The sequence below is a fragment of the Chrysemys picta genome, chromosome 5 (genome assembly GCF_011386835.1).
Source record: "Chrysemys picta bellii isolate R12L10 chromosome 5, ASM1138683v2, whole genome shotgun sequence".
Classification (NCBI taxonomy): Eukaryota; Metazoa; Chordata; order Testudines; family Emydidae; genus Chrysemys; species Chrysemys picta.
This window is the reverse complement of record NC_088795.1, coordinates 76905047-76976927: the sequence shown is the minus strand read 5'-3', so window position 1 is coordinate 76976927 and position 71881 is coordinate 76905047. Positions and strand designations below refer to the sequence as shown.

At 40.6% G+C, this 71881-nt stretch overlaps 2 protein-coding genes across 5 annotated transcripts in view; one reads left to right on the top strand and one right to left on the bottom strand.

The window, feature by feature from the left end:
• Positions 1-26468: 26468 nt before the first annotated feature.
• On the bottom strand, positions 26469-65467 carry NEIL3 (nei like DNA glycosylase 3). Of its 4 annotated transcripts, none has more exons than XM_065596690.1 (10): positions 65387-65467; positions 60629-60753; positions 55152-55286; positions 51732-51945; positions 47542-47616; positions 41212-41378; positions 35991-36160; positions 33553-33979; positions 29382-29556; positions 26469-27891 (listed from the first exon to the last, which is right to left on the bottom strand). In XM_065596690.1, exons 1-10 carry the CDS (start codon positions 65441-65443, stop codon positions 27709-27711), a joined length of 1728 nt encoding a protein of 575 aa, XP_065452762.1. In that variant the 5' UTR covers positions 65444-65467; the 3' UTR covers positions 26469-27708. The 4 variants fall into 4 exon arrangements, with proteins under 4 accessions (XP_065452762.1, XP_042698019.2, XP_042698018.2 ...); XM_042842085.2 differs by lacking the exon at positions 65387-65467 and adding an exon at positions 64811-65210 and having other exon boundaries at positions 33553-33751; XM_042842084.2 differs by lacking the exon at positions 65387-65467 and adding an exon at positions 64811-65208.
• A 5214-nt stretch (positions 65468-70681) lies between these two features.
• LOC135983690 (uncharacterized) overlaps positions 70682-71881 on the top strand; it is a 2597-nt gene continuing 1397 nt past the window's right edge. Inside the window, exon 1 of the mRNA XM_065596689.1 lies at positions 70682-71660. Within this exon, the coding sequence (XP_065452761.1) occupies positions 71084-71660 (577 nt within the window). The 5' untranslated portion in view covers positions 70682-71083. The remainder of the gene's footprint in view (positions 71661-71881) is intronic.

The window sequence follows — 71881 nt, the reverse complement described above, 5'->3', positions numbered from 1 at the left end:
AAGCTGCCACCAGTGTGCATGCACAAAACCCTCAGTTCTGATGACACCGAGCTGCTTGGAGTTCTAACTCAAGCCTAAGTCTCAGTGGAATTCTCAGACTAGGTTTTCTCCTGTCTGTCTTGTGTGATCCAGTAGGCATGCTCAGAGCTTTCCTAACTGCACAAAAGGCAGCTAGATTTGGGTGGAGAATGTCCAGAATATGTGACAGCTCAGCTGTGATGTGAGAGACTTGTCTTCAGATCCTCACTCTGGCTGATTTGGAGCAGGGACTTGAACTTAGGTCTCCTATATCCCATGTGAATGACCTAGTCACTGGACTTTGGGGTATTCTCCTGTTAGAACTGTTCCACTTTCTATAAATTAAATATTCCTTGGGCCACAGAGGGGAGAGTGACTGTACAGCCCCCAAGGAGCAGGATTGAGCTACTGGAGTTTGAGCTCAACATAGTAGAGAACAAAGGAAATGATATAAAATTGGGTTGGGGGAAAAGGGGAGCAATGCAATGGGAACTCTTCCAAGTTCTTCCCATTTGGAATGTTATGAGGAGGCTTGAATATGCCAGGGAGCATATTCTGCTGAGCACCTTGGGTTTGGCCCTCCCTTGGCAGAACTTGGCTGTTTCTCAGTGAGACATGGATACCAGTTATGTGGGATTGTTTGTGCTTTGGCATGGCTGTAATGCACTGTGGGGCCTGAATAATATTGCTTCCATTTAAATTAAACCTGTAACCTAAACATAATCAAATGTATACCATTTAGGAACAAGTTATTGTGAGTATACAAGAACTTAGTCCCTCGGGGTGATGGGGGGCGGGGGTATTAAATATGTAATCTTATCTGTGGAGTTCCTAATAATGCCTCCATAACAAGAATTAGCCATTTCTGAAACTTTGTCATGAGAGAGTGAGGGTATAACATTTGGTGATGAACTATCTGTTGCAAAATAACTCCTGCGATAGTTATAATCCAATCATATTTTGATTATTAAAAGGAAAACATACGTTCATAAAAACATTTCCCAAATGAACGGGGATCTCTTTTCCATATGGAATTGAGGGTCATCAAATCAAGAACTTTTATAGTTCACTGTTGATTTGTTTTCCTGGGAAGAATGTGTTAAAATATTAAAACAAAAGATATTAATAGAGGCAAAAGACCAGAATTGAATTTATTTTATTACTGCTTCAAGACTAGTATTTAGAAAAGTTTACTTGTCCCAAAAGCTTTTGTACTGGTCTGCCACAATGTTTCCAACCTTGGCAGTTCACCAGCCAGTGAACCTTAAAATGACATTCTGACTTTCTATTTATCACTGTGGCTGCAATAGGGTTTTTGCATCCACTAATTGGAGAGCTTGCTAGACAGCTTCATTCCACTCAAAGCTGGGAATCCACATATGGGTCATAGAAACCATTTGTTTAATTGATATTCCAGTTCATAAAATAACTGCTAAAAATTACAGAGAATTTTAAATGGGAGTGAAGGGGGAAAGCGAGATGGTAATTGGCATGATGTGATGTTATAGTTCAATAACTTGTTGCTCATCAGTTCTAAATAAACATGTTCTATTACAATAGTATTGAAAATGTGTGCTATATGTACATGTACGCATCATGGAACTAATAATTGATGTCTCATAACCTTGATCACTGCTTAAAAGTTGTATCGGTATTGCATTTAATACTTTAATTTGCTTATTAAGCACGCTGAAGGGTTTATGATCTAGAAAGACAAAACTTAAAAGAATAGTATGTGTGAAACAGGAGAATGTACATTCAACACTGGGATCCTTCAGGTGTAGTAAGTGTATTGGGTCCCATTGGGGCACCTATTTGTGTCCTGCTTGCTGAATTGTGTGTGTGTGTACACACTCTGCAATAAAAGGCCTGGCCTGGCCTGGATTAGCTGACTTGGGCTCAAGGTGCAGGGCTATAAAATTTCAGTGTAGCTGTTCGAAGCCTGGGCTCTGGGACCCTCCCCCTTCGCAGGGTCTCAGAGCCTGGGCTCCAGCCCAAGCCTGAACCTTTACACTGCAGTTTTATAGCTCCTGAGTTCCAGCCTCATGAGCCCAAGTCAGCTGTGCCGCAAGTCTTTTATCACCCTCTAGATATATCCTTTGAGTCCTACTTTGTAAATTAGCTTTTGAATTTAGAACTCTATCTATTTTTGCATCTTGGTTCCCTAGTATTCCTTACTGAATTAGTGATTTACCAGATTTATACGGACACAAATTGCATACTTCAGCTGTCTGGGTCTAACTGATGGAAAAACATGGTGCAGCTTGCTTTTACATGGCATTGAACTGCTATTTAGTTAGTTCCCTGTTAGTCCTTGGAAATATTTAACTGTGCTTCATTGTGGCTGCCTATGTATATAAGGCGAACAGCAGAGGCTAACAGAGGGAGTTTGCCTGGGAGCTGTCCGAGAGGAGGTACGCTAAGTGCTGCATTAGGGGGGCTGTGTTGGTGAGTATCTGAGTGTCTGCTGCTGGGACAGTTGGTCAATTTGACCGTGTGCTTGATTGCTTGCTTGTTTGTTTGAAAAGTGTGAATTGGGAGTGCTTTGTTCCAGGTGGGCCTGGAGTGGGCCTGACTGGTATATAAGGGCAGTCAGCAGTGAACCAGCTGAGCGGCGAACAGCAGAGGCTAACAGAGGGAGTTCACCTGGGGAGAGCTCACTGAGGCTTTCATCTGCAGGTTTCTCTGAGTAGTTCCTGCAACAGCTGAGGAAGCTCTTAAGAGGACGGTGATATGGAAGGTGAGCGTTCAGCTGTTGTAACCTGCACAGGTTGTGCCATGTTTGTCTTTCTTCCACAGGACAGAAGCGACTTTGTCTGTACAAAGTGCAAGCTGGTCTCAATATTGGAAGAGAAGGTTTGAGGGCTGGAGAAACGAGTATCGACACTGCGTTGCATAAGGGAAAATGAAGATTTCTTGGACAGACATCAGGAGATGCTTCTACGGCCACAATGTTCTGAAGATTCAGAGCAGGCGCAGCAGGGACAGAAGGATGGTGAAGAAGTTTGGCAGCATGTGACCTCCAGAAGCAGAAAGAGGAGCGTCCATGCACCAGCAATGGAGATACAGGTGAGCAATCATTTCCATGTTCTCTCTACAGGTACTAATGCGGAGAGTGGACTAGATGACCCATCTGAGGGAAAGGAGCAGAAGGAGACTCCACCGATTGGAAGGCAAAAGATGCACTGTACTAGGGATGGGGGTTCCACGACCACCGCTCCCAAGAGGAGGAGGAGGGTGGTGGTGGTCGGGGACTCCCTCCTCAGGGGGACTGAGTCATCTATCTGCCGCCCCAACCAGGAAAACCGAGAGGTCTGCTGCTTGCCAGGAGCTAGGATACACGATGTGACAGAGAGACTGCCGAGACTCATCAAGCCCTCGGATCGCTACCCCTTCCTGCTTCTCCACGTGGGCACCAATGATACTGCCAAGAATGACCTTTAGCGGATCACTGCAGACTACGTGGCTCTGGGAAGAAGGATAAAGGAGTTTGAGGCGCAAGTGGTGTTCTCGTCCATCCTCCCTGTGCAAGGAAAAGGCCTGGGTAGAGACCATCAAATCATGGAAGTCAACGAATGGCTACGCAGGTGGTGTCGGAGAGAAGGCTTTGGATTCTTCGACCATGGGATGGTGTTCCAAGAAGGAGGAGTGCTAGGCAGAGACGGGCTCCACCTAACAAAGAGAGGGAAGAGCATCTTCGCCAGCAGGCTGGCTAACCTAGTGAGGAGGGCTTTAAACTAGGTTCACCGAGGGAAGGAGATCAAAGCCCTGAGGTAAGTGGGGAAATGGGATCCTGGGAGGAAGCACAAGCAGGAGAGCGCAAGAAGGGAGGACTCCTGTCTCATGCTGAGAAAGAGGGACGATCGATGAGTTATCTTAAGTGCCTATACACAAATGCAAGAAGCCTGGGAAACAAGCAGGAAGAACTGGAAATCCTGGCACAGTCAGGGAACTATGATGCGACTGGAATAACAGAGACTTGGTGGGATAACTCACATGACTGGAGTACTGTCATGGATGGATATAAACTGTTCAGGAAGGACAGGCAGGGCAGAAAAGGTGGGGGAGTTGCGTTGTATGTAAGAGAGGAGTATGACTGCTCAGAGCTCTGGTATGAAACTGTAGAAAAACCTGAGAGTCTCTGGATAAAGTTGAGAAGTGTGAGCAACAAGGGTGATGTCGTGGTTGGAGTCTGCTATAGACCACTAGACCAGGGGGATGAGGTGGACGAGGCTTTTTTCTGGCAACTAGCAGAAGTTGCTAGATCGCAGGCCCTGGTTCTCATGGGAGACTTTAATCACCTTGATATCTGCTGGGAGAGCAATACAGCGGTGCACAGACAATCCAGGAAGTTTTTGGAAAGTGTAGGGGACAATTTCCTGGTGCAAGTGCTGGAGGAACCAACTAGGGGCAGAGCTTTTCTTGACCTGCAGCTCACAAACAGGGAAGAATTAGTAGGGGAAGCAAAAGTGGATGGGAACCTGGGAGGCAGTGACCATGAGATGGTCGAGTTCAGGATCCTGACACGAGGAAGAAAGGAGAGCAGCAGAATACGGACCCTGGATTTCAGAAAAGCAGACTTTGACTCCCTCAGGGAACAGATGGGCAGGATCCCCTGGGAGAATAACTTGAAGGGCAAAGGGGTCCAGGAGAGCTGGCTGTATTTTAAAGAATCCTTATTGCGGTTGCAGGAACAAACCATCCCGATGTGCAGAAAGAATAGTAAATATGGCAGGCGACCAGCTTGGCTAAAAGGTGAAACCCTTGCTGATCTTAAACGCAAAAAAGAAGCTTACAAGAAGTGGAAGATTGGACAAATGACCAGGGAGGAGTATAAAAATATTGCTCAGGCATGCAGGAGTGAAATCAGGAAGGCCAAATCACACTTGGAATTGCAGCTAGCAAGAAATGTTAAGAGTAACAAGAAAGGTTTCTTCAGGTATGTTAGCAACAAGAAGAAAGTCAAGGAAAGTGTGGGCCCCTTACTGAATGAGGGAGGCAACATAGTGACCGAGGATGTGGAAAAAGCTAATGTACTCAATGCTTTTTTTGCCTCTGTCTTCACGAACAAGGTCAGCTCCCAGACTGCTGCACTGGGCAGCACAATATGGGGAGAAGGTGACCAGCCCTCTGTGGAGAAAGAAGTGGTTTGGGACTATTTAGAAAAACTGGACGTGCACAAGTCCATGGGGCCGGATGCGCTGCATCCGAGGGTGCTAAAGGAGTTGACGGATGAGATTGCAGAGCCATTAGCCATTATTTTTGAAAACTCATGGCGATCGGGGGAGGTCCCAGATGACTGGAAAAAGGCTAATGTAGTGCCCATCTTTAAAAAAGGGAAGAAGGAGGATCCGGGAACTACAGGCCAGTCAGCCACACCTCAGTCCCTGGAAAAATCATGGAGAAGGTCCTCAAGGAATCAATTCTGAAGCACTTAGAGGAGAGGAAAGTGATCAGGAACAGTCAGCATGGATTCACCAAGGACAAGTCATGCCTGACTAACCTAATTGCCTTCTATGATGAGATAACTCCCTCTGTGGATGAGGGGAAAGCAGTGGATGTGTTATTCCTTGACTTTAGCAAAGCTTTTGATACGGTCTCCCACAGTATTCTTGCTGCCAAGTTAAAGAAGTATGGGCTGAATGAATGGACTATAAGGTGGATAGAAAGCTGGCTAGATCGTCGGGCTCAATGGGTAGTGATCAATGGCTCCATGTCTAGTTGGCAGCCGGTTTCAAGCGGAGTACCCCAAGGGTCAGTCCTGGGGCCAGTTTTGTTTAATATCTTTATTAATGATCTGGAGGATGGTGTGGACAGCACTCTCAGCAAGTTTGCAGATGACACTAAACTAGGAGGCGTAGTAGATACACTAGAGGGTAGGGATCAGATACAGAGTGACCTAGACAAATTAGAGGATTGGGCCAAAAAAAACCTGATGAGGTTCAACAAGGACAAGTGCAGAGTCCTGCACTTAGGACGGAAGAATCCCAGGCACTGCTACAGCCTAGGGACCAAATGGCTAGGTAGCAGTTCTGCAGAAAAGGACCTAGGGGTCACAGTGGATGAGAAGCTGGATATGAGTCAACAGTGTGCTCTTGTTGCCAAGAAGGCTAATGGCATTTTGGGCTGTATAAGTAGGGGCATTGCCAGCAGATCGAGGAACGTGATCGTTCCCCTTTATTCGACATTGGTGAGGCCTCATCTGGAATACTGTGTCCAGTTTTGGGCCCCACACTACAAGAAGGATGTGGAAAAATTGGAAAGAGTCCAGCGGAGGGCAACAAAAATGATTAGGGGTCTGGAGCACATGACTTATGAGGAGAGGCTGAGGGAACTGGGATTGTTTAGTCTCCAGAAGAGAAGAATGAGGGGGGGATTTGATAGCAGCCTTCAACTATCTTTGGGGGTTCCAAAGAGGATGGAGCTCGGCTGTTCTCAGTGGTGGCAGATGATAGAACAAGGAGCAATGGTCTCAAGTTGCAGTGGGAGAGGTCCAGGTTGGATATTAGGAAACACTATTTCACTAGGAGGGTGGTGAAGCACTGGAATGCATTACCTAGGGAGGTGGTGGAGTCTCCTTCCTTGGAGGTTTTTAAGGCCCGGCTTGACAAAGCCCTGGCTGGGATGATTTAGTTGGGAATTGGTCCTGCTTTGAGCAGGGGGTTGGACTAGATGACCTCTTGAGGTCCCTTCCAACCCTGATATTCTGTGATTCTATGATGATTCTATGTATCTTTAAGATATTTTCTTCCATCAGTCATAGTCTTCTTTCTTATGGCTGGTGTAAAGCAACAACTACAATTTCACCTGAAGTTGATTGAGCCAAATGGCTACCTCAGGAGTAGCAGAATTTATTGCAGTAATGCCTCCTTCATATTTATAAATTGGGCAGTAGGTAGTGATATGTTCGATGGTCTGTCGTGGAGAGCCACACTTGCACACCCGGGAGTCCTTTATTTTCCATTTGTGCATTAGATATCCATATCTACTATGGTTTGGTTTGAATTTGGTTCAGAGTTGACCAAGATGACTGTGGAAGTCAAACCCAAGAACCTTCTGTGTGGGATCTGGCACAAGGTACTTATATTTTAAGTCTCGTTTAGCCCAATCTGCTTTCCAAGCCTCCTTCTGATCATAGCCTGATTGCATGAGGCTAAACAAATGTTCCCAGAAAGGCTTGCGGGACTTAAGACATTGTGTGTGTGCGGGGGGGAGGAGGGGTTGTCAAGGTCTTGGTGAATAGGAAGAAATCAGTTTACCTGGATTCGCTGAGCTTTGCAGAATGTTGCAGCAGTTTGGCGTATCGGCGGGGGAGCGATGTTAGGACAGGTAGCCATGGTGTTGTGATGTATTGTATCACTGTATTCAGCTGGGTATCTTCCATCAGGAGGATGACCAGAAGATAGCAAGTGTGAAAAATCGGGGTGGGGAGTGTGTGTGTCTCTGTGTGTGTGTGTGTGTGTGTGTGTGTGTGTGTGTGTGGGTAAATAGGCACCTTTATAAGACACAATTACAAATATTGGGATTGTCCCTATAAAATTGGGACATCTGATCACCCTAACTCAAGGACACTGCATTAGGGAGAACCAGTTCAGATCCTCAGAATGTTTTGATGGTTACTCTGTAAAATAAAAATTGAGTAATGGTAATTTTGTTTAAATCTGTGATTCTTTTCAATAGCAAAATCTATGCTGCTGCCTGAAAAGCCCAAATTTCTGAATTATCTATAAACACTTAATCTAGTTGATACTAGTGATTATGTGTACATAGGTATTGTCTCACATTACCAGGTTTTTTACCTTCATCTCAAAACAAGATGCAAGCAGGGAGTAGGCACTGCATTGGATTTAATTACTAACAATTAGAGCTAGTGGGACAGAAACGTCAGTGACACGGTTAACTTTACTCTGACTAACTAGAGTATACAAGGGTATGTTTGTAAATTAAGCACTGCATCACAAATGTCCTCACTAGGGGGTCTGTTCTCTCCTCCATGTAACTCCCATTAAATTTACAGTGAAAGAACATTATGGAAATGTCCATACAGCAGATGTGGCAGAATCTCTGATTTTTATGAACTAGTTTTGCCATTATTGTTTGTGATGCTGAGTCAGGTGGTGAACATTTTAGATGTTTGTGCATTTAAGAGTATTTGCTGGGTTTTCATCTGCCCCCCGGACAGATGGAATCAACATAGCTAAATACACCTGCTGCTGCAACACTCTCTTGTAGTGTATAGCTACAGTATTATGTTTACAATGACAGGTGGTGTTATGTGAAATAAAAGCTATGGCAACTTGTAAGTATGCCACTTGTTCAGGTAATTCCTGTGAGATGTTACTTATGATTCTTAATGGGTTGTTTGAAACAACATAGGGAGAAAGCTTTTGAAAAAAAATTTCCTCCCCAGGTAGACATTTTTTCGCCCTGCCCCAGTAGACTTTTGCAAATACATTACTGTGAAATATCAAATTTTGTTTGTTAGAAATGATCCATGTAAGATACTGCATGAATAATTTTTTTTATGTATGATTTGAACTGGAAGTTTTTCTTTTTGACACTTGAATTGTGTTCTTTTCCAGGCTAGCAAATTACATTTCATTGAGTGTTTGTATTTTGTTCAATTATATTATTGAAGAAGCTTCTTTGAAAAATGGATTTTGATTGGTTATGCATGGATAAAGCATAAAAAATTGTAAATGGCCACTTTAATGTAGTTTGAAAGTTTTATTGTATTTTATGGTTACACTTTGCATTTACCTATCACCTTCCATCTGAAGATATCAGACCTCTACAAGCATTAAGAAATTTAATCTCACAAGAAACTCTGTGACATAGATAACTTTTATTATTCCCTTGTTGATGGAATAGTCGGCACTGATCAAGCTTCCTAGGTACAATATTTTACTTGTTCTACAACTTCACTGCTGCTGTGTTTCAAAACTTTATCTGTTGTTCCTTTTCCAAGATGTAACTACTTCATCTTCTTGACATTTATTATAAGTCCAAGTCATCTACACCAATTTTTCAAGGTATCAAAGAGTAGCATCATTAAACACATCTGCTAGTTGTACAATATCTGCATAAGCTAAGGCCCAGATATGGCATTGTGTAACATGCAAGCAGACTGCTGTACCTAGCTAGAGCCCCACTGAAGTCAGTGGGAATTTCTGTGGGTGCAGCAGGCTGCCCTGTACATTACTCAGTACAAAATTTGGGCATGAATGATAGTCTCATAGGGCAAAACCAAAGATTTGTCAAACCTTCCCCATTCTAGAATTTCATCGCATACTTTTGCCTTTAATTCTAACTTTGCACATTCTTCAGAGTGTCCTGAAAATGATTTTCTCCATGTTAGGACTGTAGCTAACACAAAGTGAGCTATGTCATCCTTGATAGAGTTCCTACTATATTCTGTATTTACTTTGCTTTTAGTGTTGATCATTCTGCTTGGATTGAATGGGTGATGTAAATTGGGTGTAATACTGTTAATTGGTGAAGGTCTACGTTGGGATCTAGTTGACTTCCATACATGGTCCCAGTAACATTGCTGACCAAATTATCAGGTCAGGATCCGCTCCTAAAGTCCAACAGCTGTTTCTTTTATCTTCTACTCCTGGGGGAATTGTGTGCCACTGCATGTGTGCAGAATTCATGGCCTCTGCAGATTTCTTTGTTTCCATGCAGAAAAATGACTTCTGTTGGGGAAGCAAAGGGAAGCCACAAGAGCAGTCATGCACCTCTCCCCGGCAGTGCAGGCAGAACAGTTTGGGTGCCCAGAACTGCCGGTAGAGAGACAAATCATCAATGGAGGAGTGGGCTGGGCAGTTGAGTGTGTGAGAGAGAAACTCTGCCCCTCTCGCTCGCTATTGCAACACGCTCAATGTGGAGGGGCAGGGCTTTTGGGGGGTGGGGGAGTTCTAAGGAGGTATGCGTGAGGCAGGCTCTGTCCCCTCAGGCAGAGCAGAATGTAGCAGCCTCCCTGCTTAGTGAAATGTTTCCATTGTTCTTAGTGAATTCCCCCAGGAGTATAAAACAGGTGTAAAAATTTTAAGGCTCCTATACATTGCCAGAGTCATGTAAAGGAGTCTTTTTGTAAAGGACAGTATGGTCTTATAAATGCTTATGGTGCTTTACTGATTAGAACTGCTCTAAATTTTTGGACTGAAAATATTTCCTATCAAAATGTGCTCCGTGAGCTGTTTGCTGCTGACCTTTCTGGAGATGGTCAATAGCCAATATAAATTGTGAGTTTGAGTTCCCAGCCCTCGCTTGCTCTTCAGTTGCCTATGATGTAACATTGAGCATATGGCTGCATATATTTGTTGAATAATAACTAGAAGTAAAGGAACAGAGGGTCCTGTGGCACCTTTGAGACTAACAGAAGTACTGGGAGCATAAGCTTTCGTGGGTAAGAACCTCACTTCTTCAGATGCAAGCAGAAGTGAGGTTCTTACCCACGAAAGCTTATGCTCCCAGTACTTCTGTTAGTCTCAAAGGTGCCACAGGACCCTCTGTTGCTTTTTACAGATTCAGACTAACACGGCTACCCCTCTGATACTAGAAGTAAAGGGTCAATACTAGCTACATTGCTATTAGACAGAGGGGGTTGGGGGATTTCCTCCAGTGCTCCCCACTCCTATTCTCCATCCATTGTATTGTAGTTTAAATAAATTACCAAAATAATTGAAACCAGTGTGATTGTATTGCATTATTTTATCAAATAAAATATGCAACATTTTGCAGAATTTTTATTTTTTTGGTGCAGAATTCCCCCAGAAGTAATCTTCTTAAGTGAGAGAGATGGATAGGGAGAGAGAACTTAGGGTGTCTTCCCTCATTTTTATAGTTGTCCCCTTTTGAAATGCATTTTTTTCCTGGGAGTTACCCCTAGATAACCTTCATTCCCACTGTGAGGATAGAGACAAGGAGTTCTTGTTTGCTAAGTTACTTGCCAAAGAATGGCCACTTGATAGATGATAGCCCATCAACTTTGAAAGTTGGCTAGAGGCATCAACTTATCCTTTTACCTTTGAGAGACAGGCTTACCCACTTCCCAGACTTGCCTGGTGAACACACTTCAGTCATGATTTCAACTTATATTCATACATTTACATATAATGTTGCTAAACATATTTCACCATGATATTATAGACCAGCAAGTTATTCGTTTTCAAATGACACCTTATATGGCATATTTTGTACAAAGATTATTACAATAGTGTGTAGCATATGAATACAAGGGTGCAACTGGTCATACAGCTACATTGTTCTGGTGTATATTTTAACTTGTTAGAAGCAATACTACACTTGCCTATATAGATTTACTTTAACTTGGCGATGTCATGCGTATTGTTTATAACACATGCTTTGTTGGTATGGTGGTTGTTGCAGTGTGTGGTACGCTACTTGAAAACAAAATGGCTGTTCTAGTTTCAAATAATTGTGCTGTCATCCCAAAAAATAGACCGACAAGAAGATGCTATTTTAAACTACAACAGTACACTGCTGGCTTAGTCTTGTTCCTGGATATTCACTCTAATGGGAAAAATTCCAAAGCAAATTATCATATATGGCCTCTGAGAAATGAGTCTAAGCTTGGCAGGTGGATATATACTGTAGCTTGAACAGACAAAAACTTTCCCTAACTAAACACTTCTATCTGCAACAGTCATTTTTGTAACACCGAGGAGCAATATAGAATTGACAGTTTCTTTTTGTCACATATTTTCTGCCAAGAATGCCATGTCTCTAGCAGAGTTTCCTACTGCTCTGCCAGCCATTGTTACAATTAAATAGAGCAATCCTGCAGTGATGCAATAAAAAAAAGATACAGCCTGGGGAACAATCAGAGGTCAGCTGTACAGAAAACAAATACCTATCTCATTAAACAACAGTAAAATGGGAGTCTTGATGATCACCAAAGAATTGTACAATCTGACACTTTCTAAAGAAAATGATTATTTTTTTTGTTTTAGTAGAATGGTGTGAAAATAAGACAATCCTTTGTCTATATGCTGTTAGTAGAAGTTTTCCTTGTGTAATGGCTGGATGATCAGTCTCTAAAGAAATACTGGTAATAAAGGTTCACAATAAAGAACAAAATGAAATTTAAGTATTAAAAGTCAATACTGAGCAACACACTGGTATAACTATAACTGGGTGACATCTGCTTTACTCATGAAAATAACCTGAAATGTTATGGTAGAATTCAGCTTTTGTAATTATGAAAGTTTGGTGTAATTCTTAGGAGCATGAAGTGAAGTCTGAGATTTGTTAATACACAGTGGTGTCAATGAACTATAATGCTATTTGAATTTAATTATTTGTAACTAATATGAACTTGTCAGCATGGAAGGTCTTAAATTTTCTGTTTCAAACAAGTCTTGTGACAATTTGTATTATTTCTATAGTTTATAGCACTCATTGCTTTTCAGTTAGGTTTCTGTAGTGTTTCATACTCGTAAGAATGAAATCCTTTTCAAAATGGAGACTGAAAGTTAAACTTTGATCTTATAAAAATCCTAGATGCATAAATGTTCAGTGTTGGATGTTCAAATCTATAGAATTGCTTAATGGGACAGTGATCATGAACTACTAATAGGAAAGATTAACTTAAAGTTGATGAAAAAGATGGGTGCAAATGGAGTCAAATTCGATCTTGATAAGTTCAGCTATAGCTGTGTGAGGGAGGCATGCAAGGTGACACTTGGAGAGTGTTCAGGCCTTTAATTTGTGGTGATGAAGAAATATCACTAAAGATCAGAAGGGAAATATTCAAGGAAGTGATACAAAACCTAGTGGAGGAAATTAGTGGGAAGCATAAGCAATCAAGGAAAAGCAGGACAAACACTACAGAAAAAGTGTAAACAAACTAAGACTGCTGGGATAGCTTAAGAAGTAAAAGCATTATGCAAAGCAGAGAAGAAATCACAAAGACTAGACGAGCAAAAGTTTTGGAAAGGAAAGGCTCAACACCTTTAATAATAATAAAAAAAACTCAGAAAATTATATACCAAAAGATTAAGTTGTATCAAAACAATATCAGGTCAATGATGCAAGTGGTAAAGTATAGAAGGAACATGTTGACAAAGTGTTGAATCCTGTATTTGTCCAAATGCAAGCATTTTAGACATGGTAGATAAATAGGGCAGCTTGCAAGGCAGAATGGGTATGAGCACTGAACCACCATCAAAAAAGACTGAAAGAGCAGTGAAGCAGTTTAAAAAATAGGAAAGCTGCAGGAACAGACACTGTAACAGCTGAGCTGCTAAACACCAGCAGACCAACCTCTATCAAAGTATTATAAAAAATATATATAAGAAGATATGGGAGCAACAGGAGGCACCAGATGACTGGCTAAAGGCAATAGTTGTACCAATCTTGAAGAAAGGAAATCCTGCTGATCTAAATAATAATAGAGGCATAAGCTTTTTGTCAGTACTGGGAAAAATCATGATGAAAGTAATTAACAGATTAAGGCCAGTTTTAAAGGAAGTAGTGGGCAAGGAACAGTGCAGCTTTAGAGCAAGCTGAAGTTGCATTGGTCAGATATTTACACTTTGATGGTTGATTTGGGGGTGGGGGGTAGGGGTCGAGAGAAAACAAGAATGGAGAGTAAAGATGTTGGCTGTTTCCGTAATGCTTCCCTCCAAACTGAATCAAATGCCTTCATGAAGCCAATGAAAGGTAGCAAAATCATATGGAGTTCCAGATAAGATAACTGCAATTACAAAAGCTATGTAGACTCCTGCAGTGCTTGTAAGAAGTGGTGAAAAAGGCACTGTTTCAAGTCTAAGTTTGGTATAAAACACAGAAAGAAACTATTTGAATGCTCATCCCTGGGTAGATGGAGCACCAGAGCGGAGGGCTACCCTTTCCATGGGGAAGAGGCTGGCAGGTACACAGGCCCAGATTCTCAAAGGTAAATTTAGCTTACTAAATTCCATTAAATAAATGGAATTTAGGAGCCTAAGTACCTTTTTGAGGCTCTGGGCTACAGTCTTTATTTTAGATGACTGGTCTAGCCCATATTGGTGGTGGCATTTCAGTTGAGGTGTAACTACTACACATCTCAAAGTGTAGTTAGTGGACCTATATTGTGTCTGATCCAGAATTCACCATTGCTGTCTACTCTTAGCCAGAATCATTGTTTTTTGAAGTATTGTAGGTGAAAAGGAAATACAAGTAGCTGTCAAATCAGACATCTCTAAACTATAGTAAAGACAATATTTGCTGATAGGTTTCAGAGTAGCAGCCGTGTTAGTAATATTTGCTGAGGGTCAGAGGCTGCGTCTGCTGTGGGCTGGAGGAAAGTGGTGAGGGGCTAGAGAGAGTGGGAGATTTGTAGATGTCATGATGTATTTTTTCCCCCTAGCAGAGGTAGATTCACTAACCTCTACCGTAGGGAACAAATGTCCTTTAAATGTTTTTATCTATTTACTTCCTCTCTTGTAATCTTTGAATAAATACTTTCTTTGCATTATTAATGTGATTTAAATCTGGTGAGCTAAGAACACCACAAATCCCTCACTAGTACTGGGGGACGCTATCAATAAAATATATTAAGTAAAAAAGCCTTTCATATCTCCAGTTCTGGAAGAAGATAACAGAGGAAAAATAGCTTGACTTAATTGCTCCTTTGTCAGAGCAGGTCTTTGGACCAGCTGGTAGTTCTTCTGCTCCCTTCTCCGCTCCCCCCCGCCCCCCGCATGAAATTGTCCTGGAACAAGGTTGGCAAATGTTGGGGTCTATAAAAGGCCACAAGCAGGTTCATCCTTTCAACTGAGGTGTATTGTCTCTCCCTTTAATCTCCTCTACATAAACTATATATTTCATATGCAAATGAGCGAGAAATATTTCTATTAAGAATGGTATGTTTTACATGCAAATAATTCTCATGTTTCCTACAGGGTTGGGGAAGGAGAATAAGCCCGCTGTCTAGAGCTGGATTTTCTACTAATTGTGAGAGACCAAACCCATGCTAATGTGTTTTAATGTGACTTTATATCACAGGCACCAGCTTCCTACTTTCCCCGGGGGTGCTCAACCCCAGCTCCACTCCAGGCCCCTACTCCACCCCTTCCTCCACGGCCCCTGCTCTGCCCCACCTCTTCCCACCCAGATCCATTCCTTACCCAGAGTGCACCCCAACCCAGCTTCTCTCCCTCCCCCCAGCACCTGCAGCACACCATGGAACAGCTGATCTTGGTGGACGGGAGGTCCTGGGGGGAGGGGGAGGAGCTGGCTGCCGGTGGGTGCTAAGCACCCTGTAATTTTTTTCCATGAGTGCTCCAGTATCTATGCTATTTTCAAAAACAGGGTAAGGGCACTAGGTATACCTGGAGATTTCTGGATAAACAAAATTTTTAGGTGTTCCAGCTGTGGCCAAGGGTTTATGCAGCAAATGGGATTTTCAAGAGGTGAGGCTAAACCTACCATTTAGGCACCTGAACATTGAGTATGGTCAGGCTCTGCCTAACTCATTAAATGCCGTGTGCTCACAATCAGTTTCCATTGGTTGCTAAGGCTATAGCACACTACAAAATGGGCAGCAGGGGGGGAAGGAACCCTGAGGACAGTGAGCTATTTGAGGCTGTTGGCATTACTATTCCCAGTGAAGAATCTCACCTTTCGCTGCAAGTTCCTCATCAAAAATTCTTCAGTCCGTTGGTTTACACTGTCAGTAAACAGGGATTATACTCACTCACCTAAACTATCATTCAAAGATTCTTCCCTATCAAAGCCTGCTTGATGGTGGTCACTGAAACATTGCCATGAACCCTGTGATTACTATTTTGATCAAAGCAACTTAGTTTTGCTTGATTAATAGTAACCTCACAGGGACTGATCTCTGATGATAAGAAATCTCTATCAGAAAAGCTGTCAATGCTGCATTCTCCATTATTGTTAAGAGAGTTTCTCTGAAGGTAGTTACGGCAAAAATGGATGTATGTAACATATGCCTTTTAATTGATTTAATGTGGTATGTGTAAAAATACCAATTGATATAAAAATAAGTGAAGAATCTCATGAAAGCAATTAAAAATAAGGTAATCTACCACATGCAATGCACCACAGGATTTATATTGGATTAATATGTATATAAAGGTCAAAAGACTTTCAGTGGAGAATTTGAAAAGAAAAGAAAATTGCATGTCTTTTAGAGCTCTACTGCTGCAAAGGAATGACAGCCTTCTAAAGTCAGGGTACACTGACATAAGCAGAACAATGAAAATACAAACATGTCATGTCTAATTTTAAAAGTTCCAAGTTCTTCCTATATACTTATCTGAACCACCGACACCTATCTGAGCACCTCATAACCTTCTATGTTTTACATTCTTAGTTTCTTTTTGACTTATGGTAATTGTGTTTAAAATATCACACATGGATAAACTTTTAAAATGACATTTTTCTGAAAGCTGAATGAGCCTATGTTTCCCACTGCTGTTTATCCACAAAACATAGAAGTAGACAAACACTTTGTTTTTTGTTTTTGTTTTTTGGATTAGCAACTTTTACCTTCCTGCATGATTCTTTTCACTAGAAAATTAAGTTGTGGTAGCACACAACCATGAGATGTCATGTTAACTGCACATGACTTGTTCCGGTCTATTCTGATGGCAAAGTCATATTAAGTAACAGTATTAAAAAAACCAAACTCCTTGAGGTTATGTTCTACCCCAACCTAATTTTCTAGTGAAGACAAGCCTATTCATACAAAAGTGCAGTGCTTGATACAAATGCTTCTATGGTGTGAAGAGCTGCAGTATCAAAACACTGGATCTTGACCAAGTGATTTGGAAAAAGAGAAGAGGGAAATGTAGGCAGGTGGAGAATAGAAGGGAAAAGATACTGTTTACACATGAATATACTGTAATAAACGTTTTAAAGTTTGCCTAAGTGTGGCTGTGTTCCTTCCTATTTCCAGTAAGCTTCAGTTCTCTCTCTGAACTCTATACTTTCTTTTGAAGTATTTAAAGTAACATGAATACAACTTAAAAACAGCCTTGCAATAACACAACCCATATGAGGGTGGATGTCAAATTTCTGTTCATGGGGATATTTAAAATAGTTCAATGAACTATTGGTTTCTCATTCAGTTCTTTCAGCTTCCTTTCCTATTGAGCATACAGCATTTTAAAATCACTTTCATACTGTTCATAGACTAAGCACAGAACATGCGTAAGGAGTTTTTTATGGTTCTGATCAGAGTAAATTATACCTTTGCATTCAAGACTGTTTCAGCTGGAAGTACTCTAAGAAGTACCTTTACCTTCAAAATTCCACTTTAAATAATTAGTTTTTCAGTGTCTATAGAATGACTAAAGCATAATGTTAAATTAATGTCACTTAAATTGCAAGGTTGTATTTTACAGCTTACGTTGCTTGAATATTTATTGTAAAGCACAGTGAGCAATCATTTCCATTTGTATGTGTGAGATCATGTAAAAGGAAGTACTAATATGTAATAGCAAAAGATTTAGTCCTGTCTTATTCAAAAAACTGTGTTTGAATTTACATCATAGTTTTCCTAATTCAGTTCTTTTAAAATAACTTAATGACATTATTTGATGGTGGAAAAGTACTCATTATGTACAAGGTACAGTGAACTGAATTACTCTATATGCAAGGTGGTTTTGTTGTTCATCCCTTTTCTCCAGTTGTACCTGGCAACTTCCTATGCAGGAAATACAGCATCATCTGTTAGGGAGCAGGAGGCAAAGATATACCAGTCATAGATGGTGTATAACTTGCAGTTTGCCTCCTTCCTCCCAGTTCTTTACCTTAGGCTCAGTTAAAGCAGTCCTTCCATGAGGTATTACAGCCTTGGGGTTCTTTTTTCCACACAGCTTCCTCCTACCCTTATCTTACCACTGAGCATAGAGCTCCCTCCATTTCATCGTCTAGACAACAAAAGCTCTTCATCTTCAGTGCTCTGGCCAACTCTTGAAGATGAAGACAACTTAGCTGTAGACTCTTACCCACTGAAGCCTAGCTTTGCCGGGTAGTGACTTAAATATTTGCCTAGGGAGATGGAGTCTTCTTAAAAGACCTTCTCAAACTCAACCTCCCATATCTCCCACCCACTGTCTAAAAAAACCTCAACAGACCCTCAGGTAAGTTGCTTCCTTTGCACTTGGCCATTCTGGATGTGAATCTTAAGGAGTGGGCCCAGGTTGATTGCAGATCTCATGACTCTGATCCTGTGGTGCAAGGATAGCTAGGAGCTTTGATACAAAAACCCCGGGGAAGAGGTGCCTTCTCCTGAGATTGAAGGTAGGCACTAAGAGATTGCTTTTCTGCTTTGTACTTGAATCCCAGAATATTAAAAAAAATCACATAGAAGAGAGTGGAAATATTCTTACAAACTCTCATCCTTCCTGGTGATTGCCTTAAACACAGCATTGTGGCTCTGCCAAGAAGTGGGAAGCAAAGCTCTGTCAACGATAGATAGTATATAAATTCATCTATCCTTTCCTTCCTAGTTGGAAAATGTTTAAAACAATTGTAGGTGCCCACTAAGTGACTGTATGCTGCCTTCTTATGACCAAGATAAGATATTTTAAACCAGAATTATAGTGTAGCCTTCTCAAAGTATGGCAACATCTAAAACTTGGTAGGCTGAGATATCCATTTCCTATTTCCAAGACAGTTTTCTAGTTTGGCCTAGCCTTTTTACTGCAGATTTAGAGCTCTCTGTCAGTGATCTATTGTACAGATTTATACTCAAAACTTCCTGTAGGGTAATGTTACTTGCAACATCTACTGATAATAAACACTGGTGAATTACAACAGAAGAGGGTCATAGCTAAAACAAGGGAATATTATTTACCATGAATTTTTCATCCTGTTCTCCCATTTTCCCATCTCTTTGGTTTCCCTGCTTAAGAAGTGCCACTATCCTTACCTATCACTTTCCTTCTACAGTTTTGTTTCTTGCTTTGAAAGTTCTAAAATGGGGCAAATTGGGACTAGTGTTTCACCTATGACTGACTGATCTTTGCCTCTTGTTTTGAGATAGATGGTGTGTTAAGGTTCACACGAGGAGAATGGGAGAAGAGAAGACTACAATACACAATTACTAGTGACTAATCACTCTTCCTAAATAAACATAACAGGATGTCATTGTAGGATATTACACTATACATCAGGCTAAATTGTAAGCCACAAGAGGTTGAGAATATATAATGTTTTATTATTATTAGGAAATCAAGCTAACCTTTGAATGAATCCTTCACTTATGAAAAATATGTAATTGTAGAAGGCTAACTAAAAACAGGGAAGAGGACAACTGAAACACTATAATCTTACATTCTTAAACACAACTTTTGTCTTGTTTTTAATCTAGTTTAATATTTAGAACTGTTTGAATCTAAGTCCTATTTTGGTTTATCTTTCTGAACCTGTTTTTCTGTCCTATGCACCAAGCATTGAGTTGTGCATGTCTGTCACTAGCTTCTTTGGAAACTGCTTTTAACTTTGGTTTTCAATTAAAATTATTACATTGGAAGTTTAGTTACTACTTTTTCAATTTAAAATTAAATATAAAGCACACTTAACATCAATGTTTTTACCAGGGTTCACTATGGTAAGTCACACTACTTTGAAGTATACTTTTTACATAGAGAAGATTTCATGGTATGGGAAAATATTGCAGTGCAGTAAGTGTAAAAGTTAAGCACAACTACCACATGTATTTGCATTTCTCTTCTGAATTTTAATCGAAGGCCAAAATATTATGTAGTTCTTCACTTTGGAAATACCTGTTATGTATATAGGGAACTCCTAGTAGAGTGGTGTAACGTCAGCATGAATAGCAGATGGTTGCATTACTCAGTAATTGCAAAGCCATTAATCAATTATGTGGGTTATCTCACATTAGGGTAAATAAAATCTGCCACCATACACATTGTCATACATTTGACAAAGTATTTAAGAAATGTCAAATACAAAAATAAGCTAAGTGTATTCCTTCACTTCTGACCCTCTGTAGTAGCAATGGTCCCAACTGTAAGGAACCAAGGGAGAACAAAATTAACTAAATTTAAATAAAACCACTAAAAACTTTTTTTTTAAGCTAAATGTCATGACACTAAAGTCCAATATCTCAGAATTTACAGTATTTGCTTCTAGCCCAGGATGGACCAATGGATGTGGTGCCTGTCTTTAACACTGCAAGTCTGCTAGCTATCAACCATAACTCTGGCACTGGATTAGGACTGACTATTTCCTGAACCAGTGGATTTCTGGTGGAAGAAATGCTACATTGGGAGAAAAGGAAACGTTTTAAATGGCCACTGTCTGAATGGTACTGGAATTCTAGAATAGATGCCAGTGGAGATGGCTTAATGGACAAAGTGCACGTGGGGCAATTAAATGAGCATGATTGTCATGTTCTAAGGCCTGGGTGATGTGAGAAAACGGAGTTGATTATCATATTTGGCAGTTTAATCTCAGAATAAATACTCTTTAATACATGGATATCATTTACCAAAAGTGTGCCAACTAGAGATCTGATTTCTTGATTAAAATAACTCTGATACGTGTTTGAATCTGGAGGAGACACCTTGCTACTTCATATTTTTCTTGTCTCATTCTTTTTCCCATGAATCTTATCTATCTGGATTCTGTCAGCTTTTGGGTGCATTCTGATTTTCTTCTTCTAAATTCTTCAGAGTGAAGACATTATCCAAGATAAAGAGTCCTCTTTGTTTGGTACATATCTATGCTGTCATTCTTCTTAATATCAAACTTCAAATTTTTCCTAAGTCCAAAAATCTTGGTCATCCTTAATGTTGAACACTTTTCCACCTCAATCCTATGTAGAAGTCTGTTACCATCTTGATATCATTCCTTGATTCTTCCTCTGCTGCAGTTCTTTTCCATGCTTTAATCACATTCCTTATAAAGTAGTGCAAGTCTGTTTACCAATTTGTATTTGTGAAGCAAAAAAGCTTGCAAAATGCTGCAGTCAGATGTCACTCAAAGAGCAGGGCCATATCACTTCCACCGTCATTGGTGAGTTAACCATATCCAAATATAACTAGGAGCAATCCTCTTGTTTTTTAAAACTTTCCCTCACTCTTATCCACTTAGACTTTCATTTTGCACTTCTAATCTTGGCTTCTTTTGTCTCTTTCCTTGTCTCTCGATAGCTGGGGCCTTACTTTCAATTGTACACCCAGCTATCTGCGCCAAGGTGTCATTCATCTTAAGCCTTCCTACTAAAAACAAATACTAAATTACTGGCTCACACTCACAACCCTAAGAGCTAGAAAATGGCTACGTTATTTGAACCTGCTGCTCAGCTACAACATCACCGGCTCATTCACCTGCACGTCCATCAATGTTATATATGCCATCATATGCCAGCAATGCCCCTCTGCTATGTACATTGGCCAAACTGGACAGTCACTACGCAAGAGGATAAATGGACACAAGTCAGATATCAGGAATGGCAATATACAAAAACCTGTAGGAGAACACTTCAACCTCCCTGGCCACACAATAGCAGATGTAAAGGTAGCCATCTTACAGCAAAAAAAACTTCAGGACCAGACTCCAAAGAGAAACTGCTGAGCTCCAGTTCATTTGCAAATTTGACACCATCAGATCAGGATTAAACAAAGACTGTGAATGGCTATCCAACTATAGAAGCAGTTTCTCCTCCCTTGGTGTTCACACCTCAACTGCTAGCAGAGCACCTCACCCTCCCTGATTGAACTAACCTCGTTATCTCCACACGATTTATACCTGCCTCTAGAGATTTCCATTACTTGCATCTGAAGAAGTGAGGTTCTTACCCACGAAAGCTTATGCTCCCAATACTTCTGTTAGTCTCAAAGGTGCCACAGGACCCTCTGTTGCTTTCACAATGAAAATGATAAAATCTGGGGTCCAAGGAGATTTGCACATCATGGAGAAGTGACTATTGGCCGCCAAGAAACTAGGTCGTCTTGCAGACAGTAAAACAACCAAAGCACCACATTTAGATGTCTGTACATTTCCAAGTTCCACCAACTCATAACTTTGCAGAGGTAGAACTGAGCAGGGAGCTTGTGTGTCCATGGAATTTTAAATTAGGTTTTTATTTAAGTGTGAGGATCTATTCTTACCCATTTATTTCCTTGAATGTCTGCTCTTATCACCTTCTGTTCCAACTATAATAAAAAAAAACTTCAGCCTTCTCTTTCTGCTTTTGATTGGATTTTTATACATTTTGTTATGTTGCATGCTACAAAAAATTGGTTATACTGTATTTCTACAATGGTCTGACTGGATTTTTAGTTTATATCCTGAATGTTCAAGTGAAAAAAAAATGGAAATAAGCTTTGAGGTATTAGAGGAATGAAAGGGAAGGCAGGTACAATGTGTAAATTCAAACTGGATGCTGAACATTGATTGCTGGCATCAAGAGCACAGGCCAAATGTGAGTTTAAATGCATAAAAGTGTAGGTGAGTACAGGTAAGATCCAGAATAGAAGGCAAAATGTGATGACTATAAGCCACCTAGAAACCTATTAGCTACCATTATATAGTAATTCTTGTTTGGGATAGTGTTTTGGAGGTTATAGGAGAGGTCATAAGCAAAAATTCATAAGCAAAAATATGGCAGCAGTCAATTGCTTTTGTTTTTTTAGAGCAAAGTAAATATATTTCCAACAGTGGAAAATATTAAAATTGCTTTTGATTTAGTGTTGTTGGGTTTATGGTTTTTTAATCTCTTGCTTCCTACAGAACAAGTTACACAAAGGTTTTATTTAAAACACCTCTAATTGTAAGGCAAGTGACTGACATAAAATCTACAAAATCAAAATCCTTACCCCAGGCAGAGCTTTCACCTGAAAAAGGGAGATGGGCCAGAGACTCCATGAAGTGAAACAGGGACTTAGCTCCCACTTTTGATTTTAATTGAAAGGTGCTTGGATGTTATGGGGATGGGCAGCTAACAGATAGATAAAAGCATGCCCTCTTTCAAGGGTCTTAAGCCTAGCCTTGAAATTTCACCCACAATTTTTCTCATACTAGGGTTTACATGTTGAGTTCTCATGTACATTTTTTATAGCTACAGGAAAACATTATGAGCAACTTGCATTTTGCATGCAAAGGCATTTTTTTTAATATATAGCTCAAACTTGAATCTCTCTGCAGTAGAATGGGAAAAAACCTTTTGTCACAATTATGCCTTAATAGTTTCTTAAATTTTGAATATATACTGTGGGTATCTTATGAGTTGCCTCTTTTTTCTCTAGTGAATTATGAACTTAAAGGCCATTGACTACCCTCGATCCAGTTGTGGAATGCCTATTAACATCAAATGGGAGTTATGTGTATGGTCTGAGAACAGTACATGGCCCTTAGAAAATAAATGGTAATAAAATCAATCCAAATAAAGAGGATAAAGGCCTGAGGCTAAAGTATAAAATGTGTTGACTATAACCAGTATGTCATACACTGGAAAACAAGTATTCCTTTCAAAGCCAAAGATTTACTCCCTTGTACATTCAACATGAAATAATAGAGAACGTGCTAACATAAAACTGACTGGGTATGACATTAGCATTTTCTGGATTTAAATATTCTACTTCTCATTTCTAATATGACCTTGCTCTTATCCTCAAACAATTTTACCCAGCATTTTAGCAAAGTTCACACTGCTTTACAAGGAAATCTGTGTGGTTATTAAAATGTGAAATAGTACTAGTTCCTGCACAAGGCTGAATGACTGGCCTTTAAGAGTGACGCTGCCAGTCAGATAATTTGAAAAATTAGTTACACTTCTGTTTACAGTATTACTGCACTAGACGATCACATCCATTGAAAAGAAAATGTTTATTTAAAGAGGAGCTTGTATAATGGGCTTGTAGTTATAACAACTTGATATACCAATTTCAGCATACCCCATTTTTCCTATCTGTGTACAGATACAAGTTGAAACAGTTTCCTCAGGGACTCCTAGTAAAGATGGCTACCCCTTCTCATTGTTTTCAGTGGGATTTAAGTCACAAACTATCCTTGGGAAAGATGGCTCCCTTTTCACTCAAAGCTTTGCTATCATAGTCTGCTACCTTCAAACCAGCATGTAACCTAAGCCATCAAAATTTTTGATAAAGTACTGAAATCTAAAAAACCTGTTTTGTTTTCATGTGTTGCCATGATTGAAACAGTAATAGGTTTCATAGTGAAAATCTGTTTAAGAAATACAATAAACCAGGTTAAAAACCAGAAACACACTAATGCAAATGTAAGAATCCCCCAAATGAGCTGTCAGCAGGGTATGAACCCTAGAAGACCTCACTTTAGTGGTTTCAGAGAGCATTGCCAAGCATGTAGACCAGGGATCGGCAACCTTTGGCACGTGGCCTGTCAGGGAAATCTGCTGGCGGGCCAGGACGGTTTGTTTACCTGCAGCATCCACAGGTTTGACCAATCGCAGCTCCCACTGGCCGTGGTTTGCCATTCCAGACCAATGGGGGCTATGGGAAGCGGCTTTTGCTTCAACTGCCACAGGCGCAGCCCTCTTAGTCAACTGGTACCTCTCAACTGTATCAGGAGTCCAGTTCACAAGCATTGCTCGGAAGGCCTCTTTTGACTTGAGAGATTTCCTCACCACTTGAGTCCACCAGCAGGTTCTAGTGTTGCCACCATGACAGCAACCAATCGCCTTCAGGTCACAGCTTTTCGTGGCTGCCTCAACGATTGAGGCCCTGAACATGGTCCACTCAGACTTGATGTCCAAGACCTCACCCAGAATGCAGTTCTTCCAGCGGTGGGAATTGAAGTCTCTCCGCACAAGGTCTTCCATCAGACATTCCCGGTGACCCATACGGATCATTTGAGCCTCCTGTGTCTATCCGCCCAGTGTCCCATGCGTCAAATCCAACTCACCACCAAGTGGTGATCAGTTGCCAGCTCTGCCTCTCTTCACCTGAGTGTCCAGAACATATGGCCTTAGGTCTGACAAGATGACTATGAAGTCAATCCTCGATCTTTGGCCCAAGGTGCTCTGGTACCAAGTACATTTATGAGCAACCTTGTGTTCTGAGATGGTATTCATTATGAACAATCCATGACTAGCACAGAAGTCCAATAACAACTCACCTCTCGGGTCCAGGCCAGGGAGGCCATTCTGCCTAATCACTCCCCCAGTAGAACCACAGAGTTAGTTGGTGTGAAGCCTCAGATTTAAAACAAAACTTGAGTTTATGCAGCTGTTCACAAGCTACTTATCTGCAGTAACTTCTGATTACTTAGTAGGCTATCCTAGGACATCCCTTTGATGCTATGTTTGAGTCTATGCATTAGGCTTTAATGTGCTAATATGTTTAATTGTTATACTCACTGCTGGCTATTAATAGGAAAGTCTTGGAAATAAACTTTCAGCAGAGCTTGCTTTTTTATGATAATAAAAAAAATTAACTGCAAGCTTTGATACAACATGTACCATTTTAAAATAATGCAGTTTTTTAATGCAGTAACTTATTTCTAATACATTTAAATTATTCAGGCTTCGTGAACATTCATTATTAAAGAGATGAGCCAATAACCATGAAAAAATATTTAGTTTAACATATTTCTTGCTCCAATTTCTAAATTGCTTTCTGCAATTTATAGTGAGAGACTTTTTTTCAAATGTTGCCCAAATAGCAGTAACAGTGTATGTGTATTAAATGCCTAATCCAAAACCTACTGAAATCATTAGGAGTCTATTCATTGACTTCACTGGATGTTGGATCAGATCCTAAGAGTAGAAGCCCCTTTTCTGATCTGTTGATGTTATGCATGGTGCAAATCATGCCTTCAGTTTACGCAGGACTGACCACTTGTTTCAATGGGGAATTCTGATTAAAAAGCAAATTAATATTTGATTGCTTTCTGTAGCTCACTGCTCTTTGATCAGATTGTTAGCCTTTCAAGTCTGATATTTTTCTATATGGATTCCCAAATTGCTGGAATAGGGCACAAAAAAAAATCTGCAATAAGGTACAAACAACTATAATCCTTTAACCTAAAAATAGTGAGATGCATTTGTTTCAGTTTGTATAGCATAGCATTTAACAACTAGTTTGGCTTTAACAACTGGCTAAAAAGAATTCAAGAATTTGCCCTTTTGTCAATATTCAAGAATTCGTCCTTTTTTTGAAATGTCAAAATTTGAAAAGTTTCATCCAGTTCTAGTTTCAAGGTTGACCCTGTTAGCAAGATGGACAGTGCCAAAAATTACTGTTGTTTTTTTTTTTAAGAATTTAATATAAGCTAGTGTTAAGCTACTATTTTAAAAAAATCTGAAAAATGTTTATTTTGAATTTAGCCATTTCCTTGAAGTGTTTACAACTCAAGCATTGCAGAATTATGCCTGTGCAGGAGAACCAAGAAAGTGACAAATGACTTGTTTTCATTTTGCACTTCAGTCAGGTTGCACAAAGTAAAATTGACAACACAGGTTGAACAAAATTTAAAGGCTTTAATTTTTACGATCTGAGTGTTGTAAGAGGTAAGGGAGACTCTGTAAAATGAAGGCATTGTCCCTTTAGTAGTCTGTCACCTAAATAAACCTTTTACTCGTGTTCTTATTTTCTATGTAATTTAATATTTTCATTGTATTATAAAGATGCATTAGTGCTTTGTGGAACAAAGGTCACAGGGTTTTATAATTGAGGCTTTAGTTAGATTTTAGTTTGCTTACTACTTTGAGCAGATTATATTTTAGTGAGGAAGCGTAAGGTTTTTTGATTACTCCCTCCATTTCTTCCTCTTTTCCATGATCCTGAACAACAGCCACACAGACATGACATATGCAAACATAAATTTCCAGAAGCTGTTAAGAATAAATAGCATGGCTGCTTAACGGATTTACACTGATTGTGAATCACAACAGTCTTTAGTATTGTTATACAATAGCACACTAGTAACATCCTTTCAGGGGTCTATTAAGTGGCACTAGAGGCATTAAGACAGATTAAAATATCCATTAGAGAGATTTGTAAAATTATAAAACAAATGTTAGTGTCTTCTATTACAAGTCTAGCCAACAATAGTGAACTCATTAAGTAAGACAAGATTTAAGTGTACAAATAGTGATCCTCATAACGAACTATTAAACATGGATCTGTATAAATAAATTTAAAGAGTGATTTTTTTCTTAAATTTTATTGAACGCCAAATTTTCACCTTCCATTATATGAGAAGTTCACATATAACAATAAATATTTGAACACCTGCAATACTGAGGAACTAACGCGACACCTATATAAGGAACAGACAGACTCCAATCAAAACCAAAAATACTGCACTGACAGAATATTACAATACATCACAAACTGCAAGTGACAGCTACATTTTAATTACAGATACATTATTCCCCCTTCAGACTAGGTCTTCTCCCAGGAAACTAGCATGCTAATGATATGTTACCATTGTTTAACTTTCAGAATGCCAGATACGTTAACTGCTAATTCTGAAAGATGCTACAGTTAGATAAAACAGCTACAATGACAAGGAATGAACAAAAAATAAAATTTTCTCTAACCCCTACCTCACACTTCTCCTTTCCAAACACCATCTAGGCAAAATTTTTATTGTGAAATGTCACCTGAGAATGAATCTCCTAAAATAATATCCTTTGGAGCAGAGAACTATAGTACACATAGTATGAAAAGTACAATGTCACTATAGATGAAAATCTCAACATCCTGGAATAATCTTCATTCCTGGTCCATTTTCTGTCCACTTGAAGAAATCACACTGTTTATCCTTCCCAAGGGGACACACAAAAAAGTTCTTTCCATTATTAGGCCCAATCTTCAACACTGTCCTCATAATGCAGCGTTTCCCATGATTGCAGAATGGAAACTGTAAGTCTGCCCACTGTAAAGAGAAATTATTAATTTACCATGGGCGTTACTGTGTCTAATGGTCAAATTCCTTTTTATGGACCAATGACAAAAATTCAGACCTACAGAATAAGCCCTCCCACTCGATTCAGCCATGCAAGTGGCAATCAAAAAAAAAGCTCCCCTTAAAACTGCATGTTTCATTTCTTAGAGTCAGGTAGTTTGACTTCCATAGCTATAACTGAAGTTACAGTAAATTACTTCAACTTGGTATTAAAATGCACCTTTCTTCTGAATGATGAGTGTTGCAAATGAATTATTGTGTTATAAGTTCTTCTCAGTGGCCTGACAGTCACATGCGTAGATCAATAGGTCTAAGTTGCAATTTCCTCATTTTACTAAGAATAACAAAGGGAAGCAACTGCTGTTACTAATTAGACTTGTGGCATTTGAGGGGGGATCTTTCTTGGTCACATGGTCCTAAAGCCACTGACTTAAATGCACCAGTCTGCCCCACCCCATGTACAAAGTGCAATAGAACAATGGGTCTAAATTCACCACACTCTGGAGGTGGTACACACATTTTCTTTACCCGAGTGATAGCCTCAAGAACTGAGCATGTGAACTGGGAGTTATGTGCCTACCCTGCTAAGGCACTTTTGAAAATCCCATTAGGTAACTATCTGCACCTCACCTAAATACTTTTGAAATTCTGGCTCTTAGGAGCCTAAGTCACGCTGAAAGTTAGTGGGACTTGGGTACTTTTGAAATTGTATCTAAGATAAAATTTCATTTTCCTATAGTGCTCAGATGTAGAAGATTGCAAATATACATACACAGTTATACTCTGCTTCTTCACTACTACTAATAGTTCAGTAGTAATTGAAATGTGTACAGGCAAGGTTTACACTCCAAGCTAGGGGTGTGATTCCCCTGCTCTCATTGAGCCATCACAAGTATAAATAGCAGTGTAGCTGTGATGGTATGGGTGGTGGCTGTGGAGATATGGCTAAACCAGACTGAGCACATACCCTCTGCTGCCACCGCGGCTACACTGCTATTTATACTTGCACTAACTTGATGAGAGCCAGCATGAGTATACCTTTTGGCGGTAGATGGTGCAGCATGACTGGTAGCCGTAGGGCAGCATGAGTATATGTATGCGAGCAAGAGAAACACACCTAGCAGATAGCATAGATGTAGCCAAAGTGGGATCTCCCTCAGACATTACTTTTGAATAATAGTAATTTTAAAACCTACAACAATCCAACCTTCCTCAGGTACAAAACAAAACAATTGGCCAGAATCGCATCCATTTTCCATGGTGTTTTTTTTCTATTTAATAAATAGGAAAGTATATGAATTTGTGAACATTAGATATTAATGTAAGTATTATTCATACTTTCTAAAACATAAAAATATTTGAGAAAAAAGGACTTAGTTAAAGCAAAAAAGGGGGTTTTGACTGATGAATAATAGTTTCATTGGGAAGCTTAAAACTAAGGCCCGAGATCTTGTACTTACTTTGAAATAGTCACACTGAGTCCCTCTGGGTAGAGGACAAGTATAAAATTGTCTGCCCTTGTTTTCTCCCTCCTTTCTCACAACTCTGAGACTGCAGAGGCGGTTGTGTTTACTGCAGCGAGGACTGACCGCATTTAAGGTACAAATACCATCTGTCATGTTAACACGATGTTCACTGTAATGACAGGTTACAAAATAACTCCTGCATAATATTAAAGGGATTACACCACCAAAAAACCCCACACACACTCCTGCTTGTAAAGCAGGATTGTCAATAATGTACCTTTGCACAGAGTGACAGCTGGATAAAATTTTTCTAATCCACCCCTTTGGTTCTTTATATATAAAATGGATGGATTTCACTGACATTGAATGCTAAATTTAAACTTCTAAAAAAAAAAAATGTAGTAAATTCCAATCTACATCTAGAAGCTGTCTTACCTCAGGGCTTTTACATATATACCAGTTTTCCCACTATGGATCGGATTTTATCTAGTTTAAAACATCCTGAATTTCAGCAGCAAGAAAGATTACAGTTACCATCTTCTCTCAGTCTCTCATGCAATGGAAAACCATCACAAATAGCTTAGACAAGGATCTTTACCTACTTGTTCACTTTAGAGAAAATTTTCCACACTCTTTGATCAAATCTACTGTAATGATCCCAATCATATTCCAACAAGGAACTGTCTAGCTGACTGAGCGGAAACTTCTCTTATAAAGCTGGTAGGGAAGCTTTGTTCTCCCCTACTGTTATTAAGAATAGTTGGAGATTGTATCTGAATTCAACACAGAAGGGCATATTCCTTAGTTACCTACAGTTTAAATTAGGTGAGTTTTCTTTAAAAGTGTTTTAGAGAAAAAAGGAATCTGTTTTAACAGGTACAGGTTACATGTCATGTTTGCGGAGTGGAACGGCCTTCCACTAGTGAAAATGTAAGAGATCCATTCATCTCTACCTTAAAGAGCAAAAATCTGACCAGGAAATTTCAAGCATTTTATGCACAAAACAAGTTATCTGCGTAACCTTGTGTTCCCATTACTGTTACCATGTCTCCCTTCTCTCCCTTGACCACCTCAGTTGCTTCCAACCTGGTTGCATTTTGTCCTATCAGGGTCGTGTTTGTTCAGAGCTCAGCCCACCATGTTTATTTTTAAACGTGGGGAACGTCTACAAACATTCACTTTCCAACAGAGGTTCATGTTGGAACCTCTGGTTTGGAAGACTGGTGAAGATCACTGGTGAGCCTAATGGTCTCTTTGGATACAATCACAGTAGTACAGAAGAACCTCTGATCTAACCCCATTTAAAATATGACTGTTGGCCAATTACTTTGCAATATTAAGGTAATGGGAATATACATATTTAAGCAAAAGGCAGAATTTACCTTTGGTATTTGGTCTATAACTCATTGTCATTTGCTCAATTTTTTAACGAGCTCTCAAGAAAAATTTCTTCCCCGTCCCTTTAGGAGGTGATAAGCCCCGTGTACTAAGTGCACATGTACTTGCAAATAGGAGAAGTCTGAGGCTAACAAATTCATTAACTTATTTTCCCATTTTAAAAAAAATACTCAAAGATAACCAAGGAAGGAGGAAACACCATGTGGCAAACAAATAAGTTAAAAGGCGCTCTATCTACTTGACTTTTCATAATGAATTTTCTGCCTTCTGATGATGTGTTATAGATCTTTCAGCAAGGTAAAGTGAATGAAGTAAATTGCTAGTGCAGAAGATCATGGGACTGATCCTCAGCTGGGGTAAATCAGCATAGCTCCACTGACTCATCCATGCTGATTTACCACAGCTGAGTTCAGATAATTATCAGGCTGCAATGAAACTGACCAGATGCTAAAAGCTTGATTTTTTTTCCCCAGTGGGAATCTAGGTTGCTCTGCACCTCTGAAGTCTGGACATAAGTGCTGTCAAATGCATAAAGTAAACAAACTGGAAGAGAAATATTTTCCCCATTCACCCATTTCCATTTTAGTAATCGTAGATATTTCTCTTAACTAGAGTAGGTCACAAATTTTCAAACAAGTGTGATTTTCAAATTGACTGCATCCCTTGAAGCTGTTCTGAAAAGTATTTATTATATGCTGTCCAGGAAAAATTAAACTGAATATGTGTGACAGAACAGGCCAATGTTTAACTTGTGCAATTTGAAGCAGGGTTTATGACCTTGTAGAACCATATTTATTTTTTTGTCAAGTGAATGTAATATATAAAATATAATATAACATAATATATAATATAATAATTTTGTCCATTCCCAAGGCAGCGGCAGCAGCAATAGCAGCCAAAAAATAAAATGAAAAAAAGAGGTCTTCAGTAGTAGTGTTTTTTGTTTTTTTCACAGGAATAAGTCACCTCCAGCAGGGATCAAAGATGGAATAACTCCATGGGAAGAAGAACTATCACTCCAACCTTCTCAAATTTGGTAGTGAATTTTAACAAAGGAGCTCAAAAGGCCATTCCACTGGATGGATTTCTCTAACCAGTTAGAACTGAGAATCTGGCTTTTAAATGTGCAAAATATAATGAAATAACTGCTGTGGCCTGATAATCTTTGCTATAAAATTAGTTCTCGTTTTAAAACAAAACATTGCCTAAATGATCATTTTTTTAATCTAAGTAATATTGGAACCATTATACTTTTTAAATCATCCAGAATGAATGAATTCCTGCACCCCAAGGCAATTAAAGATATTTTCATTTTAGACAAAAGTCAGGTCTAAGTCCCAGTGGATGTTTGCACTGAATAATATAATTACAATCCAATTAACCACAGAGACCAGAGATTACCAGGGAAAATAGCACTGGTGGCTAGTTTTGTGACTGGTTCCAGTGTTTCTAGAGTAGCTCATTTTCAGTTGCTGTTCAGGATACATTACTGCCACTAGTCAAAGGAAAATGAAACAAACCAAACCAAAGGAGTTTGAAATTTATACAATTCATTGAGTGGAAGTGCCACTGGAAGTATGTATTTTATTGGATGAATGTGTTCTGATTGTGCCCAATAGAATGCTGATGCTAATCAGAATAGGGCTGCATTGAAGTTATGTTCCTTAAACTGATGGTCTAACAGCACTATGTAGTGTACCTAAACTGAAAATTAGAAAGAGAATATGATTTTTTTTTAAAGTCACAATGTTTGTAAGCTACATTCATTTTTACCTGTGTGGGTCCTTATATATAATATCCAAGTGCCAGAAACACTCTTGTGAGATACGGAGATTTCTTCCCAATTTTACTAGGAATAAATCTCCCTATTTTACTGGACTATATAGTGATTGCTTTTCTTTCTGGCCCACTTAGTATTTAATTATTTAATTGTTCTGGAATGGCTCTCACGAGAGAGAGACCTACATAATAATATCCCATAGTCTGGTCCCCAAAAACGTGAAGATATTTCATCCCATCTCTTTCAACTACTATCACTATCATTCCTGGAAATGTCAGTGGAACGGAAGCAATACTTAAGTAAATACTGTTCAAAGTTCTCTCATTACAGTGTGATCACATACTGGGCTCTTGGATGTGGGAAGCACTGGTTCATCCACCAAGGCACCCAATCACATTGTTCCTGCAATGCTCGCCCACTAATGCCTGTCTCTTTGGAGACAAGATTGCAGACAGTGAAACATGTTTGTGTCAGGCTTTGACATAAATGTATCAGAATCCGCCAACTCAGTGGTTCCCAGCCTTTAATGGTAATAGATTGGCACACTTTCATCATACCCTAATCCCCTTTTGCTGTCTCCTTTTTGTTTTTTTAATCTGTTCTTATTTTCTTCCTTTTCTGTGAATTTTTTCATTTTGGCTTTGTTCTCTCCCCCCAATCCCCCGACTCTCACTCAACTCTCTGACTTACTTCATTTCCACGGAACACATTGTTCCATCTCCAGGCCAATGTCTCCCCCCGGGCTTTCCTCCCTTCTGCCTCTGAGCCTTCTGAAGTTACAGCAAACAGTTTTGATGTTGCTCAATCACACCAGCACAAAAGAAATAAGTGAACTGGCTTAGGTTCCTAAAGTAAAACATCAAAGGCCAAAACCAAGTTTCCCCCCAAACACAGACTTACATTAATTTCCAGTTAGCAAATTTATTTTTATATTAGACTGATGCACTTTATATGAAAAGCTTGTTTAAGTTTTGGAAAATAACATACCTATTTGACAAACTCACGTTACTTTTGAAATCTGAGGATGAATGATCAATCTTCTGTTTCTTCCTCACTGGATTAGAAGAATCAGCCTGATGGTGGGAGGGTGATGCTGTATTTACTGCAGTGAGTGAGTTTGCTGAATGTAATTCATACTTTTCCCCACTTCTCTGGCAGGTGTTATTCTGGCAATAGTTGTAGTTTCCTGGAGAGTCACAGTGAGAATTTCCATCTGGCGTTTGGCTATCACCTCTGTCATTTTTTAAGGGAGTGAATTTACTGCTGAGATCTGTCAAAACTAGAGTTGTCATTCCAAATGTGGTTTTCCTATTGACCTTTATTTCTGTGTTTGGCTTTCCAAAGCAGTTACAAGGGTACTTGACTAAGCTGCTATTAGAGGCTGTAGAATCTTCATCATTCTCTACCTTTGAAACTTGGAGAAAAAATTCTTGGTTATCCATTTGTGTGAAAGTTTGTCTATAGTTCATATATAAACTGCATGTATTAACATCCGCTATACATTTATATAGACTACTTCACAGATTAGATATACACAGGATTCATTTTCCTCCATCATAGAAGTTCAGCCATTTTTGGAGTCAAACATGGCAGCTGTTTAACAGCAGGTAACAGTACTACACAAGTGTAGAATACTGTTCACAACTGAAACTTCGAGGGGAAAATTAATTATATAAAATTGAACAAAGAGGAAAAAAAAAAGGGGACCAAGAATCTCAATGTCTATAAAGACAGATGAATGATAAAGCCCTACATTGGAAAAGAAAACCCACTTTACATACTACTTTCTGCAACATGAAGAAAATTTGATTTAAACAGAAAATATGTAATTGAAATTTTGTAGATAAAGATGTTTCACTGAATTAACCAAATCTTCAAGTTCCAGACCTCAGTCTTTGATAACAGCTTAAGTGCTACATGATTGGAATGGGGAAGAGGTGGAGAAAAAGAAACAGAATAATCAGGATTTTGTTCTAAAGCCTTAGGCTACAATGCCTTTGTTGTACAAGACTGCTGTAAGTTTTAGAAAATCAGGTGGGTGTATACATTTAAAAAAAAAGTTAATTGGCAAATCTGAGTTTGTAGACAGGTTTCAGGTTTCTCACACTGGGATTCTGGAGGAAAAGAACCAGCAAGCTCAGCCTCTCCTGGCAACAGAAATCTATGCTAGCTGCAGAGATAAACACTTTTCTTCCTTCCTGGCCTGGGGAAAGACATCTGTGCCAGCTAAACATGACATAGGAGTCAACGCATCTCACTCCCCAGTACAAAAAGACACCCTGAAGAAATAGCCTCTGTTAAAAAAAATAAATAAAAAGTATAGTAGAAACAAACATCATTTGAGATTATCAAATCGACTAGGGAATTGTGTGTTAAAGTGCCCTAGTTGGTTTTGACAATCTATATGATCCTTTACACTTCTTGCACATATACATAGGAAGCATAAGCATAGTGTAGAGTAACAGATGCAAGTGTTTTTGAGGTAAAAAGGCACATGTGCCTGTGGTGTAAGCAGTCTTCCTTAAAAACACATTTGGTCTTATGATGCAGATTCTTAGAATACATGTAGCAACCAAAGGATTTTTGAGCTGGGTTCTTAACGTAGGCTGTTTTTCAGAGTTCCCTTTGTACACAGATCTCCTTCTCACCTGGAAGAATTGGGAAGGGCTCCTCGCCCCTGCCCCACTTAATGTCTCTATGCAGGCCTATGCAGTAGAGTTGGACCTGGGAAATGATGGAGCCCAGGGATATCTGCTCTCCACCTCACCATTCCCTGCCTGGTACACAGATTTCCAGACAAATCCAGGCAGGAGGTATTACAGTTCAGAGCTCTTTTCCCACACTTTCTTGGTCCCATCCACAGTTGCTACTGAGCAGTCTCAGGGAGATCTAGTCAAAAGCAGCATGGCCTAGTAGGAGGCACCCTGCCTGCAAGAGGGAGCTAGCAGAGCCAAGAGTCATCCCTACTCTGAACAGAGTGGAGTTAAGCATGCACAGCACTTTGTAAAATTAGGCTATTAGTGAGCAAATATTACAGGATTCAAAGGGTCAAATAAGTTACCTCTTGGTGTTCTTGTGCAAAATCTACACCCGTGCACACAAGGTAATAATCAGATATGCAGTTAGTCATGTAAAAATAACCTGCAAGGTTATATTCTGGATTGATTTCAGAGTAGCAGCCGTGTTAGTCTGTATCCGCAAAAAGAAGAACAGGAGTACTTGTGGCACCTTAGAGACTAACAAATTTATTAGAGTATAAGCTTTCGTGGACTACTCTGGCCGTAAAGTTTGGTTTTAAAATTAAAACCAAGACTGGAGTTTGCAACAACAAACAAACAAACAAAAACAGATTCTCAATACTATTTTCTACAACATGACAATACTGTAAACAGACTACAAAAGCAGCACACAAAAGCCATCATTACCTTCAGGCCTTGAAGTCAAACAAACATCACAGATCTTAGCAGAAGGTTTGTTTATTAGAGTGCAGATAGTACATGTCCACTCTTCTTCAGATTTCTGAGCTACATGTTCATTAGAACATGACCCCCTGCCATATGCCCAGCCAATTAGGCTATTTCTAGTTGGCAGTTTGCTGTGAAACAAAACAAAACAAAACGGAGTTAACCTTTTGTGAAGTTTCTTCCACAAATTGCCTTGAATCCAGCATGTATTGGGAGATGCGGGGCTGGAGAACAAGTGGTACCCAGGGCTACAGCTGCATATCATAGTTTGGATTAGTTAGACGATTCCTTTACCCAAAGGACAAATCCTCCTCAATGCTGAATAGACCAATAAAAAAAAAATAGTTCAAACTAAAATGGCATCTCAGAGGATCTCAAAGTGCTTTAACAGAGGTTATTATATGCTATGTTATATATCATCATGCTATAGCCTCTTGCACCAGCAGCAATAAGCAGTAGAGTATAGGGAGGCAGTATCCAGTAGTCCAATTGTTTTCCTTCTCCCCCACAGTATTCATCAACAATGAACCAAATGGGGAAATTAAAGCACAGAGAAGCTGACTTGAACAAGATCATATAGTGAATCAGTACTAGCATAGGGAATACAACCTTGATTTCACACTGAAATGGGAATCTAACACTTACAAATAATAAGCATAAGCATCTACTTACCTTTCATTGAAAAGGAAACAAAAATATTAAATATATAAATCAGTCTCGTACAATATCAGTTTTATGCATACGGCTGAAACAGGTTTGGTATTTAGGAACCTGTTCAGAATCAGAACATTAAACAATCAAATCCACCATTTTTTTTGTCATAGCTGTAAATCCAGATACCACATTCCTGACTCCTGATTAACCTGCCAAGTTGTACAGGGATCTTAATTTATCTCCAGAAATCTGACATGCAACTGTTTTCATGATACATTACTATACTCTTTTGTTGGCACACTTCAGCACTATAGTGGTGGATGTGAAACAGTAACATGATTTCAAGGGTTGGTATCCGTGATGGGATCCCCGGGGTGCAGCCTGGGACTGTGGGACCGCTCTATCCCCTTAACTGTCCAACCTGGGCTGTCTCTCACGATGCATTGCTAGTGGCAAGCAGCAAGGCCCTCTGAGCTCTGCTACCATATTAAGCATGCCTAGGATTGTATTATATAAATTTATCAATTTTGTGAGAGGTAAGAATTATTTACTTTTTTAAAGTTTCACACTCTCTTTTTAAAGTTATTAATTTTGGTTAAAAAAATTAATTAATTTATTTATGCTGGTTAAAAAAAATTCCATAAAAACTGACAAAAAAAACCTGGGTTTTTGGCTAAAAGTTTTTTGCAAAAGTGTCTTTCCAGAAAAAAAAATTATAGGTTGATCAGAAAACAAATATTTAATCTAAAAATAGATTTTTTTAAATTTGGAAATGTTGCTGAGATGCCACTTGGAAGTTTTCGTTAGCAACTTCATGCCCCTTTCCACTGTGTTAGCCCAGCTCCCTGGACAGACTACATTTTCCATGATGCACCACGGCCAGGAACTTCCCTAATGCAGCACCTCTCCTCTCCAAGAGGAGAGACCATATTGCATCATGGGACATGTAGTCAGACCAAGGAGCCTGGTTCATAGAGGAAAATGAAAGCATGAGGCACCCTAACTATGTATTGTATGGCGGGCCATGAATGCTCACTAAATTGGGGGCTGGGGTGTTGGAGGGGGTGAGGCCAGAAATAATGAGTTCAGGGCGTGGGAGGGGGCTCTGGGCTGGGGCAGGGAGTTGGGGTGTGGGGGCCTCTGGCTGGGGGTACGGGTTCTGGGATGGGGATGAGCGGTTGTGAGTGCAGGAGGGTGCTCCGGGCTAGGACCAAGGGGTTCGGAGGGAGGGAGGGAGGGGGGTCAGGGGTGCAGACTCCAGGTGGCGCTTACTTCAAGCAGCTCCCGGAAGCAGCGGCATGTCCCCCCTCCGGCACCAACACGGAGGCACAGCCAGGTGGCTCGGCGTGCTGCCCCATCCACAGGTGCTGCCCCTGCAGCACCCACTGGCCGTGGTTCCCAGCCAATGGGAGCTGTGGGACAGCACCTGGGGGGAGGCAGCATGTGGAGCCCCCTGGCTGCCCCTCCACATAGGAGCCAGAGGGCAGACATGCCGCTGCTTCCGGGAGCCATGCAGAGCAGGGCAAGACCCCGGCTGGAGCGCCAGATCAGGGCAAGCCCCCAGACCTCGCTCCCTGGCAGGAGCTTGAGGGCTGGATTAAAATGTCTGATGGGCTGGATGCGGCCCCCGGGCTGTTTGCCCATCCCTGCTCAAAGGGCTAGATCCAAAAAGGGGATTTAGACTCGACATTGCAATATTTAACATTTAGGCACCCTACTGCCTAGCGGAATCCACGGCCTTGAGGCTCCCTGTACAATCCATTGAGAGAGTCATGCACCTAGGAATGGCATCCACAAAACCAGCCAGATGAGTGGGGAGCTGCCTAACCTAGCCAATAGGAAATGCCAAGGAAAGGAGTGGGTATTAAGTCCCACCCCTCAAAGAGTTTTATGCACCTATGTCTGGGTTGGAGAGAGGTGCCTATCTCTTCATGGAATTTACAGCCATGAACCCTCTCCTGGAGTTAGGCACCTAATTGCTTTCTCGCAAAAAACAATGGTGCTGGTAGTGGTGGTGGCTTATTATTTTTGCACAGAACTGTGTATTTCTTGTGCAATTAGGTAAAGAGCAATGATTTTAGAATCCTGAGCAAAGTGTGTTATGTGTTACACTATTCATGTGTCCCTTGAAGAGGTAAACTGTGGGCCCAGAACACCCACACAGTTGGAGCTCTGGAAGAAGATGTGTTCAAGCTACAGGGGGAAGCCTGAAGGGTCAGCACCCTTCCAGGGGTGGGCAGCTGGCTGTATGATTGTGGCTCTCATAAGCGGGTGCTGGACATAAGGTGTGCATCCCAAGAGTGTGTCTAAGGACCCCAAGACAAGAGCAGTGCCTGGACTCTGTTCAGACTACTGAGGCTTAAAACACCCAGGGATTCAGCAGTTGGATCCCCTCACAGCAGTCTGTCGAGTGGCCAAGACAGATGCTTGACTGGATCTGTGACAGCTCTAGGTATGACGACTACTTAGTAATCTAAAATATTTTTATTCTTAGTTCACTGGAATTTTGTCATTTCATTATCTTAAAGATTGAAGACTTGCTTGGATTTGATAACATAAAGAACGTTTAATAGAATTCCTTTAAGTCTTTAGGATACTTTAATCAGACTGTCACCTGCAACAAATCACAATGCTCCCTTCTGGCCTTAAAAATCAGAGCATCTTGAAGCAGTAAATCAGCCTTTTCATAAAATCCTTGACACTTGAAATAAGTGCGTTTTCATTCTGGGAAAGGTATTGTCTAATAGAAAACACAAAGCAATGGAACATACTGTGCTCTGACACTTGAATAACAATAGTGCTGGGAGAAAAGGGAGATTATTTTGGTCTATGGCTACCTTTACCAGATAGCTTTTTCAAATGAGAAATTATATTGTTTCTTTTACTGTTTCCTTAAAAGCACAATATTGCACAGGTTCACTTTTACTGTTGTCTGTGAGTTCTAGCTTACCAGTCTGTTCTAGGAGGGGGTGAGAAAAAAGCAGATTTTTTTCTGTATCATTCTCGGTTTACTTGACACCACAGAACACCACTCTCACCCCAGCCTGCTGCTAGTGACTCCTCATTATAACTCTCTTCCCCCATATTTTCAGAAAGTTATCAGCATGTGAAATATTTATCCTATAGGCTGAAATTTTCTTTCTTTGATCTGTGATCAAAGTTTTAAAAAACCCCAAACACACCTTTAGCAAAATCCCTTCAGCTATTTGAGTTATAATTGCCTGAGAAGAAGATGATGGTCGAGGGGATTTAAATGTTCTCTAATCTTCATTAAAATAAAAATTTTAGCTAAGTCTTGAGTAAAATTTTCAAAAGTTTCTTAGGCACTAAGGAACTGAAGGCTTAATGAAAATGAGGCACTTGAAAACTGTATCCCTTGCTCCTCTGTGATATCAATGTATTTTCTCCCTTCCCAACTTTCCAAGCAGAAAGACTAAGGCTAGCACAATTGTCTAAGCCTGAAAATGTCTCAATGGCACACAAAGAGTAAAATCCTCCCAAAACTCGTGAGGAGAAAATCAAAAGTATGATTAAAATAATAAGTAGATTCCCATGATTTGACAAGGAGTGCAAAATTTTGTTCCATTATAATATGTTGCAAATTCAGTTTTCATTTAAAATATGAGTTTCTATAATTTTATTCATTATAACTATAAAGCCAAAACAAATTTACGTGGACATGCTGTTGCCCGATTCATTCACTTTTATACATCACAGCCAACCAATAGCAACATCAATGATGTGAATTCATTCCCTTTCTATCCTGTTCAACTCAACAGCATGTAAATCGCAAAGGCTAACTAGGAACATTTAGCTGGTAACAGTAAGAAGATGGATGAGGATTTTCAAAATTGAGGAGTAACTTTGGGTGCCCAACTCGATTCACTTTAAAAATGGCCCGAATTGCAGAGGGTAGATGCTCAGCATTTCCTAGAAATCCAGCCTCTGTAAAATGTCAAGTTTTGCAAGAAGAGTTTATGATCTAAAATCCTGATCCTCAAAGACTTACAGAAGTGCTTAGCTTTACACAAGTAACCCCAGTGGGATCAACAGGACTGATATGTATAAAGTTAAGCACCTGCTTATGTATTTGCAGGATCTGGATCTAATTTAAGAAAAGATGACACAAATGAGTAAAAGATGATTGATGGACAATTAGAGCGAGAGTAAGGAAAACTTATAAATTCACATAGTTATGTAAATCCACATTATGTAGGCTAACAATTGATGGTTCAAATAATTTAAAAAGGTTTGAATAGGGTATTTCGAATTGGAATTTAGCCAATAATTGAAACGGTGTGGAATTTAGTCAACAACTATGTTGACAAACAAACAAATAGGAATTGAATTCAGCTCACTCTCTTAGCTGAGCTAGTGCTGCAGTGCTCACAAGAAAAAAAAACAATAAAAGCTCCTTTTTGTCAGTAAAGGCAGAATACAGAGTTTTGAATACACACAGGGAGCAGTTCTATTCAGCACTTTTCAGAGTAGGGCCACACTTTAAAGGGTTATAAAGCAAATGCCATACCTAACATCAACAAGCTGAGGTTTATCCTTTTGACACTGAGGACAGAAGTATGTCATCCTGTTATTCTCTCCTAAACGACAAACCGTGATCTTTCCACTGCACTGACCACAGTTAGGGCGTTTGTACACCTTGTAATGTTTGTAGAGTGCTGATCCTGTTTTGCGGCACTGAAATAGAACATTTGTATAATGCAATTAGAAAGAGATTTGATCCAGTGCAAGACATCTGTATCTTCCAATATAAAGAGAGAGAGCACACACACAAACTGACAACTTTGCAGCTAAATAAAAACACAGATAATTAAGAATGGCCATATTCATCTATTGTCTTTGCATCTGATTCAAACATGAATACCACTTCATTCAAATATTCATAATTCAATTCTTCTTGGATTTCTGTTCTACATTTAGAATTATGTTCTCATTACCAGCCAGTTCCCACTCCTGACATGTTCTTTGGGGTGTATGGGGTGGTCAGGGAGGGGTAGTGCCTCTGATGGGGGGACTTATCGTACCCCTTCGGGGGTAGTCTGTCCACTTTGGTCCCCACCTGTCACTCAGTTCTCACCTGTGGCTCCAAGTAGCTGCAGCATGCACAGCAGCCACACCACAGGGAAACTGCTTCGACAGGCCGGCCAAACCAGGTGAGTGTAATTGATGGGATTCAAACCCTCAGTGAAGTAGGGATATGCCTACCCCGCATGCAACGTCAGCTCCGGCGGACTGGGTGAAAGAGATCACTAAGATCCAATGGCCAAGAAGGCGGTTTTGCAATGCTTTGTGGAAAGCGAAGGGCTTGACGAGGCACGAAAGACGTCAAGGCCATCCACTACAACCAAAGAAGTTACCAGTCATGACTATTTTTCGTACCATTGGTGTCTGGCTTCTAAGGTCAAGAGAGTGGGATTGCTCCTGTGCAACGGCTCTACCACTTAAAAAGCTTCACACACAGGTCCTGTGCAAATCATCAAACATTATCATCATACCACCCAAGTCCTGCGGTGATGGGGGAGGGGCAAAGCGACAGGTGGAGGTTACCACTGGGAGTCGTAGTCCCAATCCTGCATGCAGGCGGTCTGTGGATAGGTGGCTGTCCAGCTCTGTACTTGGGGCAGCAGAGTTGCCCGGCAGCATCCCAGGCATCTGAGCAACCCTCTTCAGGACAGCACTGCTCACCCTAGTAAGAGATGGGCCTAGAAAAGGTGGCCTAAAAATTGCCTGCCCTACAACAACAACTGGCCAGCAAGCCGCGGCTGGCAGTTCAACCCAATCTGCGGCTGAAACCAAAAGAAAAATTTGAGAAAACTTACCGTTGGTGTATGGAATATTCGTACCCTCATGGATCGAGAAGCTGTTACAAGACCTGAGAGAAGGACAGCTCTCATTGCTCGAGAACTAGTCCATTATAACATCAATATAGCAGCATTAAGTGAAACAAGATTGCCTGGGGAAGGTTTCTTGAGTGAACCAGGAGGTGGTTACACCTTCTTCTGGAAGGGTAAGACTGAGACAGAGGACAGAATACATGGAGTTAGTCTGGCAATAAAAACCTTATTGATGCATCAACTCCCAGACCTTCCAGTGGGTATCAATGAAAGATTGCTGAAGCTACACTTCCCACTAAATGCCAAACGTCTGTCACCATCATCAGTGCATATGCATCCACTTTAACATGCTCTGACAACTCAAAGGAACAATTCTATGAAGATCTCGACAGACTGATCAAGGCCACACCTGTAACAGACAAACTACTCCTACTTGGAGATTTCAATGCCCCAGTTGGGGCTGACAGTGAGAACTGGAAAGGAGTTCACCACCTCGTGTAGGCGAAATGAACAGCAATGGACTACTCCTTTTGAGTCTTTGTTCTGAAAATGACCTGACCATTACTAACACTCTGTTCTGACAAGCGGACAAATACAAAACGATGTGGATGCACCCTAGGTACAAACAGTGGCATCTGATAGATTATGCCATTGTTAGAAGGCGAGACATCCGAGACGTACTGATTACTAGAGTAATGTGAGGTGCAGAGTGCTGGACAGATCACAGATTAGTCAGGACGTCTCTTCAACTCTACATCGTTCCTTCTCGGCAGAAACGCTCTAAGCATGTGCGACCTGCTTTTAATATAGCCAAACTGAAGGCTGCTCAATGTTTCAACAAATTCCAGAAGAGTCTTGATGACAAACTGACATCCCACGGACAACTGATCGGTACTGTAACCAAAAAGTGGGACCAGTTCAAGCAGATAGTGACTGACACAGCAATAACATCTCTTGGACCAAAGAAAATAATACATCAGGATTGGTTTGATGAGAACCAAGAAGAAATATGCTCAGCACTGGAAGTAAAGAGAAAAGCTTTTATCGAATGGCAGAATGATCCCTCCTCAGTCTCTAAGCGGGACCATTTCAAGTACCTTCAGAACAAAACACAGAAAGACCTCTGTCAGATACAAGACAACTGGTGGGAGAGCAAAGCCAAAGAAATTGAGCACTATGCTGAGACCCACAACTTAAAGATGTTCTTCAGTGCTATTAAGACTGTTTATGGACCTTCTAAACCAAGGACCACCCCATTGCTCTCATTAGACAACACAATGCTGATTAAAGATAAAGAAGGCATCAATGAAAGATGGCGAGAACACTTTAGCAACCTTCTCAATAGACCATCAACCGTGAATAATATTGTCCTCAATGAAATTCCACAACAACCTGCTCTGACAGATCTTGACTTTCCACCTACTATAGATGAGATTAAGAAAGCTATTAGCCAGATGAGTTCAGGGAAAGCTCCTGGAAAAGATGGGATACGAGCAGAGATATACAAAGCAGCAGGTCCAGCAGCACTAGCAGCGTTCCACAGCGTGATCACCAACATCTGGGAGGATGAAAACATACCACAAGACCTCCACGATGCTACTATTGTCTCTCTTTTCAAGAACAAAGGCAGCAAAGCAGAATGTGGAAACTATAGAGGCATATGCCTCCTCTCCGTTGGAGGGAAGATCATCGCCCGCATCATCTTGAATTGCCTAATAGCCAGTATTTCTGAGGCAAATCTACCTGAAAGTCAATGTGGTTTTCGACCTGGCCGGAGAACAGTCGACATGGTGTTTGCTGTCAGACAAATACAAGAGAAGTGCATTGAACAGAACATGCACCTGTATGCTGTCTTCATAGATCTGACAAAGGCGTTTGATACTGTCAACAGGGAAGCCCTTTGGACCATTCTAACACGACTTGGCTGGCCAAGAAAATTTGCCCAGATTATACGCCTTTTTCACGACAGCATGACAGGCGAAGTATTGTCTGATGGAGCCACATCAGCCCCCTTTAACATCACCAACGGCATGAAACAAGGAGGCGTTCTCGCTCCTGTCCTATTTAACCTGTTCTTTGCATGTGTCCTTAACCATGCAACGAAAGATATGGACCGAGGTCTATATTTGAAATACCGGCACGATGGTTCACTTTTTGACCTCCGTCGCCTGAATGCAAAGACTAAGACAGTGCAGAAACTCCTTCTTGAGGCACTCTTTGCTGACGACTGTGCCCTCATGGCTCACACTGAAAATGATCTTCAGCACATTGTCAACAAGTTTGCTGAGGCCTCGCAACTTTTCGGACTAACTATCAGCCTTGGAAAGACAGAAGTTCTCCATCAACCTGCACCTGGATCAAATGCTTCTGTCCCGAGTATCTCCATCAACGGCACTCAGCTGAAAGTAGTGGAGAACTTTAAATACCTGGGTAGTGTCATATCCAGTGATGGATCACTGGATAATGAGATCAACGCACGAATATCCAAAGCAAGCCAGGCACTTGGCTGTCTGCGTGTCAAAGTTTTAAATCACCACAACATCCGGATGTCAACAAAACTGCTTGTGTACAGAGCTGTTGTTCTTTCATCTCTTTTGTATGGGTGCGAAACATGGACACTATATAGGTGTCACATCAAGCAGCTTGAAGCATTTCACATGCGCTGCCTCTGCAACATCATGAAGATCCACTGGCAAGACAAAGTGCCCAATCTCGAGGTCCTTGAGAAAGCCCAGATGACAAGCATCGAAATGATGATCATGAAGTCACAGCTACGTTGGACCGGTCATGTCAGCTGCATGGATGCCAACAGAATCCCCCGTCAGCTTCTGTATGGTGAGCTCTCCCAGGGCATCCGGCATATAGGTTGTCCACGGAAACATTACAAGGACACCATCAAAGCCAATCTGCAGTACAGCAGTATTAAACCTAGGGACCTTGAGGATGCTGCCAGCGACGGAACACAGTGGCTTGCAACAGTCAGAAATACCTGCATCGCCTAGGGGGAAGACCGCTGCCGGCGTCTACAAGAGGCACGCGAACGACGTCACAGAGCATCAGCAGCGCACAATCCATTGACCGCGAACTTCCCATGCACCATCTGCAGCAAAATGTCCACCTCTAGAATTGGCTTGTACAGTCATCAGAGGGCACACCATGACACCAACAATTGATGACCTGCACAGATTTTGTCATCATCGGATCGATGGACTACCAAGAAGACCAGCCCGTTCTTTCTGTAATTTGTAGCATTTGTTTAAATACTTGCGCTACTTTCTATTTTAGTAATGTTTTTAAGAATACCCAACAATGTGTGTACACACAAATCAGGACCCAAAATATCTGCATCATAGATTCATAGATTCTAGGACTGGAAGGACCTCGAGAGGTCATCAAGTCCAGTCCCCTGCCCTCATGGTAGGACCAAATACTGTCTAGACCATTCCTGATAGACATTTATCTAACCTACAATTAAATATCTCCAGAGATGGCGATTACACAAGCTCCCTAGGCAGTTTATTCCAGCGTTTAACCACCCTGACAGTTAGTTTTTCCTAATGTCCAACCTAAACCTCCCTGGCTGCAGTTTAAGCCCATTGCTTCTTGTTCTATCCTTAGAGGCTAAGATAAACACGTTTTCTCCCTCCTCCTTATGACACCCTTTGAGATACCTGAAAACTGCTATCATGTCCCCTCTCAGTCTTCTCTTTTCCAAACTAAACAAACCCAGTTCTTTCAGCCTTCCTTCATAGGTCATGTTCTCTAGACCTTTAATCATTCTTGTTGCTCTTCTCTAGACCCTCTCCAATTTCTACACATCTTTCTTGAAATGCGGTGCCCAGAACTGGACACAATACTCCAGCTGACGCCTAACCAGCGCAGAGTAGAGCGGAAGAATGACTTCTCGTGTCTTGCTCACAACACACCTGTTAATACATCCCAGAATCATGTTTGCTTTTTTTGCAACAGCATCACACTGTTGACTCATATTTAGCTTGTGGTCCACTATAACCCCTAGATCCCTTTCTGCCACACTCCTACCTAGACAGTTTCCTCCCATTCTGTATTTGTGAAACTGGTTGTTCCTTCCTAAGTGGAGCACTTTGCATTTGTCTTTATTAAACTTCATCCTGTTTACCTCAGACCATTTCTCCAATTTGTCCAGATCATTTTGAATTTTGACCCTATCCTCCAAAACAGTCGCAATCCCTCCCAGTTTGGTATCATGGGCAAACTTAATAAGCGTACTTTCTATGCCAATATTATGTAAAGTTTAACTGGAATCTGTATACACCACAGTATTTAACATTTTAGAAACAATGATAAGATGTTACTACTCTTACTAATAACACTGCAAAATGGGTTAGCTAAGGAGCTATCTTAGAGAGGATTTAGGGGCTTACTTCATTCTTTAAAAGCATTTTGAGGTCCTTCAACGCAAATGCTGTATAAAGGCAGAATATTACATCTATTTTAAAGATTGAGAAACCAAGCCACTGAAAGGGTGAGCTACTTAGCCAATGTTATGCTAAAAATCACTGGCACAGCCAGGAACAGAATCCACATCTCCTAGCTCCCAGTTCTGTGTCTTAACCACAAGACTCTCTCTCCCTCCCCCTCGTGCTGACTTCAATGGTTTCAGGGTTTTAAAGCCCCACTCATCCCTGGTGAATGAGAAGATTGTCTTGGTGAATTTCTACAAAATTTAAGTTCAAAAATCTAAAAAGCTAGGTCAAAATCTACTCTTTGTATTTAAATAACTCCACACATCTTATATCAAACTTTATGAACAAAGCAGTGAGGATCCAATTACCCTCAAATATCTCACATTATTTGCTTGCTTTTTCTCAAACAGTTAGTAGTGCCTGAACTAAAAAGTCGTTCCCACTTCAAGCATGTTGACTTATTGCATCGTTTTATTGTTTCCACTAGATGGCTACATACAGCTTACACATTTTGGTGCAAAATTTCAGTGGATTTTCTCTCTTAGAAGTTATTGCCCTCACCTTATAAAAGAGAAGAGTAAAATCACGGGTCATTTTCACCAAGTGATGTGTCTGTCCATCTGTCAATTGACAAGCCTGTGAAAAAGGCAAAAATGCTTTAAAAAAATAGGTTTCTACAATTATAATACACTAGAGCAATTACAGTAAAGAGATTTATAATTAAAGTGTCTCTATGGATACCTCCAACAAACATGGTATTACATAGCTACTTGATCTCATATATTCTCATACTTTTTGCCTCCTCTGCTGTATATTTAGACACACAAATATGCTTACTTACTATTCCACAGTGTCTAACTTTGTGCTGCTTCCCCCAAAACAGCTACAAATTTTCAGTGTTTTACTTCAATGTTGACCTAATGATCCCCAGTAGGACAGTTGAATGGGTTTTAGTTTCATGTAGTAATCTGCACTAGCTGCCTCTTGGTTTCTTGATGGAGTTTATAGGTTAACACCAATACCTCCATGATTTAGAATCTTGTATTAGAGAATTTAATTCTCTTGTGTGTGACATCTCCACCACCTGCTTCAATACGGAAATAAAACCCCTTCCGACCGCATACCTCTAGTTATCACTAGGGCTCCGGGTCTTTGACGGAGGTCATGGAAGTCACAGATTCAATGACTTTTCATGACCTCCATGACTTCTGCAGCAGCCAGTGTGGCTGACCCCAGGGCCGCCCACGCAGCTGGCTCCAGGGCCAGCTGCTCTGGTGACCCCCGGAACAGCCACACCGGCTGCTGCTGGAACCGCCCCGCAACCAGCCGCACTGACCACTGCTCGGGTGGTCAGCAGTCCCCGGAGCGGCTGGAGCAGCCACTGGCCCCGGCCCCCCCTAGCAGCAGGTGCCCTGCAGCAGCAGCCCCACTCCCCCAGGACACTGAGCCCCACAACAGCAGCCCTCCAATGCACACCCCTCCCTCCCCCCTGCAGAAGCGGCCCTCCAATGCACACACACCCCTGCAGCAGCAGCCCCCAAGATTTAGTCAGGGGTATTTATACTAAAGTCATGCATACGTCACAACCATGAATTTTGGTTTATTGCCCATGACCTGTCCATGACTTTTACTAAAAATACCCATGACTAAATCATAACCGTAGTTATCACCTACCACCCCACACTGGAACCCATATGGGGTATCAGCAAACAATTACAAGCCATCATTGATGGGGACCCCATTTTCAGAGAAATATTTTCTGAACTCCCACTTCTGGCCTTCAAACAACCCCCTAACCTCATAATTAGAAGCAAGCTCCCTACAGACCAGGACACACCAACCAAAATGGCACCAGAACAAATGCAAAACCTGTAGATCTATCTCCATTGCTATGATGATTAACATCCCCACAACACACACTTCAAGATCCATGGGTCCTACCTGTGCCTATCACTACATGTGGGTATCTCATCCAATACACTAAATGCCCCAATAACAATTATGTGGTGAGACAATCACTATGCTCTCAAATGAACTCACACAGAAAAATGATAAAAGACAAACACAAACACAATGTATCACCTGTGGGTGAACACTTTTCATAAGGCAATTACTCTATGTATGTCCTCTCAGTCCTCATCCTCAAAGGAAACCCACACAACAACTTCAAAAGACGAGCCTGGGACCTTAAATTCATAACTTGCTAGATACTAAAAATCATGGAATGAATAGAGACACTGGATTTATGGCTTATTACAACAATCTCCCCCCACCCACCCCTTCTCGTCTATGACTAGGAGAAATATTATCAGGCCACTTCACTTTGAATGGTGCATTGAATTGTGTGTTAACTACTTATGCTAAACAATCTGTTCACCTTGTATTCCACTGTGACACTGAGTACATTTCCCAGACCTGAAGAAGAGCTCTGTGTAAGCTTGAAAACTTCTCTCTCACCAACAGAAGTTGGTTCAATAAAAGATATTATCTCACCCACTTTGTCTCTCTAATATCCCGGGACCAACACAGCTACAAGAACAGTGCATACCTCTAGTTAAAGGCTCCTCAGTTTAATCAGGAGAGTGTCTAGAGCCACACATTTTCTGTTATGGGTCGCTGAACTTTGAAATGAACTTCTCCCCCAGAGCCCAGATTTATTAACTATCAGGACACACCCCACAGCACTTCTGTTTCCCCTGTAATTTAGGATAGGTCTACAGAGAGATAAAAAAAAAATAACCCATGGCAGGCCTGGGTCAGCTGACTGAGGCTAACGGGGCTCCGGCTCCAGGGCAGAAAAAAATCACTATGTAGACTTTCTGGCTTGGCCTGGATCCTGTGGGGGTGGAGGGTCTCAGAGCTCAGGCTCCAGCCCAAGCCTGAACATCTACACAGCAATTTTTAGCCCTGCAGCCCAAGCCCTGCAAGCCTGAGTCAGCTGACCCAGGCCAGCCACAGACGTGCCACGGGTCTTTTAACCCTGTAAAGTCATACCCATAGGGAGCAAGTGAAGAGAGGGTCAAAGGGTTTCCATTTCTGAGCGTGACTCTCATTAGCTGGTGAACATAGTTATCATGTGGAAGCTGCATGGGCACTAAGGTTCAAACCAGGAGCAAAACTAACAATGGAGTGAACAAAAATACCTGAGGAATGGACAGGAATACCTGAACTCTAGAGCTGTGGAAGCATATGAAAAGATTCCCGCCACCAATTCAGTTGAATCACTGTTAAAACCAATGAGAGATAGAGTGTAGACAAGACTCTGGCAACTAAACAGTTTTTAAACCAGCACTTTACTTAAATTTGCTGTAACTGAAACAGTGGTAAAATTGATTCCAACTGCTGGAGACTTATCCAAGCTATGGTTCCCACTGGTTTTAACCTTGGTTGAGATGAGCCAGTGACAGAACCGGTGGGAATTTTGGGGCAACATTTGCCAGTGTAGACAAGGCCTAAAGCCCATTCCTACAGGAATACTTAAGTTTTTAACCTCAAAGCCCTCAATCCTGCAAAGAGAATGAGAGGTCCCCTCACTAGCTTCAGGAGTTCATTTTGTAGGATTAGGGCCTAAATTTCTAACTCACCTAGATTAGCTTTCGTACAGTCTAAGGCTAGATATGTTTTCATTCCATTGACTTATCACGATTTTCTCTCACTCACTCTGATCAACCTTGTTTTAGTTAAGAATCCAGGTGATCTTAAATTGTTTTGAGGATATTTATTCATACCTGTCATGAAAGACAAGGCGTAGACACTCTGAGGAAGGTCTGGAGCCTCAAATCAGATAGAGAAGAGGTCGGCAACGTTTGGCACGCGGCTCGCCAGGGTAAGCACCCTGGCGGGCTGGGCCAGTTTATTTACCTGCTGACGCGAAAGGTTCGGCCGATCGCGGCCCCCACTGGCTGCGGTTCGCCGTCCCGGGCCAATGGGGGCGGTGGGAAGCCGTGGCCAGCACATCCCTCACCCACGCCGCTTCCCACCACCCCCATTGGCCCGGGACAGCGAACCGCAGCCAGTGAGGGCCACAATCGGCCGAACCTGCCACGTCAGCAGGTAAATAAACTGGCCCGGCCTGCCAGGGAGCTTACCCTGGCGAGCCGCGTGCCAGAGATTGCCGACCCCTAAGATAGAGTCTCACGAGGTTTGGTGAATGCACTGCATGGGAAAAGCTTGAGAGCAGAGTCTGAAGGACTAAAGTAACTGAATATGATGAAGAAAATATGTTGTAATTTAAACTATCTAGAGCCCACAGAGATTTTTGTGTAGGAATTTTAGCAAGCAAAATCAGAACATTCTGTTATATGCTTATTCATTATTTTATAATGGCTGGCATGGCAATTTCATGGTAGCACAACATGATTCAAGACAGCAGGTCAAAGTCTGAAAATTAAATTAATTTCTGGTCAAGAAGGGATGTGAATTGAAGAGATAGCATGCCTGTCCTTATGGGGAACGAAATGCTGCAGCAAGTCTCCCATCCAACCCATGAGCAGTATTGACAGGCTCCAGAGAGTGCCACACTAACCCTCCGAGGGCAGGATGGTCAAGCATGACAGTAGAGTCTGGGAGATCACCAGAATCCAGGATGGCATCAATTAGGGAAAGTGGAGGGAGCAGAAGATTATTCAGACCTTACAAGCTCCTCCCTACAAAAATCTAAACTAGACCAAAATATCTTGTAGATATATGTTTATGTTCTTAATAGCTGCTTGCAATAAATACAGAAGGGAATCCCTGTGAATTTCACTTACTTTAACAGCTGGATGAAGACCACTGTCAAAGAGTGCTTCATTTTTTATGATATTTCCCACTCCAGGTAACACTGCCTGATCCAACAACACATCACATAACATGCGACCTTTCTGCTGCTTAATCTCACTTTCTGCTCTTAAGAAACTAAATTTTGGAGAGCATACATCTAAGTCTTCCATCATTCTTACTTTCTGCTTACTTTCAGCAGCATTCCTGCAAGACAAGAAAGATTATTTTGTATTTTATCTTGCATTGTAACTAGACACTACTTACACAATGTGTATTATTTATGAGTGCCATAGCACATTACACACAGATCAAAAAGCCACACAGATACTCATGACATGCATAGAAAAACACAGAAGTCTTACCCTTTTTTAAAAATATGGTGGTTTAATGACACATACATAGAATACACTAGTGCCAGGCCATGTTCATAGGCAAGCATCCCATCCTTGTTCAGGTCAGCTCTAAGAATAAATTATTAGTCCGTGCCTAGCATTTACAGTGTTAAATGCATTTCCTAAGCAGAGACTCTCAATTGTAACTAACCATAGGGGAGGATGGTCCAGTGGGTAGGGCACTAGCCTGGGACTTGATTTCAATCCCTTTCTACACCACAAACTTCCTGTGTGGCAAAACCCTTTAAGCAAGATTCATAAAGATGTTAGGTGCCTAACCCCCAGACTTAGACACCTAAATCCCATTTTTAGGCACCACTAGAATTCACAAAACTCTTTCTCAGTTGCAACCTAACCCTGGGGAAGCCTGAACTCGCTCGGCACCTAAGCTTTTGCAGTAAAAAGTTCCCTAAGTACCTAAGCTTTTGCCTCTGAGCATATATACTGCTGTCTCCAAGCATCCAGGCACCTATCCCCTGCCTGACCCCCAAATGATTAACAAATTAGGGGAAGACAGGTTGTTCATCTACCTAACAGACACGGGCCCCTGATCCAATAGGCATGTTCAGAGGCCACCTAACTCTTCACAAAACATGGAGGGAGGAGAGAAGGGGAAGAGAAATGGTGCTCTCTCATAACTTTTGGCCCAGTGATTAGAGTGCTCACCTAACTGACTCAACACTGGGATGTGGGAGACACCAGTTCAAGTCCCACTCTGGCAGAAGAGGATTTGAACAGGGATCTGTCACCTTTCAGGGACATTGCACGATGGGATATTCGGAAACAGGGCTCCCTCAGTCTTTCCCAGTGAAGCTGTTCTGCGGTGGATAAATCATAAAAGAAAAAGTCACTGGAGCAAGAGGACTAGACCCCGGCTCTCTCACCTCCTAGGCGAGTGTCCTAAGCAACAGAGTCACTCTCACTCGCTCTCTAGCCCAAATAATATTTATTTATCCATAAGTGAAACAGCACCTCCAGGCAAGATTGAGGGAGACACCTTAACCTCTGATTATGAGGGAGCTGCTCCTCCTCCCCCACAATAAGGTGCTGGGCTCCTGAGCATTTACAGTGCAATGTGGTGTTGATATCTTAATCCAATAGCTTTCACTTCTGGACACTGAATTTTTTTATTTATTGTTTTATTTATTAATTCTATTCAGTATCAGCTGCCCTCTTTGTAAGTTAAACTGTAAATAGGTATTTTTATTTTATTTTTTTACAGTTTGGCTAGAATGAAAAACAAAAATCCTGTCTCAGAACATCAGGAATATTTGCATTTGGAATGACACACACACTTTTTAAATGATGCCATACAGATATGTTTATGCATAAGAATGGTGGGCATTCAAATCTGATTTAGGTCATGAATGAAATGAATCTAATGGTTCCTCTATATCCCCAAAATGTTTTTGAGGACCTGCTAATGAAATAAATTGCACTTCTGCAAACTGTGTTTTGTGCTGGAGCTGCATGTTTCCATGAAAGATTTGGGGCAAATTTCCCTAATGCAGATACCTAATCTCATTCATATTTCTCCCTTGTCACCATAGTATCTGAGCATAGAAACTCAGTCTTTAATTTATTGATCCTCACAACGCCCTGTGATGTGGGGCAGCACTAGTAGTTCTACAGATGGGGAACTGAGACACCCAGAAAATAAGGGCTAGATTCACAAAGGGAGTTCAGCATTCTGATGCTGAGTGTTGCAGTGCCTAACTTTTAGGTGCCTAGCAAATCACAGGAATAACACTGCCATTCACAAAGCCTGAGTTAAGTGCTTGGGCTCTCTATAAAATGAATGGGGAGAGAGGGGCACCTTAGACTGCCATTGACAAAAAAAACAGTACTCTAAGGGACTTCCTGCCTAAGCTAGTGAATGGGAGATGCCATTGACATGGGTGTGTCCTAAGTCTCACCCTTCTCACAGAGATAGGCACCTAAATACAACCTGCAGAAGAGCACTATCTCTGCTTGTGATTCTCAGTTATGAAGCCTCTCCTAGAGTTAGGTGCCTGTGACAGTGTACCCTATAAGGCTTTATGGGGGGAGGTGCTTATAAATGTATATATGATATAACTGGAATAGGGTTTTGCTACATATGCCATGTAACATATCTATGTAAGGTTATGATCTACTGGTTATGTTCATCCTAGTTGTATTCCGACACCATTTGTGTGTTCAAAGTTATATATACTTGCTTGATTTCTAAGTAAGCTTTGTGAGGCATTTGATCAGCTTCTTTAGGAAGGAATTCGCAAGGTTAAGTACCCGATCAGGAAGCATTTGGGGAACAATGCATCTTGGAATGCTGCAATCCACATAAGAAGTCTTCCTGGAGACATACAAGATACTATGTGGACAATGGCTTCTGCCTGTAAAGATGCTGTTCCTCACTAGCTTCCATACAGGTGAGAAGAACAGTGCCAATGGCTGGGAATATGCCCCAAAAAATGTGTCACAAGCACTGCTAAAAAATACCTGCCTACATTTTTTGGGACAGATTCTGAAATATTGACGCACAAGATAGAAGTACATGGTATGTTTTAAGTACAGGAACTATACAGTAACCACTAAAGGTTTAGACCCTCACCCTGCAATCAGATCCATGCAGAAGCAGAAGTCCATCTGCCTAGATTTGATTGCAGAAGCGGGAGCGTAAAGGGCAAAATACAGGCGGCACATTCAGTTGTTAGAGCAGGGAACAGAATCAAGAGTCATGGGTTTGAATCCCAATCTGCTGTTGACTCTCTGCTGTTGACTCTCTAGATGTCTTTAAGCAAGTCACTTTCTGTACCTAAGTTATGTATACACAAGATTTAATGAGTTAATGAGTTATACTTATCTACCCTAAATCTGGGGGGCATATTTAATTAATTTTTATGAAGTGCTTTGAAATTCTCAGATGAAAACCACTATATAAATGCAAAATAATATTTCCTCAACTGTATGGTGAAAACCTTATTTTTATTAAAAAAAAACAGATTGAACACTGAAGAAATGCTTTAATTTTTACTTTACCTAAGCTCTACTGTTGCATCAAAGAAACAAACCATATCATCAGTAAGGTGTATTTCCAGAATTGGTGGTGCTCCATTTTGGTCTTTGCTTGCAGTTGGATTAATACACATGGAACCATTCATGCCAAAGTGAACCCTAGACAAGAAACACATTTCTGAAAAAAAAAAATCTGCATCTTAACAACACTCCCAGGCATGTTAGTAGTCTATTTTCTAGCTTGGCAATTAAATTCACTAAGTATATATAATAATTCTTATCATTAGCAGCAACAGGGTGACATGACGTGCTTGGTTACATGGTCTCTCTTTCCTCCCGCAAAGGACTGTGTTTAGTAGCAACTAAGAAGCACTCAAGTATATAGTGACTTTATTAGATCTTTATATAATCAATCATTCAGTTAATGATTTAAATTTGAAACATGTTTGTGCAGCCATAATACATGCAACATCCTGGGAGTTTCTTCACCTGTACTGCTGCCCTCCTAGAGCCCCTGCCAGGCTCCTCTAGGGAAGTTCAAGCAAGTCCAGGGACAATGGCAAAAAAATACATTTGTTTTCTTTCTTGCTCGCTAATTTAAAAATTAAGACTCACTAAAACAAGAACAGTGTTCTTCTCAAAGAATATTCTATCATCAGCTCTTCTTCTGCCAAGTGGAAATGATCCAATATAGAAGACAAAATTGCCAGCTGTTTCACTACCACAACTTTCACCATGGTATCGAGCATCTTCCAGTTGTCCTCAAAACAATATGACTAGCATCTGCCGTATGGTAGCTGGTTCTTTCTTTTTCCGACCTCTCTTCAGGAGAAAGATTGTGTAGGTTTTTAAAATTCTTAAAACTTATTATTTAAATATAAGTGCTGGTGTTTATTAGTTAAGGCGAGGTTGAAAACTAAAGGCACAAAAAATATAAAGTGATGACGTTTGAGGTGGTTGTTAGATACTGCAGAAATTCCAGTCTTAAGCCTGCCCATAGAAAGATCTGCCTCCTTCACTAATGAGCTTTACTCTTGAGGCAACATGCCTAAGGAGTGGAGTTGTCCAGAGCTTGATATATCTTTTAGGTACCCTAAGTGCAGATCTTTCAATGCTTTTAAGATGAGGACAGAGATCTTGAATTTGATGCAATATCCTACCTGATATCAGGGTAGTGAGCAAAGGACAAGTAAATCTGATTTGCAGCCCTGATTAAAGTATTCCTTCACAAGTTAATCCAAACATATCTTATATACCCCATGTCCTCAAAGGGAAGTCTTATTTCTAAGCTTCTCCTTTAAAAATATTTTATATCAGAGGAAGGTTAATTATTTTGTGGTTTAGGAGATGAACAACAAAAAGGCCTGGCACATTACAGAACACAAAGACAGCACCTCAAACATTTATTTGTTTTTAATCCATCCCTGTAATGCCACACATCTGTTTACTCTTATTTTTCCGTAAGTACTGGAAGGATGGTTTTTAAAAAATATTTACAGTTAAAAGCTACAGTGTATCAATTAATAAATATTGACAAACTACATTGTTAGTAATTGATTACAAATCCAAAAGAAGAGAAGTACTGTAAACTGATTCTCAAAAAATATATTGTGCCTTTCAGAAGATTTTTCTTATCGTTCAGTTAAGTTAATAAATATAACTATTTTGGCAGTAGTTGTTACTGCTATATTCTTCCAATTCTCCGGTGCGATATTAAAGCATTGCACAAGATTAAGCAGTTTTGGGGTTTTTTTAAATGTAGGCTTTAAACTCTGTGTCGTGTTATCAATCATAAATGCATTTAACATTTCCCAAAAGTTCTTGATAAGAAAAAAAATAATGTGCATGTTTGTAATTAATGGTCTCAGTTATGGAGGAGGTCCAGTGCCCTGTTTAAAGATGCACTACTGTCACAACAATTAGCGGTCATAACTACTTCTCAGTTCATGGCTACAGTAATAGAATATTTCACAATCACTTCTATGCATAAATTCCTTTTATATTAAAAGCCTTAAGAACTTTACAAATTCTACTCCAGTGTACCTCATTATCCCTTATGTGCTGAAACAATGAAAAATAGCATTCTTGTCATTTTAATTAAGGAGAAAGTAGGATGGAAGCTACTTTAATTGAAATCTTGGTTCTGCTGTCTGATGACAGCTTGTGTTAAAAAGCTCAATATTTTTAACAGAAAAAAACTGAGCTGTTGTAACTGTTCAGTTGTGTACAAGACTTAAGTTCTTGGGGATTTTGTTTGTTTTTTAATTGCAAAGCTCTCATTAGTTCCTAGAAAATAGTTGCTCAATAACAGCACAAACTATGTTATAGGCATAAGAAAAAAAGTTGGTAACAGAATTTTATTAGAAGGGTGCATTAAAGTCCTAGATCTAACTCCCAATGAAATCACTGGGAATCTTTCCACTACTTTTAATAGCATTTTATTTGGGCTCCACAAATGAGAATCCTTTCCACGTGGAATGTGTCTAAGTTTTGCCTTTTTTAAAGAAAATAAAAATATATGAATTGTTATAGGTTCTTGAAGATTTCCAGATGGAATTATTCAGCCGAGGTCCAAGGGTACATTTATAGTTATTCTGAAGAAAATAGATTGTCGGAACATCTTCTATATAGTATCTCTCACATCCCTAATTGTCCTTTCCTTCACTCTAGAGCAAATTATTCTCTAGTCTCTGGTAAAATGGAACTACAAACTGTGCTAATTTACAAGATTCCCCACCTCTCACCTCTTCAGGTTTTAACTGATTCATTTTTTTCTTAGTTTTAAGAGACTACCATAAACACAAAGATATCTAGTGGTAATCCTCAAAAATCAACTAAGAGGAAATACAAAAATCAAGGAAAACATAGGAGATAAGTTCAAATTCTCCATGCCGCTGCTTACACTGTGGCCTTTGGTGAATTCACTGCACCTGTTCTATTACTACTACTATTGGATGCTTGTTCTCAGATGAAAGAAATTTCTCAAAAGAATTATTCCCTGACATTATTGTTCATTAATCAGAAAGTGGATCATACTGTCCCATTTATCAGTGATAGGTGGATCTCAAATTCAGCAAAAAATGGGACTTCCCTCATGTGCTACTTGTTATCCATGATGAACCACGTTCATCTATAAGTCATTCAATCAGCATAGAGGATTTCCAGGATGGCCAGATCTTCCTTTTCTCTGAAGTGATGCTAGCCAGGGGGACAGAAATCTACAGTGTTTGGCTCTTTGGCCAAAGAGCAAGTGTTTCCTTGGGCCCTTTCCCAGCTCCTCCCTTGCACACTCACTTGTGTTAGAGCTGTACACAGTCCAGCTTTAAGAGAACAATTTTAAGGTCATTTTTCCATGGTAATAAGGAACTTCTGCCTGCTAGCTACAGGGTGAATTTCATAGGTGCAATTTATAAAGGCATTTCAGAGCAGTTAGTGATGTGATTGAGTGGACCAACATTAAAAAAAAACAACAACAACAACAAGGGACAACAGTTTCCCTTGTTAGACATCCTTTAATTTTCAGATCAGGATTCAAAAGTAACAGATGGGGTTAAATGAAGCATCTACATAATTTTAATTGTTGTTATACTTACAGCTTTGATCACATACTTTCAGTAACTAATTTAAAAGGTAGTTTAAAAATGAAGATTACTTAAAATCCTGCAGTGCCATATGATTGTAGTCTAATACTACAATGAGGGCACATACCCTCTCTTTTTTAATGTACATACAATGAAAATAACTTTTGCAAAATGGTATCGTTGACAAAGAAAATTTTAATTAATGCATGCTTCATATTCATGTTAAATATCTGAGAACTCTACCTGTTTATATTACACTACAGACCATATAAACTAGGTTTTCTGTTTGTTTTTCAAATGAGTCATCCCAAACGTTTTAGTTTAGGTTTGACACATTTCACTTGCATTGCAGTAGACATTTGCAATACACATACCGCATGCTACGTTGGAAAAAGGAAGTATAATTAGATCCTTAGACAGTATGAGCCCAAGTTTCAGAGGTGCTGAGTAGCCACTATTTGAATGGAAATCATTGGGAGTTATCTACATAAGGTATTTTTAGACTCTTCAGTATATTGATTATGAACAAACCATTTAAGTTTAGAAAATTACAACAAATATCATGTAAGTGTTACCAATTTTAGAGGTCTGACTTTTGTGCTGTGAAGTCTGTGGAGGACTTTTTATTAAAAATTGGGTGGGCTCATTTTGGTTACCATCCCATGGGACTACTATAATGTATTTGGTTATTACACAAAAAAGGAATGTTAAGAATGCAAAACCAAACACGCATCATTTAAGAAGTACCAGAATTAACACTGACTATGCAAACTTGATTTGACCTCCTTGTGCATATGTAATATCATCCAGTCTTGCCTAACGTCAAATAGAAAATCTGGAGCAAAGCAAGGAATAGGACCCAGCTCTGCCAACTCTCAGACTTTGCAACAAGAAAATATTCTCTCTCATCTTACAACCCTCTGCCTCAATTCTGTAATTTATTTCCTAACTTTTGAGTGCTTTACTCTACCACCTAAGTATTCTTTTAATGTTTTTGTATGTGATTTTCTAGGGGTTTTTTTGTTTTGTTTTTAAGCAAACAGAAAGTCTATCAGTGTGGCTGGAACCCAAGACTTTTAGATCCACAGCACAGAACTCAACTACTTGAGCTAAGAGAGCTGGGTGCAACAGTATGCTGTTGCCTTGTATGTGGACCAGCCACTAGAAGGGAATCTGACACGGTTTGCCAATGACTAGAAGTGTTGGATAGCTAATGTGATGCCAAGTTTTAAAAAGGGCTCCAGGGGTGATCCTGGCAATTACAAGTTGGTAAGCCTGACTTCAGTTCCGGGTAAACTAGTTGAAACTATAGTAAAGAACAAAATTGTCAGACACATAGATGAATATAATTTGTTTGGGAAGAGTCAACATGATTTTTGTAAAGGGAAATCATGCCTCACCAATCTACTAGAATTCTTTGAGGGAGTCAACAAGCATGTGGACAAGGTCAAGTGGATATAGAATACTTAGATTTTCAGAAAGCCTTTGACAAGGTCCCTCATCAAAGGCTCTTAAGCAAAGTAAGCTGTCATGGGATAAAAGCGAAGGATTGGTAACTGGTTAAAAACATAGGGTCACGAGGTTATGACGGGGGGAGGGGGGGGTCGTGAGCTGTCAGCCTCCACCCCAAAACCTTGCTTCACCTCCACCATTTATAATAGTGTTAAATATTTTAAAAGTGTTTTTAATTTATAAGGGGGGGGGTCGCACTCAGAGGCTTAGTGTGTGAAAGGAGTCACCACTACAAAAGTTTGAGAACCGCTGGTCTAGTATATACAGCACCTAAATGCAAACTGCACAGAGAAACTTCTCTACAATACTAATTAACTTTCACATAATTGAAAATGATAGTACCGAGAGAAAAAAAAACTGAAAATGGATAGAGAATATATACGGAGGGAATACTGAAATTTCTCTTACCTCAACGCTTTCTGTCCAAAATACATAAAAAGCTCCTTCCCCAAAGTTTCTACACCAGTGTACACACATCCTTTCAGCAATCTCAGGAAATCCTGACAGGAGGTTTTATTCCCAGTCCCAGCATTCTGAAAATAAATTCACACACACACACATTTAGAAAAAAAACAGTCCTAAAGCCAATTTCAAAAATCTCGCAGTCATCAGTTAATACCCAACTATACAGACAAAATCTGCCACCCTTAATCATATTGAGTACAACCTTATTCCTCCAACCATCCCACTGAAATCAATGGGACTACTTGCAAAGTAAGCTGCTATTCAGTGTAACTAAGGCCATCAGACACTCGCCCATTTTACTCTGCCCTGTTGATTTCCAGAAAATATTATCCTAGAAAAAAAGTATAAGTAATTCATCATTTATGTAAAAACATAATTTGACAGATAAGATGTCACCTTAAATCTCTAACAGACACTTACAGAGTGTCCTGCCAGATCACCAACTCCATTCAGGAGTTCTGAGAAGAGTATTTTGTAGGAGCAAATGTGTGATACCATTTTTTGTTATTTTAAAAGCAAAAACCTTTTCAAAATGCCTCTGTTTGGAGCCACTGACAGTAATGATATATGTTCTATGTACTAGATGAGACTTGTGTCCAGCAAAAATCTGCATACAGCCCCACAGGAGTACCTTTCCTTTCAAAGATCAGATTTTCAACAGCAAGACACAAAGGTGTTGGGGTGGGGACACTGGTGAAGGAATGAAGGGAATGGATCATTTTAAAGGTCTGAGTCAAAATTCACTACTCACATAGTGTTACTCCATTTATTCAAATAGAGACATAAGTACTTACACTAATGATTAATTTGGCCCAGGGTACTACTTTTTAGTGACAGCATTTCAGAGCTTATGTTTTGGTGTATGGATCAAGCATTAGCATAATCAGACTAGTTTCAAAGCTACATTTGTAATTCACAAGTATCCAGGACTTCTATCATCATTGTTGCAAAACCTCTAAAGCCAGTGCTATAACATTTTTCCATTTGTAACAGGCAGAAGCCCAAGTGAACAGTTATGACACAGGTCTGAGGCAAAACTTCAAGTCTGTATAAAGAATACACAATTAGACCAACATTTTGTGCCTTAGATGACTAGCTGTTTTGTCAGTATGGTACAATTGCTCCTTATTAACAAAAAAAATTCTGTTAAAACCATGCTGACATTTTTAGTTAATTCATTTGCCATACTATTTTAAAATCCTCTCTCTATTTTTGAGATATGTACAGAAGTGTCAAAATTATGAGTAATTAACAGACTGTTATTTCTCACTATCTTCTCTTTTTAAATAGCTTTGTGAAATAACTAAGTTATATATAGATTATCCTGTAACTTAGTATTCCTAACTATAATTATAAAAGTACCTATTCAATCAAAATAAGTTGGACAGCCCATTATTTATTATATTCGATATCACTTTGCCTGTTGACAAAGAGAAAAGAAAATGTATGAGCTTTTGCCTATATAAGACTATTGAACCAGTCTCAAGTTGTTTTTTTGAAACAATATATTTAAACTTGTGCAAATCTTATAGACAGTTATTTTGGGATAAGCAAAGTTTATTATAGTTTATCTTAACCCAATTAGCAATCAGTTTAACCAGAACAAGAGTTTCCACACAAAAAAAGGTTCAATTAAATGGGTTTCTTAAAGGATTTAAATTAAACCATTTCAACTTCTGTGCTTAGATAAGGTCTTGCATTCTTCCCAAAGCAGAGGCCCTTTATGCCCCACTTAAGTCCTTACATGGGCCATGATGCTGAGGACCATCACAAGGACTAAGTGGATCACAGACCTTGTCATGATCCTCTGTCCAGAGAGAAAATTCATCTTGGGATGAATTTCACCAGCTGAGAATATGATTCTTACTATCTTTTCCCCTTTGCTAAATTCATGAGAGCATAAAAAGTAAAAATACTATTTAAGTCCTGAAACCAGAAGGTTATGAGAATTAATTTATGACACAATCTCTTGCACTACATTCTTTTTAAAGTTGTGGGCAAGGGCACTGCTGTAGAACCTTTTACAGACTTATGGCAAAACATTAATCTGTGTCTAGACTTACATATCAAACATAAGAAAAAATCCTTCTGTGACTTTCCTGTTGCTTAGAACATAAGGTATGCACCAAGTTTCCCACACTAGTGCAGAAACTGACACACACAAAAAAAAGCCAATTCAACAATCAGGAATGGAGTACTGAATCTTCACAGCTCATTAACCAGACCTGCTCATGTATATTTTAACTTTTTCTACAAAAAGGTCCCACAAGCCCCAAAAGTTGTACGCTGTTGAATAGTTTTATATTGGCAACAAAAATGGGTAAAAATTAGCCAAGACATTACATACTGAGTACATGGAAAGCAGATACCCCAATCTTTATTTGGTTAAATAATTTGTCTGGTTAATGTGTTTTTAAAAAAAAAAAAAAAAGTAATTCTGGAAGTAAGAATTCCTTTTCTGTGGGCTAATGTGTATCATTCTCCTTGTAGGCTTTGTATTGTACACTTCTGAACCCTATATAATTAAAAAGCAACTAATGCCAGCAACAACTTCTATGATTTTCCTTACAGGGTTCCTGAACTCAAATGATCTTAAAAAAATTACCATCTGTTTGATTAGACAAAAAAATGACTTGAAAAGATTTCCTTCATTATTTCCTACATGGGTTCATGTTTCTCCAGCTCTATCTCTTCAAATTCATCAGATTTGCTATGGCTGATTTATTATGTTGATGACAAGAATATGTTATGGTACACTGATTTAAAAAAAAATGTGAAAAATCTCAAAACTGCCAGAAACCTCTGCTGTAGTTAACTCTACCATGATTTTTGCAGAAACAAATTATGTCAGTCACATTGATGATCTTGTTTGAAGTTCAGATCAGTCAGGCACATTTTATCATCCCCAAAACTACAACAGAATTTTTACAAATCTAGTAAAGCTTTCTTGCATTCTTTCAAAACTTAAAAGGAGTGTCAACTGCATCACTTGTACTGGTGTAAAACCTTTAAGCTCACTAGTGCAACAAATGCCTTCTCAACATTTATTTAAAATTAAGTGCACTTATTCTGGTTTCCTAGCATTAAACAGAGAAGGTAAAGTTTTCAAAAGTACTAAGTGGCTTAGGAGCCTGAATGTCATTTTAAAAATATTTAGGGCAAGATTTTAAAAAAGTATTTAGGTACCTAAAGATGCAGATAGGCACCTAGCAGGATTTAAAAAAAAAAAAAAAAAAAAAACCACCTAGGAATGTAATTCCCACTGAAATAATTTTGATGGGCCATCAGGGTCTAGGCACTTTTTAAAACCCCACTAGATGCCTCTCTGCATCTCTAGATGCCAGAATTCTTTTAAGAATCTGGCCCTCTAAGTGCCTACATCTCTTTTGAAAATGAACATGTACTTTTGAAAACTTCCCCACTAATTACATTCAGGGTAAAGCAGCGAAATAATTAGTCCTTGTATCGGTCTACTTGAAAGATTACAGTGCAATCGTTTTCTTCTCTGTGCCCAAAGACAGATGGAGGGCGCTATCAAAAGAATGCCCGTTTTGAGGAGACAGAGAATATTTACACTTGGGGGAATGAAGTCAGGCTATCTGCACAGTAGGAGAGTGGCTTTCTTGCATAAGCACCAAAGGAGGTTGTACACATCCCGCCAGATTTTCCTCAACTGCCAGGGAGCATCAGGTCCTGACACCTTGCAACAGGGCTCAGCGTTTCATGACAAAATTCAGAAACTTGTGTAACGCTCTCTATGTAAGTGTCCTAAAATGCCCAGCGCTTGGGCTCGGCGCTTGAAAGAGACAAGGGAAATGAATGACGACACTGAAAAGCGCCAGAGCCAGGCAGGAGTGTAGCAAGGGACAAGCTCTCCCCCTGCACTTTATTTACATGGGGGGCCGGAAGGATTGGCAGGAGTTCCCCCCACCCCGCGCGTGTCTATAAACATCGCGTCATTCCCCTTTCAGCTGCTCCCACGCTGCGGGGCTCAGCCGGGGGTCGCCCCTACGCCAGCCCCCTTTACAACCTGGGGATACCAGCAGCGTGTTGCTGGGGCCCGTCCGGGGCCCCGGACGGGCCCCAGCAACTCTCCTGTCCCGTCGGCCATGGGGCGGCTGTTACCGTCCGGCGCACGCCGTCCAAGCTGCTCCCGCCGCAGTTGTTGCTCACCCCGGTGCAGGCGGCGAGCCCCGGGCCCCCAGGTCGGGCTGGCAGCAGCGCGCTGCCCCGCACGCCCCGCACCGCCTGGCCCCGGCGCACCCGGGCTCGGATCCTCTCCCCGTGCAGGGCGCAGCCGGGACCTTCCACCATCCCGGAGCCGCTCAAGTCTCCCGCTCGGTGGCTGCCCCGCCCCTGTCTTCGCAGCGCCCTGCAGGAGGAGGAGGCCCGTAGCCTAGGACTGGGGTGGGGCAAACTGGAGGGCCGCCCGATCTCTCTGTGTCCAGGGTCTAGATGGAACCCCCATCTGTGTTAGGGAACTTGCCAGCTTTCTACTGCCCCTAAACCAAATACCCTTGCCCCGCCCCTCCTCCCAGGCTCCACCCCCTACTCACTCCATTCCCCCCCATGGCTCTGGCAGGGTGTTGGGGTGCCAGGGCTCCAGCTGGGGGTGTGGGATTTGGGATGCAGGGGATGAGGGGTTCAGAGGGGGATCAGGGTTGGGGCACAGGAGGGGTGCAGGCTCCAGGCAGTGATTACCTCAAGCAGTTCCCAGAAGCAGCAGCATGTCCCCTTCTGGCTCCTACATGGAGGCATGGTCAGGGCTCTGAACACTGCCCCATCCACAGGTGCTGCCCCCGCAGCTCCTATTGGCCATGGTTCCCAGCCAATGGGAGCTGCAGAGCTGGCACTTGGGGAGGGGCAGAGTGCAGAGTCCCCTGGTTACTCCTATGCATAGAAGCCAGAGGGGGGACATGCTGCTGCTTCCGGGAGCCACGTGGAGCAATGGCAGGCAGGGAGCCTGCTTTAGCTGCTGCACCACCGACCAGACTTTTAATGGTCCGGTCACTGGTGTTGACCAGAGCCGCCAGGATCCCTTTTCAACCAGGCATTCCAGTCCCAAACTGGACACCTGGAAACCCTAATCTTTGTGCAACGGTCAAAGGTGGCTTCCTGCCCTGGATCTGTGCACAGGGACCAAATGGGATCCCTTTCCCTCCATCCCTATCACCCATGAAGTGGCCTAATGGGCTTCAACCCCAAACCTGAGCCTAACCCAGTCTACATACCCTCAGCCTCAGCTGGAATCTAGGCCAGCGTTCAAATGTCATAAATGGTCCGTCTCTGTAAAGGAACAAACCAAAATGCAGGATCTGAATTTCCCACCATCAGAACTTCATGTCAGCCAGCATCCAGCTTTTGGGTCTTGGTCCCATTAGCATGAGAAAAGGTGGAAACTGTAGTGGGACATGGTGAGGAAGGCACATCCATACAGGCGTTTTGCTGATCTGTCACAATGAAAGGTTCCAGAAAAAAGGACTGGAGCTACTGTCCTAACACATCATTTCCCCCTCCTCCCCCACAGGTCCTGTGGCTCACTCATGAATTCTTTCCTATTTTCATTGTAATGCTGTATCCTAGATAATTATTCCCAGATATTATCATATGAATCCCTGAATGGTGACATAAGCACTGCTATTGCACACGTTTATCCACACAATCTCAGGGCCCTCTGAAAAGAAGAGGAGACACCTGCGTGGAGCGGCGAATTTCATAGCCAAATCAAGAGTGTTAACAGGCAAACTTTAAATGTGTATTTAAAAAAAAAATCCCTGGCAATCTCAGGAGCATCACCATATATGTTTTAATAATCACTAAGGGAAAATATACTTTAGAAATTATTAACATGATTTGGACTATGTGACCTGGCACAAGAACTGGGAATAGACCCAAAGAATTCTGACTTCTAGTCCCCTATGCTAAACACAGGGCAACACTGCTCATTCATTTGTGCATACCTTAGGAGACTTGTTGACCCTCTCCATACCCCTGCATATACCTATAATTTTCAAGGATGTGTGAATAAATTGCTAAATACAGTACTTTCCAAAAGAAGCAGGTCAGAAAAGATAGTATATGGATAATTTTGCTTATGCTGTCTGTTTTCTTCTATTTCAAGGTTATGTAGCCATTGTAGGCATTATATCATAGTCAGATATTATACAAAACCCAACTGAAGATGCAAAATATTCCCTATAAATAAAGCATACAACATGTTGCCCAGAAAATTAAAAAGTGTATAATGTGGTGTACATCACTATGTATATCTATAGCTGGTTGTTTATTAAACATGCTGATTCAGAAGCTATTGAGATTAATTAGTACTTGAAAAAACAAGGTTTGACAAATTGACAATTATTGGCCAAAGAATTAAACTCACTAGCCAGAGGAAGCAACCACCAATGTTCAGGGGCAATGTGTGAATCTCAGCCCCCTCTCTCTCTCTCTCTCTCTCTGCTTTCCCTGCACCCTACTTTGGGGTTCCAGCCAAGATTTACAAAAAAAACGGGTGCCTAAAGTTAGGTTCCTAAATTCATATTTAAGCATCTTAAGAAGTATTGAGACCAGCAGCTCCCATTTACTTGCTAATCAAAATGTAATCCCCCCACCCCGAAAAAATAGTTTATTATTGGACATTTTATAAATGGCAATAACTGTCCTGTTATGACATGTTACAACAGATCAGGTTTTAATGGTCACATCCAATTACAGGGAAGGAGGTGTATCCATGGCTTCAATAAGAACCATTTAATAAGGATATCTTTACTTTCTTACTCTTCTCACATACACTAATTAATTTTATTTTAACTAGGTGATCTGTAGTGACCCTCCCTTCACATACACTTTCATTCCCTTTCTGATTGAACTCTAGTTGTATCCAAACCATTATTAGTGAGCATTATATTATTTGGTGATACTTTGTAAACAGTCTGGAGTTTGTCTCATTAAGAGAAACATTGAAGGATACAAATACCTTAAAGGGAAAGGATGCAATGAAAAGCACTGCAACAGACACACTGGGTTGACACTTTTATACTTTAAAACAAATGTCAAATATTGAACTTTGTAAATCTCTGTTTTTGTTCCACGGTGAAAAGTACAAGTACATCAATGACAGCAGTTTTATAAACAACGGCAGCTGAGTGAAAATAGTGGTCATACAGTTTTCTAATTACATTGGAGGTGTAGTGAAGATCAAACATGTAAAACTGTTTGTGTTTTACAGAGTGATAAGTAGAATCATCCTAGCTGCTGTGATAACTGCAATACTTTTGAATGTTAGGAAATCCAAAATTGTGGTCCTCAAGTTTTAACCATGTACTTGGCATTTACTTGGGCTACGGGGGGAGGGGGGAGTATTTTTTCCAAATTGTTAGTATTATCAGAACACAAATAAAATATCTTTGACAACTTTTTCTGTGGTCCATTGTTAAAATGTAGATTATTGTTGTGAACAGAGATAGGGCACTGTATTTTGGCTCTGCAAAATCCAGTGGCAAAGAGAAACAGCCCTTCCCAAGGGTAAGTCTACTTGCAGAATTTAACGAACAAGTTTAATTGTTTGGCCATTTCACATAATGCTATCCTTCCTTTCTGCTGTTACATCAGCAGGACCACATCATTCAGAGGTACTGTGATAACAGATGTGGAAACTGGTGGCAAACCTAAATGTTTACTATTTCAGTAAACCTACTTTTAGGACCTACTTTTTAAATCTGCAAGTGAGGAATTCCACAAATGTGCATACAGTTCCACACAATTATTGTAACTGTGTGTGAAAATTGTGCAACTGTGCAAATGCTCATGTATGTATCTAACTGGAAATTGGATGCAGTTACCTAATTTGTGTAGGCATTTGTAATAATTGTGCATACACTGCACAAACATTTTTGTACACACAATTGCATGCATATGGTTTTTGAAAACAAACCGTGAATATGTTATCCCATTTATGAGCTCACTGGGAAAAAACACAATAGAATGACATTTTTTCTTTTTGAAAATCAAGTTTCCCAGAGTTATATAGAAAATGTATGTATTCCTTTTTGTTGTCTGTTTCCCAAGATTTGTATATGAGGCCTGATTCTCCGCTCTATTGTAAAAGTTTTATGTTGGTATAGCACAGGCATAAAACTCGTGTAACATAGTGGAGAATAAAACCAGCTAATTCCTCTAACCTTGAAATCATTTCCACTGCCTTACTTTGATTTTCTCTAGTTCATCAATGTCCTAAGAACAAAACAATTAAAAATCCATAAAAAGTACAATTTATCAAAAGTTTAAAAAGAAGTAATGAGAAGCAAAGGGACATGTTGAAACAGAGAAATCTAAATTAATATAATTTTAAAATAACGTATAATCTCTTCTATTTCTCTGAAAACAACACACACAGAGAATTGACTTTTCCAAACCTAATAGTCATAAAGGCAATTTTAACAGTGAGAGCCTTCATATGGCCATAACCTTTTTTCTTCTGGGATGGTGAAAGTATATAGTCAGAGCAGGCATTCATGTGGGTGAAAAAAATGTTAGGTAAGAATGCATAAGCAAGGCTGACATGATCCATTACATGGTTGCCTAGGGAGCTTATGAGAGGGGTGAAACACACACAAAATTGCATACCATGTAATCCTAATGAAATCCTTTCTAAACCTTGTAAAAACATTCCCAAATCCTTCTAAATGAAGTCTGTTAATGCAATTAATCCAAAATTGTGGTGTTAAAGCAGTTTACCCTGTTCATGGAGCCATGAACCTGCCCGTCTTGGCTGAAGGTTATGTACAGTCCACAGAGATGCAAAGTTAAATCACTCTTTGGTTATTAGCCCATAATATAAATGACAGCATGTATGGTATGAACCTCTGTTTGTGGAAAGCCAATTTATTCTATTACACAAACTATACTATTCTGACTTATTCTGTTGTTGAAGGATAATACAGTAGTTATTGTAAAGTAAATTTAAAAAAAAGTGGAGATAGGAGGTTCCGACTAAACCACAGTAAAATCTCTATGGCTGAAATAGAGAGTTTAACTGTGTTGTGATTTTCAAGCTGAGTGTGGGCGAGTTTGTATTTTTTAAATGTTGCAGTCAAGATAAAATGTAATTGTAACTGATATGATATCATCAATATGACTTTATACTGATAGTAATAAAACTCATTTGCATCAATGGATTAGAAACAACAGCTATAATTTAAAGTCACTGGAGTTATCACAATTTACACCCGCTGAAGATCTGGCCCCAGATTAACATAATTTTAGGATTCTAATTGATAAATTAAAGACAAGAACTTTCTCATTTAATTTTAAAAGTCATGGTTTATATATCCACCTTGATCAAGGGCCCACAGGGAAACCCATACAATATAAATAAGCATTCAGTTATGTAATACAAAGTTACTCCTATTTTGAGGTTCTCATAACCACCTCCTTGAGCTATGGGCTCATGATTAACAATATAACACTTGAGATGCAGTGCAGGACTAATCTCTGCTGACAGTGATTCCCTGTGTGGCCTTGATCAAGTCACTTATTGCTCTTAAGGTAAAATCTTTCCCCCATAGAAGTCCCCATGTGTAACATAGGGATAATATTTATTTACCTTCCTTAAAGAGTATTAATTAGTTTATGTTTGTACAGTGTTTTGAAGAAGTAAACCAGTATATGCAAGGGGTTTAGATTATTACTAAATATCTAGGGTGAAATCCTGGCTCCATTGAAGTCTATGGGAGTTTTGTTATTGAATTCAATGAAGCCAGGATTTCACCCAAAGAGTTTTAACAAAACCTACTTTTGGTCCTCCTGTAGCTGATAGGATATGTCATTTGCACAGTGCCTAGCACAATATTCAAAAGTTGTGGACAGTGGTTTAGCAGCAGCCAGCACCATGTTCTGGGCCCTTCAGCAGGCTCTGTGGAGGCATCAGGACATCAAGCTTACTACAAAGCTAGATTACAGTTATAACAGCTCTATTGTATGGCAGTGAAATGTGGACACTGAGGCCTGGTCTACACTAGGCGTTTATGTCGAAGTTAGCGCCGTTAAATCGAATTAACCCTGCACCCGTCCACACTGCGATGCTATTTAGTTCGACATAGAGGTCTCTTTAATTCGACTTCTGTACTCCTCCCCGACGAGGGGAGTAGCGCTAAATTCGACATGGCCATGTCGAATTAGGCTAGGTGTGGATGGAAATCGACGCTAATAGCTCCGGGAGCTATCCCACAGTGCACCACTCTGTTGACGCTCTGGACAGCAGTGCGAGCTCGGATGCTCTGACCAGCCACACAGGAAAAGCCCCGGGAAAATTTGAATTTGAATTCCTTTTCCTGTCTGGCCAGTTTGAATCTCATTTCCTGTCTGGACATCGTGGCGAGCACAGCAGCACTGGCAACGATGCAGAGCTCTCCAGCAGTGATGGCCATGCAGTCTGTGAATAGAAAGAGAGCCCCAGCATGGACTGATCGTGAAGTCTTGGATCTCATCGCTGTGTGGGGCGATGAGTCCGTGCTTTCCGAGCTGCGATCCAAAAGAAGGAATGCAAAGATCTACGAGAAGATCTCTAAAGACATGGCAGAGAGAGGATACAGCCGGGATGCAACGCAGTGCCGCGTGAAAATCAAGGAGCTGAGACAAGGCTACCAGAAGACCAAAGAGGCAAACGGACGCTCCGGATCCCATCCCCAGACATCCCGTTTCTACGAGGCACTGCATTCCATCCTCGGTGCTGCCGCCACCACTACCCCACCAGTGACCGTGGACTCTGAGGATGGGATACTGTCCACGGCCGGTTCCTCAGACATGTTAGGGGACGGGGAAGATGAGGAAGGAGATGAGGAGGGCGAGGCAGTTGGCAGCTCTCACAACGCTGATTTCCCCGACAGCCAGGATCTCTTCATCACCCTTACAGAGATCCCCTACGAAGCGTCCCCAGCCATTACCCCGGACACAGAATCTGGTGAAGGATCAGCCAGTAAGTGTTGTAAACATCTAAACATTTATTTTTAACAAAACAGGAATATTAACAATTAAAAGAATGGGTTGTTCATGATTAGTGTGCCCTAGGCGCTTAACGGTTTAGTAAGGGGCAGTGCAAGTTTTGAAAAGAAATCTAGCAATGTCCGGTTTTCAGTGATTGTCCTGCACAAGCCGCTCTACTGTGTATTCCCTGCTACTGCAGCTACAGTAAAATGC

What these genes read in the sequence shown, in the direction of transcription:
- NEIL3 (XM_042842084.2), bottom strand. Translation starts at nt 64,999, where the DNA reads ATGGTGGAAGGTCCCGGCTGCGCCCTGCACGGGGAGAGGATCCGAGCC. An exon ending in GATGCAACAGTAGAGCTTAG is followed by an intron (nt 51,946 to 55,151) that starts GTAAAGTAAAAA and finishes CTTGTCTTGCAG; the next exon opens with GAATGCTGCTGAAAGTAAGC. An exon ending in AACGTGAGTTTGTCAAATAG is followed by an intron (nt 29,557 to 33,552) that starts GTATGTTATTTT and finishes CTGTCATTACAG; the next exon opens with TGAACATCGTGTTAACATGA.